The sequence below is a fragment of the Sminthopsis crassicaudata genome, chromosome 2 (assembly GCF_048593235.1).
Source record: "Sminthopsis crassicaudata isolate SCR6 chromosome 2, ASM4859323v1, whole genome shotgun sequence".
NCBI classification, from domain to species: Eukaryota; Metazoa; Chordata; class Mammalia; order Dasyuromorphia; family Dasyuridae; genus Sminthopsis; species Sminthopsis crassicaudata.
The window spans coordinates 91,723,810-91,795,898 of NC_133618.1; the positions used below are offsets into that span (position 1 = coordinate 91,723,810).

At 36.5% G+C, this 72,089-nt stretch overlaps 1 protein-coding gene and 1 long non-coding RNA gene across 2 annotated transcripts in view; one reads left to right on the forward strand and one right to left on the reverse strand.

Annotated features, from left to right (window-relative positions):
- LOC141554666 (uncharacterized) overlaps nt 1-4,288 on the reverse strand; it is a 21,000-nt gene extending 16,712 nt beyond the window's left edge. Inside the window, exons 1-2 of the long non-coding RNA XR_012485915.1 lie at nt 4,207-4,288; nt 777-853 (exon numbers count right to left, since the gene is read on the reverse strand). This is a non-coding gene — a long non-coding RNA (uncharacterized LOC141554666). The remainder of the gene's footprint in view (nt 1-776; nt 854-4,206) is intronic.
- A 6,700-nt stretch (nt 4,289-10,988) lies between these two features.
- GTF2A1L (general transcription factor IIA subunit 1 like) lies at nt 10,989-59,934 on the forward strand. Its single transcript, XM_074286795.1, has 9 exons — nt 10,989-11,145; nt 18,956-19,057; nt 19,291-19,414; nt 30,087-30,142; nt 31,742-31,835; nt 33,877-34,481; nt 53,157-53,414; nt 53,806-53,895; nt 58,984-59,934. The coding sequence occupies exons 1-9, from the start codon at nt 11,125-11,127 to the stop codon at nt 59,089-59,091; spliced, it is 1,458 nt and encodes a 485-aa protein (XP_074142896.1). The 5' UTR covers nt 10,989-11,124; the 3' UTR covers nt 59,092-59,934.
- Nucleotides 59,935-72,089: the final 12,155 nt, after the last annotated feature.

Genomic DNA, 72,089 nt, shown 5'->3' on the forward strand with positions numbered 1-72,089 from the left:
TAATTGAAAGTGACCTTCTCATGAATTAGGCACACCCACTGTTCTCCCCTAAGTTGAAATCAAGTGGCTGCTACATTTAGAGTCAAGGTCCTCTTTGAATTAATGAGACTTAATTACATAGCTGAAAGCATCCTAGATTTGGAGTCCAAGGACCAAGATTCAAGGGAAAGGGAAGGAAATGGAAGAAGTACTTTTTAAATACTACTATATACATAGCATAGGGTAAGGCACTGTGCTAAGAGTCTTACAATATTAGCTCATTAATCCAATTCCAATTGGTCAATGATGGACAGAATCAGCTACACACAGAAAAGGAACACTGGGAAATGAATGTAAACTGTGAGCATTTTTTTGTTTGTTTGTTTGCTTTTTGTTTTTCTTCCCAGATTATTTTTACCTTCCGAATACAATTCTTCCTTTGCAACAACAACAAAATTCGGTTCTGCACATATATATTGTACCTAGGATATACTATAAGATATTTAATATGTATGGGAATGCCTGCCATCTAGGGGAGAAGGTGGAGGGAAGGAGGGGAAAAATTCGGAACAGAAGGGAGTACAAGGGATAATGTTGTAAAAAAAAATTACCTATGCATGTGTACTGTCAAAAAATGTTATAATTATAAAATTAATAAAAAAAATAAAAATTATTAGCTCATTTGATCCTCATAACAACCCTGAGAGGTCAACTCTATTAAATACCCTCATTTTATAGTTGAGGAAATTAGGAGAGAGATTAAATGAGTTTCCTGGGGTCTTATAACTATTAGGTACCTGAGGCTGGATTTGAACCATGGTCTTCTTGATCCCAGGCTTTTGTGTGCTATGAGACTAATGGAAGCTTTCTCAGACTGCATAAAATAAAATACATAGTATTACAAAGGAAGCCAATTCTTATGAAATACAGTTATCACAATATATATTAAAAAGTAAATTCATAAATCTCAGATTAAATACTATTGTTCTAAGGAGTCCCCTTTAAAATTGTCCAAAGGTAAATTAAAAAAAACAACCACTCTCAATTGAATTAGACAAGATATCATTTCCATCCTTAATTTGGTCACCCCTAACAACATTATCTCTTAGTATCAGGAAATCAGAACTGAATTGAAATTGAGTAAACCTTTTTAAGATAGACTCCTTACATCTTTGATTCAAGTGAATCCAAAGACTTTGGACTAGGAGATTGTCTTATTATAATGCCTTAATTTCCGTAACACAACTGAGGCCTTTGTGCCCTGAGAAAGCCTCCCACTCTCCTTTTCTCTCAGGACAGCATCATTAACCCTGTTACTCACACTAGCTCTTAGAGAATGCCGAGGGAGAAGGACCCTAATGTGTGAAGGTGAGAGAGAAGAACGAGGGGACCACCCTGCCTGTTATCTCTGTGCAGCTCTATCCTACAAATGAGGAACAGCATCACATCTCGACTAGGGAAAGAGTGTTAATGATTACAAATCCTAATCGACCTTTCTTAAAGAAATGCAGCTAAATTACTTGTATTTCTGTCTGGTAGTATTATGTTCATTTTGAACAGATTCATACATCTTACAGTTCTAAGTCCCCAACTATCAATTTATAATAGAGAGGGTATTGGACTAGAAGCCAGGGTACCATGACAATTGACAATCTGGGCCATCTTGGATAATTACCTTTTGGATCTCATTTTTCTCACTTATAAAAGTGTTCTATTGATTATCTAGACTAAAGAATGTATTAATAATGCAGATTAAACTAATAGATGCATACATTCTGTTCCTCCTCTCCCACTCTTCCCTGTTAAACATTTACAGTGCATCCTTGTACTGTTCTATAAATATGAATTGAGCTCAGCAGGAGTATGGCAGCAAGCTCAGAGAATGATGTCATCACCAGATTGGAGGCCTGGTGACTAGATAACGACAATAATGAAAACACATGAAACATATATTGCTTTAAGGTGTGCAAAGTTCCTTAAAACCTTATTTAAGCCACCGACACCTTTGCTGAGAAACCTTCTGGAACTGTGATTCTGTGTAGCTTGTGGTGTATATATATATAGATATGTAACATACACATACATACATTCACACACTCAATAAACATTTAGGTGCCTCCTATGTGTCAGGCACTGCTGAGCACCAGGGACACCGAAGGGGTGAAAGACAATTTTTGCCCTTAAGGAGACGAACAGTTTGCAAACAGTTTTATACAAAGCAAGCTATATACAAGATCAATAGGGAATAATCAGCAGAGGAAAGACTCTAGAATTAAAAATAGTAGGGAAAGGCTTGCTGTAAAAAATGAGATTTTATTTGGGACTTAAAAGAAGTCAAGGGGGCAGAGTTAAGCAGGGAGAACATTCCAGACTTGGAGGACACAGTCAGGGCGAATGCCAGGAGCTGAGATAATGTCCTGCTCGTGGAACGTTGGAGGCCAGTGTCACTGGATTGCTGGAAGCCTGGGAAGGTAGTTATGAAGGGTTTTGAATGACAAATAGGGGATTCTGTATTCTGGAGGCAAGAGGGAGCCGCTGGAGTTTACTGAGTAAAGAGGGATGGGGTAGAGTTGGGCCTGAACTTTAGTAAAATCATGTTAAAGATGAAGAGGATAGATTGGAAGGGGGACCCCTCCAACAAGTCGTTGAAATCATCCCGATGTGAGATGATGAGGGCCAACACTGGAGTAGACTTTGGCAACAGTTTGGATACGGGATGTGGAAGTTCACGAGGATGATTCCTGCATTGTGCACGTGAGAGACTAGGAGGATGGGGTTGCCCTCTATAGTAAATAGGAGGATTTAGAAGAAAAGATAATAAACTCTATTTTGGATGTATTTGGTTTAAGGTAATAATCATAGTTAATATAAAATTATTTTTTAATTTATGAGATATGACAAATATTTCTATAACATAACAGAATAAAAAAGATGATTGTACATGAAACTGAAAATCTATTATATATAACTTGCCATTCCTTTTAAACATATAATAAAGTTATCATGTAAGTTTCTTTTCTTCCCTTTTTTCTTTTCCTTTCCCTTCTTGCAATAAAGATGGTGACTATTAGGCACAAATATGTGTGTGTACGTGTATCATTCTATACACACTTCTATTTTCAGTTCTTTCTCTGGATGCAGATAGAATCTTCTTTTATAGTCTGTCCTTTGTAGTCCCTTAGAGTTAAATTTGGGCATTTGTGATAGTCAAAATGACTTGGTGGCTCAGAGTTGTTCTTAAACAATATTGTTGTTACTAAAGAAGCTTTTCCCTGATTCTGCTCATTTTGTTCATTACTTGGTGTAAGTCTATCTGCGCTGTTCTGAAATCAACGAGCTCATCATTTCCTACAGCACAGCAGTATCCCACAACTTGGAATTGATTGGCATTCCCATAGTTCCCAGCTCTTGTCCATAACAAAGAGAGCCGAGATAAATCTCTTAGCCCCGAGATTATTTTCCTTCTACCCCTAGTAATGCTTGGAATTAGAATTAGTCACGGTAACATTCGTGTGAGACAGCTAGGAGCTCAAGTGGTAGCTGGATGGATCAGGGAATAGAGTTCTGGGTCTGAAGTCAGGAAGCCCCGAGTTCAAATCCAGCTAGACATCCATGGGCTGTAGGACTCTGGCCAAGTCACTTAATTTTTGCCTAATCCACTGCAGAAGGAAATGGCAAACCACTCAGAAAACCCCGTATGGGGTCATGACGAGTCAGACATGACTGAACTACCCCCCTCAACCTTTCTCTAATGTTTATTATATGTTAGCCACAGGGCCAAGCACCTTACAGTTATTATCCCATTTGATCTCACAAGAAATCTGGGAGGTAGGTGATGTTTTTACCTCCATTTTACAGACGAGCAAACTGAGGACAACAGAGGGTGAGACTTATCTACGGCTAGGTTCTGCCACAGCCCTTAGCTGTCTCATGTCTCTTGGACATCCAGTTTAAGACCTGAACTGCAGTTGGATATGTGAGGTTGGAGGTCAGCAGGCAGTAGGGTCTTCTAGTTTGTTTTCTAGTGACTTCATCCTTTATGTAACTTGATTTAAAATTTTATTTCTAAATGAGTAAGTCAATGATCAGAAACTTCTTGTGCTATCCTCTCAAAGCTAATGTACAATATAATTTAGGTATTGGTCTTGGAGTTAGAAACTAGCATTTAACAACCATGTGAATTTGGAGAAATCATATTATAATTTCTCTGTTCTTCCGCTAACTCACCTGTAAATTAGGGATAATAATATCTGTGCTTCATCTCTCTAAAAGTTTTTTGTGTGCAGAGTACCTTGTAAATCATAAAGAGCTGTAGAAACAGAAGACATCATTTGAATTTCATACATTACCCCTTTTCTAAAAGTGTTACACGAATTACATGTCATATTTTGTCTGGATCTTTGATTTTATCAATGTGAAGAACGCCTTTGCATGGATATTCTTTCTACCAATGCAGATCTCAATGGCTGCTCCATAATGAAATCTTAGAGTTGCCTGACAGCACTCACAATTTGTCCATGGTCACTTGGTTAGCACCAACAGAGAGATTTTAATCTAGTTCTGACTTCATTCACCCAATCAGCAGTCAACTACCTGCAGTTAGTCAATTGGCATTTTGCTTCCTATGTTCCAGGCACTGTGTTAATGCTGCAAGTACAAAGAAAGGCAAATAAAAAGGGAAACTCCAAACTAGTCTCTTCGCTCAAGGTCTTTGCAGTCTAACGGGGAAGATGCCATACAACTATGAACAAACAAGATATAGATAGGATAGGTAAATTGGGGGCAACCTCAGAGAATTTAAAAACCTTTCTGGAAGTATCTGAACCTATATAAAGTGTTATTTCCTGGAAGTTCACTTTCCTTGTGTCGGGGAAAAAGAATTTCAGAAATACAAGAGGACTCTCCTTTGAAATTATCCACCATGATGAGTTTATGGGAATCTTAGCTTGTATTTGCCAGAGGAATACCATTCAGCCGTTTTTCTGCCCTGAATAGGCCATTTGGATTGTAATTGGACTCAGCTGCAAAAAACTGCTCCTAATGGGAGATGAGCGGGTTTCAGGAGAAAGGTATTTTTTACTTCAGCTCGGGTTAACCCAGATTCTGGGTAAGAGAGAATAAGATAAAGCTCTATCCTGGAGGTGTCCCCTTTTTGTGACTAGGCAAAGCAAACTTTTTGTATTACTAATCTCATTGTTGAGGAGTTATGGAGGGGACATGCATGCTGAAATAGGTGTGTCTTATACATTGTTCCTTAAGAGTTAATCTTTGATGTTTCCTTCTTTATTCCCATATTTAATTGTAGTTTGGCCATTTTTCAGTCATGTCTGTTTCTCTGTGACTCCATTTGGAGTTTTCTTGGCAAAGGTGGAGTACTTTGCCGTTTCCTTTTCTAGCTCATTTTATGGATGAGGAAACTGAGGTAAACAGGGTGAAGTGAACCCCACAGACTAGATTTTAACTTGGGCCTCCTGACTCCAGGACCAGCATTTTATCCACTGTGTCACCAAGCAGCCCCAAATTCCTACATTTAAGCTTTTTAAAAGTTCTGGTAATTCTTCCTTTGGCTGTGTCCCTTTCTCACTGTTCTGAGTGCTATTATATTGTGCTTGGATTACTCTTTACAACCTTCTCACTTACCTCTTGAGACATCCTCCACACCAGATGACTCTTTCTAAAAACATCACTTCAGAAAACAACCTTTTCCAAGAGCCCAATTCCTTCAATACTCATATTGGACTGCAAACTACAACACAGTGACAGATATGTCTTGGGATGCTTCATCAATGTCTTGAAGGATCCATGGTGATTTTTCTATTGATGGAGGCATAAGTCTAACTGGCTTTTTTGGCTTTCTTGTAAGATCCTCCATAATCTAGTCCTATTTTACCTTTCTGGTTTTATGACATATTCCTTTTGTTAATGTAACTATAGAAAGATCAGTTTTTTAACTTATTGCTTGGATCAGAGAAGTGTCATTATCATTGATCCCCCTCAATATGTGTGTGTGTGTGTGTGTGTGTGTGTGTGTGGGAGAGAGAGAGAGAGAGAGAGAGAGAGAGAGAGAGAGAGAGAGAGAGAGAGAGAGAGAGAGAGAGAGAGAGAGAGAGAGAGACAGAGAGACAGAGAGACAGAGAGAGAGAGAGAGAGAGAGAGAGAGAGAGAGAGAGAGAGAGAGAGGAAGAGAGAGAGAGAGAGAGAAGACAGAGAGACAGAGAGACAGAGAGACAGAGAGACAGAGAGAGAGAGAGAGAGAGAGAGAGAGAGAGAGAAGACAGAGAGACAGAGAGACAGAGAGACAGAGAGAGAGAGAGAGAGAGAGAGATAGAGAGAAGACAGAGAGACAGAGAGACAGAGAGAGAGAAAGAGAGAGAGAGAAGACAGAGAGACAGAGAGACAGAGAGACAGAGAGAGAGAGAGAGACAGAGAGAGAGAAGACAGAGAGACAGAGAGACAGAGAGAGACAGAGACAGAGAGAGAGAGAGAGAGAGAGAAGACAGAGAGACAGAGAGAGAGAGAGAGAGAGAGAGAAGACAGAGAGACAGAGAGAGACAGAGAGAGACAGAGACAGAGACAGAGAGACAGAGAGAGAGAGAGAGAGAGAGAGAGAGAGAGAGAGAGAGAGAGAGAGAGAGAGAGAGAGAGAGAGAGAGAGAGAAAGGAGAGAGAGAGAAAGGAGAGAGAGAGAAAAGAGAGAGAGAGAGAATGAGAGAGAGAGAGAGGAGAGAGAGAAAGGAGAGAGAGAATGAGAGAGAGAAAGAGAGAGAGATTATCATTGATCATAGTGTGCATTCCCAAATCTCAGACTTCGCCAGTGATCTTTTCTTCCATTTTATGTCTTTCCATTCCATCTCACCTCTCCAAATCTACTCATAATTGAAGGGACAGAACCATCTCTTCCAAGAATCTCACTTCTTTAAATTCTTGAGTTTCCACCTCAGCATTTATTAGGTGATGACATGCTTTGATATATTGGCAATTATTTTCAAGTGTGTCTATCTTATCTGTCAGATCCTTGAGAGTCAGTATCGTATCTTATTGGTCTCTTGCACAAGGAAAGAGCAGGCAATCTATAACAACTAGCTTATTATGCTAGTCATCACATCATTGTAAAGTCAAGTATCCATTTCCTAGTTTGTAAATTAAGGATACACCTGCTTCTGATCTGAGCTAAGAGAAGGGATAACTGAATTTATCTTGGCTGAATTTATCAAGGTTTCTTAGAGGTACCTCTGACTTTGTCATAGGGGCTATTTTTATGAGCAGTGACCATTTTGGTCTCATTTTCAGAAATGTGCTTCTGATGCCTGGGATCAACCATGGAATCAGTCAGCTTTGCTAATAAAGTGATGTAAAAGGCATGCTGTAGCAATCTACATGGCAGAGCTTATGATCTACATTTAAGAAATACTGCTTCCCTGGTGATTTCTTGAGGGTGGGAAGATCACTAATGAATGTCCCCCCCCTTACATAATGCTCTGAACCATGTGTGGTAAATATATGCTACTGGGTTACCAGAATGGCGATGGTGACTTTCTAGAAATGATTAAAGGCCTATAGTTTATTAGGATCATGTATACTTGCCTCAGTTCTGAGCCTACTGATAGCTAGGAGGGGGAGTAAAGACAACTGGGCCTAGAGTCTGGAAGACTGGAGTTCAAATGAGCTTCAGACACTAATTGTGGGCAAACCATTTAACTGCTGCCTGCCTCAGTTTCCTCATCTGTAAAATGGCATTGATAATAGCACTTTACAAGGTTATTGTGAAAACCAAATGAGATATCTATAAAGCATTTAACATAGAGCCTGGTAAATGATAGACTTAATAAATGCTGCTTCCTTCTTCCTGTTTGCTAGATTTATCAGCAGCACAAATTTCTTCTGTAATCTATCTGTAGTTCCCTGAAAATGAATTAACAATCTTTAAAGTACTTGTGATAGTCTTGCACTTACCCTTTCAAGATGCAGACTACTTTTTCAGAAGTCAATTATTTAATCAATTACAAACAACATAGGGATGAATTTCTATAGGAAACAAACTATATCAATTGCCTTCTTCCTAAATGTGACAAAAACTTTCAGTAAGGGGCAGCTAGTTGGTGTAGTGGATAGAGCACCAGCCCTGAAGTCATAATGGCCTGAGTTCAAATCTGATCTCAGTCACTTAACATTTCCTGGCTGTGTGACCCTGGGCAACTTCAACCCCAATTTCATCAGGGAAAAAAAGGCTTTCAGTTATATGCTTATTCCTAATCTTCCTGATGCTCTATAATGTGATTTTTGCAATAGCACCATTCCTACCATTGGTACTAGGTAGCATATATTTCTTTCTTTCTTTTTTTAAAATTAAAGCTTTTTATTTACAAAGCATATGTACGGGTAATTTTTCAGCATCGACCCTTGCCTTTTGTTCCAAATCTTCCCCTGCTTCCCCCCACCCCCTTCCCTAGCTGGCAGGTAGTCCAGTACATGTTAAATATATTAAAATATATGTTAAATTCAATTTATGTATACACATTCATACAATTTTGTACAATTATCTTTCTGCACAAGAAAAATCAGATCAAAAAGGAAGAACTGAGAAAGAAACAAAATGCAAGCAAATAACAACAGAGAGAGTAAGAATGCTATGTTGTGTTCCACAATCTGTTCCCATGGTTCTCTCTCTGGGTGTAGATGGCTCTCTTCATCACTGCAAATTGGAACTGGTTCCATTCATCTCATTGTTGAAGAGAACCACGTCCATCAGAATTGATTGTTATATAGTCTTTTTGTTGTCATTTATAATGATCTCATGTAAGTCTCTCCAGACCTCGCTGAAATCATCCTGCTGGTCGTTTTTTACAGAACAATAATATTCCATAATATTCATATACCACAATTTATTCAGCCATTTTCTAATTGATGGGTCCAGTTTTTGGCCACCACAAAGAGGGCTGCCACAAACATTCTTGCACATACAGATCCCTTTCCCTTCTTTAAGATCTCTTTGGGATGTAAGCCCAATAGCAGCAATGCTGGATCAAAGAGTACACATAGTTTGATAACTTTTTGGGCATAGTTCCAAATTGCTCTCCAGAATGGCTGGACTCTTTCACAGCTCCACCAACAATGTATCAGTGCCCCAGTTTTCCCACATCCCCTCCAACATTCATCATTATTTGTTCCTGTCATCTTAACCAATCTGAGAGGAGGGTAGTGATATCTCAGAGTTGTCTTAATTTGCATTTCTCTGATCAACAATGATTTAGAGCATCTTTTCATATGATTACAAATAGTTTCAATTTCTTCATCTGAAAATTGTTCGTTTCCTTTGACTATCAATTGGAGAATGGCTTGAACTATTATAAATGGCATATAGTTCTAAGAACTAATCCAATCCAATGATTGTTTTGAGAATTTTTTCATCTGGTTGTTAAATATTTATTGTATGGCTATTGTTTTTTTTTTTTTTTTAGCAATACAGCCAGGGGATACAATGAAGACTAAAAGTAAATTCCTGCCCTCAAATTACAGGGGATACATAAGAACAGGAATAGGGACTGTGACATTGGGATATAGGGAACTCTGGTGAAAAGACTCTACCAATGCAGTTGAATACCTCCTCTGCTCACCCAGCATCACACTACATCAAAGGGGGGCACTTGAACTCAAGATTTTCCTGGGTTTCAGGCCGAACTATTTATAATTCTGGCTTGTTACAGAGGGGTTGTGATCACAAGTGTAAAACAAATCTATTTGACGGGTGTTTGGAGACAAGCAGAGTACTATAGGAATTAGTGAAATGATGGAGACCTCCTTGGATATTTTCCCTGGCAGCCTGGAATTTTCCCCTCATCACTGCTTCTGGCTTCCTTCAAAACTTCCCTTAAATCTCACCTTCCATATGAAGCTTCTTCTGATCTCCCTGAAGACAAGCGCCTTCTCGCTATGGGATATCTTTAACGTATCCTGTTGTATTTTGTTTGTACATATTTAATTTACATGTTGCCTCTATTAGACTATGAGCTACTTGAGGGCAGGGACTGATTTCGTATTTCTTTGTAGCCTCAAAATTCAGCCTAGTATCTTGAAAACAGTAGGTATTTAATAAATACTCTTATAATTTTATAATTATATCTTATAATATGCTTATAATTCCAAGTTTGTATTCTCTAATCTCTTCTCTTCCCCCCTTTTCTTTAAATGTCAGCTAAAGTTCTACTTTCTGCAGTGCTCATTGATCTTAGTGACCTTTCTCTGAGAATTTCCTCTATCACCTGTCTATCCATCATCTATTCATCCATCTATCTTCTATCATCTATCTGTCCATCCTCTATCCATCATCTCTTGTTTATACACAGTAGTCTAGAAGTCGTTTCCACCATTAGATTGTACATTTTTGAGAGAGGGGCGTCTTTTTCCCATCTTTGCTGGCTCAGCACTGAGCGCACTTCCGGGCACACCGTTGGCACTTAATGCTTGCTGACTTGATTTGAAATCTGTTAATTTCAGGGACCGGGGAGAGCCATTATTTATTATGCTTCCATCAGTCCCCGAGTCTTTCCACCCTCAGCAAAAGGGGAAGACTGGGTGCAAAGTCAGCAGTGAAGCTCTAGAGCACAAGGCAAAGAGCAGCTGGGCCCGGCGCTCAGCGGATCTGGATTCAAATAATGACTGGCCCTTCTCTCTGGGTTAATAGATAATATCCTCCTGACCTCAGGTTCCTTATCGATTAAAAAAAAAAAAAAAAAGGCGTCTGGGCCGGAGGGGCCCAGAAGCCTGTACAGCTGGGGGATGGAGGTGCGGCTCCTGGGAAGGTGCGTTGGGCGGCTCCCCGGGTCTGGGGCTAATTCCACCGTTAACCCTTTCCCTCCCGTACTCTTCTGGTTAACTCTCCATCCTTTCAGTTTAACCCCTCCTCTCACCCCACCCCCACTCCACCTGCTTCCTGCGGAGGGATACCTCGCCTCCCCTCCCCCCGCTGCATTCACACTCGTCCCCTCCCCCTTTAGGTGACCCAGCCCAGCTGGCTCACGGTTAAGGCGGCGGGGGGCCGGGCCGGCGTAGGGGTGCAGCGGCTGCGCGGGGGGTGGGGCGGGCGGTGGGCGTTATAGACGGGAGCCGCCCGCAGGGCGGGGCTGGGCTTCGAGGAGAGCCGCGGTCATGGCGTACGCCAACCCCGTGGTAAGGTTGGGTCCGAGGCCGCTGCGGGCGGGCCCGCCCTCCTCTTCCTCCTCCTCGGGGCCCTCGACGCCCCAGCAGACCCCTACCCCGCCCCCTTCAAGTTCAAAACCGACGGCGCGGTCTCTGCCGCTGCCCCCTACCCCTCCTGTCTCAGTTCTGGGGAGAGACGGGCGGTCTCCCTATCTTCCCAGGAGTCCAAGGCAGGGGCTACACGGCCTCTTCTAGGGCGGAAGAGCGAGGTTCTCCTACCCCGGGACAGCCTCCCTGGACTGGGCCTGGCTCGGGCCTGGTTACGGGCTTTCCCTCGGTCCGGGCCCCCCCGACCGGTCCTTGTTAGTCTGCGGGAGATAAACTAAGAGGCTGTGGACCGAAAAGTCGTGTGATTCCAGTCCCTACGTTTTACAGATGGGGAAACTGGGTCCCGCTCCCAGTGACTTGTCCAGGGTCACACAAGTAGTCCTGGGAACTTCCGCGGGGGCGGCCCTCTGGGAGGGGGGGGGTTGTGGCAAGCCAGGTTTCGGCCTGGACTCAGGTAAGATTGGATGTAGTTAGTGCTTTGGAAGATCGGGAGAGAGATGATGGGTTCCGGGTCCCTGGAGCCATTCAAGGGGAGGCTGGCCAATTGCATTGCACCCCCCCCCCAACCTCTTTTTTAGACAAGACAAGTTTAGCGAGTTGGCCAAAGTCACACTTGGTCTGAGTGACAGAGATGGGATTTGAGTTTTAGGGTCGCAGGTTACTTTGCCTCCCATCATGGGCTTGGGGGGATTCCTGTTTAGTCGATTGTTAGACTAGGTGATTTTTTTTTTTTTTTTTTTTAGTTTTTATTTACCAGATATTTGCATGGGTAATTTCACAACATTGACAATTGCCAAACCCTTTGTTCTAATTTTCCCCCTCCTCCTTCCCCAGATGGCAGGCTGAACAATGCATGTTAAATATGTTAGAGTATAAGTTAAATACAATATATGGATACATGTCCAAACAGTTATTTTGCTGTACAAAGAGAATCGGACTTTGAAGTAGTGTGCAATTAGCCTGTGAAGGAAATAAAAAATGCAGGCGGACAAAAACAGAGGGATTGGGAATTCTATGTAGTGGTTCATAGTCATCTCCCAGAGTTCTTTCACTGGGTGTAGCGGGTTCAGTTCATTACTGCTCTATTGAAAATGATTTGGTTCATCTCTAGGTGATCTTTGAACCTCCTTCTGTCCCTGACACTCTATGAAGTTGGGATATTTGCGAGAGTAATTACTTTTTTGGGGTGATTGCGCTGTTTCTGAGGCAGGATTGGGGAAAATATATTTTGGAACCAAAATATAACTCCTCCCATCCAACAGTTGTTTGCATTCTTGTTTTGTACCTCTGGGGGCTTGGTGTTCTCCTGTTCATTTTTGTTGGAATATTGTTGCTTTCTTATACTTCCCCTTCCAATCTCAGCTGTGTTGGTATCTTTTAATTTCTGAGGATAGGGGAATTTGAATCAATAATGACTTGTGTGAATAATAATAGAATTTATCTAGATCTTTAAGGTTTGCAAAACAATTTATAAAGCGTCTTTTTAGTCCTCAACCCTGGTAGATAGGGGGTATTATTCCTCATTTTATAATTAAGTGATTTGCCAATGCCACGTAGTCCCACCCCTTCATTTTACAGATGAAGAAATATTCCCAGACAGATTGAGTGACTTCTCCAGAGTCATATAAGTTGATAATTGTCAGAGATAGGATTTAAACCCAGGTCCAGGATTCAAGAACTTGTTCCACACGTGGTTTACAAATAATGTTAATTTCATTTAAAGAGAAATTAGTTAAGACAATTTGAGTTATTAAAAGTTTAAGAAGTAATGAGCTGTTAAATACTAATATTCCATTGTATATTTCAAGTATGGCTCATATATTTATTGTAATTTGTGTTAAGTGTTTGTGGATGGAAATATAAATATGCCATCTATTCTGCTTTTTAAAGTGATTAGCTAATTCTAACAGCATTGTTTCTGGGAGGGAAATAGTCATCAGTTGTCTATGTTCTTTATATGTCTGTTTCTAATAAAGATTGGCTGTTGCCCTTTGTTCTTGAAAGGATCAAAATGACATCACTGAGTTAGTGTGCCCAACTGTGGCTGATCAGACCAGAATGCTCTGCCACAGGTTGGACACAAATATTCCCCGTGAACACTTGGAGTGGATTGTTTTAACTTTGTGCATCATGCGTTTCTTCTGAGCTAATTCAGTTCTGCTTTGCTCATAGAACACAACACCTTCTCTGGATGAGGGCAGGCCGTGCTGGGCAGTCCTGTGCCAATGTCTCCCATGTCATATAATCAGTTCTAAAGTTCTTAAGAAAGACCTTGAGAGTGTCCTTGTATCACTTTTTCTGACCACCTTGTGAGTGTTACCCTTTGTGAGTTCTCCATAAAATAGTCTTTCTGGCAAGTATAGATCTGACATTCTAAGTATGTACCCAGCCCAAAGGAGTTGTGCTCTCGGCAGTAGAGTTTGATTATTTGTCAGATTGGTTTGAGAAAGACCTCAGGGGCTGATATCTTATCCTCCCAGCTGATCTTCCTAAAATGATTCACATGGAAGCAGATTATTTTCCTGGCACGGCGGTGGTACAGTGTCCAGGTTTCACAGACATACAATAATGAGAGGAGCATAAGGGCTCATGGTCTAATACCTCTCCTGTCCTGTACTTCCTTCGGAGCCTCCCAAACATTGAGCTAACTCTGGCAGTGGGTGTGTCAACTTCATTATCAATGTGGACATTCCTGGAAAGTATACTGCCAAGGTAAGTGGATTTATCTACAGCATCCGAAACTTCTCCATTTACTGTAACCATGGTTCCACATATGGATGATGTGGTGCTGGCTGATGAAGCCTCTGTGTTTGCTTGGTGTTAATTTTTGGACCAAAAGTAGTGCAAACACAATTATCTGCAAACAAACAAACAAAATGTGTGCAGCAGCACTCCCTCCACTTTAGTTTGGGCTTGGAGCCTTTTCAAGTTGTAGAATTTACCATTGACTTTGATGTCATGTTTGTCCTCATTCAAGGCATTTGACAACATGGCTGAGGACATCACGCTAGAAAAGCATGGGAGCAAGACTGGGAAAGCTGGAGACCATTGTTTTTTGTCCAGAACACAGGCGAGCATCCCAATCGTGAAATTGATGAAGTTCTCTGGACAACCAAATTTTAGCATAATTTCCCGTAAGTCATCATGACTGACAGGCCTTGGTCAGAGCTATGCATGTTGTATGCAGACCTCTGTATTGCTCCTGGCATTTCTCCTGGAATTGTGGGACAGCAAAAACCATATCAACCATTTTTTGAAGCCACATTGGCTCCCAGATAGATGACCTTTCAGGTGAAGGATTAGTCTATTAAGGAGGACTGAGGCAAGAATTTTGCCAACAGTAACTGAGAGAACTCCCCCTGTGATTGTCATAGAACAATGTCCCTTTACCTTTATCTCTAAGAGATAGACAATGGAGGAATCTTTGAACTTCTGGGGCAAAACCTCTTCTTGCCATATAAACTGGAAAATTTTAGTCAGCTTTTGAATGAGCAATGGACCCCCCATCTTGAAAATCTCAGCTGGAATAGAATGGGCAGCAGGTACTTTGGCACATGAAAGGAGCCTAATGGTATTCAAAACCTTTTCAGTTGGAACTTGATTTTAACTTGAGATAAACAGTCAATGGCTTCGGCAATTATTGATGATGGCCTGAGAGCACTATAGAAGTATTCAGCCCATCTCTTTAGGATTACATCCTTATCATAAGTAGCCTTAAGTGTATCATAAAAGCGCTTTGGATTGTTACTATCAGCATGAACTGAATTTCACCTGCCTTCTTCCAGAGAAAAGATCCCACATCTAAGTTTTGATTGTACTTTACTTTTGATGAAATTGAATGCCATCTTCTCAGAGAGATGGATGAACTATCCTGCTGGTATACCCTGTGGAGGTCTCATTTTTCATTTAGCAGCTTATGAATTTCTCCATCTTTTTTGTCATACCAGTCTTCATGTTTGCATGCGTTGTGACCCAGATGAGCAATATATGCTATATGCTAAATCTCTGGAAGTTGCTGATCCACTATTGCCAATTGTGTGATGGTTCAATTTATCAATTTAGCATCAAACTGCTTTCCTTTCAGAGAAGCCTCTAATCTGTTGATACTAATTCTTCTGGAGTCTTTTTTCCTTGGGCTGCTCCTTTTGTGGATTGCAAATATTTAGCCCAGAGAAAATAAGTTTAGTACTCTGCATCACACATCGCCTTCTTTATTCTCACATCCTGTCTTGTCTCTTTTCCTTACAATCACATAGTGTGTTAAATGCCAACGTTTGCTGTGAAGATGCATCCACTTAGTTTTATTGTGATTAGATAAACATTTTTAGTGATGAGAAGGTCACGTGATGCATAAGTCTTCAGTAAGTGACCCTTGCTGTTGTAGTTTCTGACTCCATTTCTCCCAAGGACCATATTTGGTAGTCTGAGCCTACTCTAGCTTTAAAGTCACCCAGAATTACAAGCTTGCCTTTTTTGGCACATTGATAATAAGGGTCTCCAGGTCTTCATAAATTTTTCTTTGACCTTATCAAGGTTTGTCACACTGATAATATAGGCCCTAATGATAATGTCATGGCGTTTTCCTGCAAGTGACAATCATATTGTCATGAGCCTATTATTCTCTCCTCTGGAAGGCATATGAGTTTGTTTACTAGCTTAATTTTGATTGCAAAACCTATACCAGCTTCATGGTGGTCTTCACTGCGGCCTTTCCAGCAAACTATGTCCAGCTCCTACTTCAATAAGCTATCCTTTATTTGCCAGCCTTTTTTCACTTGGGGCTGCTATTTGGATATGATACCTGTTGAGTTCTCTTGCAATGAGAGTTGTTTGTCTTTCAGGTCTGCTGGATTTTGTGTTGTCTATAAGTATGTACACATTCCATGTATCAGTGGTGAGTGGAATCAACTTTGCAAAAGTGTTTGTACATTTTTTAGTATTTTGACTTCAGGATGAGATCCTGTTTGCTGCAGTAATCAGACCAGGGTTGCGTAATTGGGCAATTTTTAGGGGCACCTTTTCTAGCCCCTCATACCTGGAGGTGAGTAGTGTGATCCTTAAAATGCTGCTTAGATTCACCCCGGTGGTTGCTGAATCCCTTTGCTGCTTCCAATGAGATAAGGATCCTATGATCTGGACTGCTGGTGTGCAAGATCGTGACTACAGCTCCCAGGGATTCTGCACCTGCTGCTTCATTATTTGTCCATTGCCACAGGACTTTGAGATATTAATAGTAAAATGATATGGTGAGGTCTTTTTGTTTGTGTATAAATTTGGAATTAAGTGAGGCAGAATTGCATGAAGTTGCCAGCCTCACTCTTTCTTCCAGAGTCATCACTGCCCAGTGGCAGGACAGAGCCAAGACAACTGTCAGGTGGACATCAAAGGTGGAAAGCAGCCCTCTAAAGGGCGTGGCAGCCTTCACTTCAGAGGTACAAGGTCTTCCCTGAACACATCCTATACCCTACACACCTACACACAGAGAAGTCAATATAATTTTTTCCTTAAGAGTCCCAGAGGAGGGGCTTTGCCTCTATTGCAACAGAATCTTAGGGAAGAATTTGAAAGGATTTTGGTCCTAAGGACTTCCCTGATTTTAAATATAGTCAAATTTAGATGGATCTTACTAGAAAGAATCTCTCTGCTTTGTTTTCTTAGTGAATTTTTCTGGAGGAGAAGCTTTGATTTTTGTTGTCTATAGTCATGTAATTATGTTGAGTATTTCTTTCTTTTCTTCTCTCTCCTCTTCCTCTCCTCTTTTTTCTTCTTTTCATTATAGGCATTATAGTATTTGGATCTGAAAACTCTGTAGGTGTATATTAGTGTGTGTCTGGGTTAAGTAGGGCAAAGATTGTTTGAGAATATGCCATTTTATATTTCAATTGGGTAATGTCAGAGAAACTGAGGCAAGATAGAGATCAGAGAGTTTTTAATATTTTATTTGGATTTCTGAGAGGGAGAGATTTTCTGGGACCAAGGGTATCCATTTTGGTCACAGTGCTGATGTCTTAAAGCATTCAGCAGCATCCTCGGCATCAAATGTGAGATTCCACTGACTTTATATATGTGGCTCCAAGATTGGGGAGAGAAAGGGGTGAAGTCTGAACACTGCTAAACACAGGAATTTACAGAAACAGACCATCAATCCGGTTCTGACAGGTTGGGGGTAGGACCATAAATCCTGATAAACTGGGAGCAAAGGGAGTAGTCACTAAAGACAGAAAGTCTGGAACTTAGAGATGGAAGATGCCAATTAGGTATCTGAGATAGGACATCTGGAGTTTTATCTTTTGGAATGCCAGAGTGGCCAGATCTCTATATCCCTGATTATCTCAGTCCTTATGAACAGGAAAAAGGGAGTTGTAACCAGGGAGATTGAGGGAAACAGGCAGGTAATTTAGGGAAACTGAGGCAGGACAATAAAAGAACTGTGGCACAGCAGTTAAATAACTTTAAATACTTTCCATATTACCACTGGGTGATTTAGTGGAATCCAGAACTGACCAGTAATTAGCGTCTTTAGTTGTAGATAAGGAGTGTAACTTATATTATTCTGAAAGCTAGATCATTTAATATTGGATTTAATGTTTATTTTTTGCCCATTGATCAAGAGCATTTAGACATTTACATAAATTTCGTATTATTATGGCTTAACTAACCCCCAATTCCCCTGAAACTACTAAGGTTTTTAGAGTGTATTGGTTGTTGTATTTCTTAGCTTTATATGACAAGAAACAAGTTTTATAAATTGAATGATGGACTTGGAGTCAGCAGACCTAGGTGAAATTGGATGTATGTATCCTGGATAACTTCTTAGCACCTTAGTTTTCTCATCTATAAAATGAGGAATGTGGTATTATGGGAGAAGGATAGCTTTAGAATTTGGAAGACTTGCATTTAACTCCTGTCTCTGACTCATACCAATTGTGGGACTATGGGCAAGTCACTTGATGTGTAAAACAAATAATGCCTAAGTACCATAAACTTCAGAGACACTTCTAACTTGTATGAAGAGTTTTCCAGTTTCCTCACCAAGGAATTCCCCCTCACTGGTAAAATCAGTCATTTGAACTGTTTTCCCCCTTGCTATCAGGGGGTTGTAATGAGGAAGATGCTTTGAAAACCTTAAAGCAATATAAAAGTATATGTTGTCATTGCTACTTTAATCTAACAAGAGACCAGAATTTTGGATCTTATATCTGCTTGGTGGAAGAGACTGGCCATGGCATTAACCTGTAATAGGTGTTTATTTTGCCTTTCTAGCTTATATATAATAAAAATCCAATAATGGGATTAGTATACTTAATGTCTTATAGAAATGAAAAAAATCATTGGCCTTTTGAGAAGTGTCATTGGAAAAGAGGTTTATTTCTGGATCACCTAAAATTCATTCCTCACTCAGTAGGAATAGGGAGGTTAAACATTTGGCACATATGCTGATGACAACAATAACAGTACAACTTCATGGGATTATTGTTCCATGCTTCAGTGAAGTCTTCCAACTGGGTCTTGCAGATAGCTGCATGACTGTATTCCTCTCTTGAGGCAGGAAAGATTTGTGTCATGCTAATAGTATTGTTTAGGATAAGGAGGAAGCTTAGTACAAAATCATTTTGTGTGCTGTCTTTTCTCATATTTAAATGATGAGACGGGCCAAAGTTGTACATACTTAATCAAGGCTAAATAAATTAAAAGCTGAGAATTAAAAATCCTAACAATTATTTTTATTCAGCCCAAACTCTACAGATCTGTCATTGAAGATGTGATTGAAGGGGTTCGTGAGCTATTTACAGAAGAAGGGATAGAAGAACAAGTCCTGAAAGACTTAAAGCAGGTTTGTAGTAGTTAAAGTTTTTTTTCCCATCTAGAATCTCTTAATCTAGATAATTGATAACAACACAATGTTCTGCATTGTAATTATTGTTTATTATTTAAAATTACTGCTTAGATCTAGCTATTCATTTTGCTAACACTTAATATTTAAAAAAGTTGATTTTTCAATTGAAACAGATAAAACAATTATTTCTGTTTTTTTTAAAAAAGAGAATCTTTTCCCCCTTCTTATAGCTATGGGAGACGAAGGTGATGCAGTCTAAGGCAACAGAAGGTTTCTTCAGAAATAGTCACCCAGGCCCTCTCTTCACTTTGCAGTTGCCACATAATTTGCACCAAACAATACAGACGTCAACAGGTTGGATATAGTTTACGAAGGAGCATTGTGATTCAGAGTTACTGGGTTCCATTTTTTTCTAAATTAAGAAAAATATTGGTCACTGGGGAATATTTTCATATTCAATATAAACTCCTCTTGAAATGAGTCTAGGATAAATTTTTACCCTGTAGTTGGGGTACCATTACTAGTTTGATTTTGCAAATGATCACTAACCCGTAACTAAAGTATGAGGTAATAAAAAGATCTTGCATCAAATTAATAAAATTATTACTTAAATACTACCAAAGGACATATTTTATGGGCTAGGTTCTGTGGGGAATAGCTTAAGGAACCACGTGTATATGTGAGAGAGATAGACATCTACATAGGTACATGTATAATGTGTGTATATACACATACATATAGATAGATGAACATTTATTAACCTCCTTTTGTGTCAGACCCTGCTATAAGTGCTGAGAATAGAAATATAAACAAACAAAAAAATAAATGCTCAATCTACTTAGAGCATCACTATATATATTTATATATATATACATATATATGCATATATGTGTGTATATATATATATATATATATATATATATATTTAAAGCAAAACAGGAAGTGTATGAAAATAAGGAGAAAAGTAAGACTATTTCTTTGTTTTAGATTCACAAAATAATTATAGAAATCTACCACACGAATCTTACCCTTAGACCCTTTGAATCTGTTTTATTGCTGCTAAGGAAATGTTTCTCCTTAACTATAGTGTATCTATTTAAATAATATTGACTAGTTGATAAAAGATAAAAATTGATATTGTTGCTTCTGACTCAGAAAGATTTTATTTAGTTTTCTTTGGATTTTTTTTCCTGTATAGATCTTTTTTGTTTCTCTTGGCATATACATAAATAAGTTTTTACTAAAATAAGTTCAAAGGAACAAAGCTAGAATAGATGAATGTTTGCAAGAAATACACAGGGAATTAGGAATTAGTCAAGAAGTCCTATAGTATCTTTATTACTTGGATATGTTAGTGAGAGGTTCAGAGACCCCATTTGTGAATAGAAATTTTTTGGGGGGATGTGTGTTTGTGAACCTGGATGAAAAAAAATTTCATCTTTATTTTCACTAGCTTCTAATTGAAATTAAAGACTTCCATCACTTGCTGTAGCAATTACTTCTCATTTAATATCATGTAGATGTCTTTCCCCACTATCTCTTATTTCACCTTCTCATATGAGGTGACCTTTCTTACTTCTACATGTACTTTTAACCTTTATCTTGCCATCTTCAGAGAATTTTCTCCCCTGTTATTTACAATGTCTCTATAAAAAAAATCTTATTTTATCTAGCCTTTTCTGCTGTCATCTTCTAGCTTTCCTTCCTTTCATGACTCAATCCCTTGAGAGAGACATACAATTAGTGTCTCTACTTCCTCTGCCTTCTGGCTTCTGACATCATCATTCAACTGAAAGTACATTTTTCAAAGTTACCAGTGATCTCCTAATTGTCAAATTTAATGACTTTTCCTTCAATTCTCACTCTTGTGGATATTCTCTCTTCTCTCTAGGTTTTCATGACACTAGTTTTTCTACTTACCTTCCCTAATCTTTCCACTCCATTTTACTGGACTTATCTAGATCTTGCCTACAAATCCTGGGTATCCCCTAAGATAGTATCCTAGGATTCTTTTCTTCCTTTCTGTTTAGGGAATCTCATCAGCTTCTGTGAATTTAATTAACTCTGTGGAGATAATTCTTAGGTCTATGTTTCCAGTCCTAAGCTTCTTCCTCACCTTCAGTCTCATAATCTTATCAAGGAAGTCTGTTTCCCAGAAATCCAAGAACAATCCCGTATTTAACATCTTGAACTAAATGTATGGAAGTCATCTCAAACTCAACTTGTCTAAAATGCTTTAGCTCCACTCCTCCCTTCTTATATTAAGGGCATTGTCCTACTCTCTGTCACCAGATCTGCTACTTGCATTATCCTTAATTTCTCATTCTTATTCGTCTCGCCTATCTAATTTGTTTCCATATCTAGTTATTTCTATTTTTTCTGACATCTTTCATGTGTGTCTGCTTCTCTTCTTGCACACAGCTGCCACTCAGGTGTAGGTTCTTATCACTCACACCTGCTAGCCTCCTGGTGGATTGGCTTGCCACAAGACTCTCCATGCCAAACCACATTTTATTAATCAGATTTATTAATTAAAATGTTCCTAACATTCCTGTTTGACTCTTACTCTTGCTCATGTTCCTTGGTGAATTCCAATGTTTCTCTATTATTCCTAGGAGTAGATATAAAATCCTCTCATTGGCTTTTAAGCTAATCGTTATAATCTTAAAGCGACTGAGTGTTGGTAATTTTTCATAAATTCTCCAGAAGGTTCACTAAATGTGCTAAGAATCCACCTCTGAGTCAAAGTCAAAAATGTTAAGTGGTTACTATGTGTAACCACAAGATACAAAGAAAGTCTAACGACATTTCCTGTTCAAGGAGCTCACCATCAATTTCTTGACATTGATACCAGAGGAGTACATCCTTTGTGGCTACCTCTTGCTTTTGTGGGGTCCAGCTTGTTTTTTTGTTTTTCAGCCATCTTTCTCTTCATTGATAACTTTACAGCTTACTTCTGCCTACCACACATCTCTTCATTATCTTTTGGGTGACATTCAACAAAGTTATCAAACTCCTTGACTTTCAGCCATGTAATACCACCAGAAGAATGATGTTAAAAAAATGAAAAAACTTGGGTATAGAAATAGGTCCCTGGTGTCTTTACTGCATCCTCCAAAGGGTTTACAGGAAGGTAAGGGACAAGAATGAAATAATAGAGGAGCAAATCACTTTTCTCATCATTACAAGGAATACCCATATCAAGAAAATCACAGATGCACTAAAATATCAGAGTACTCATGACATTGTGGGATCCACTGACCACCTAATCCCCAATTTTCTATATTAAAAATACTGGAAAATGTTTCAAAGACCATAAAACTTGCTCTTTCCTGCCTATTTAATTTTGGGCTTGGCAGATTGTCTATTTACAGTGCCTATTAAAAATATTTGAACTGATGGACCAATTCTATAGATTGTCCAGATTATAGTATACAGTAGTGGAATGGATAATAAGTTTTTTTTTTTTTAAACTCTTTTGGGTGATCATGGACCTTGTAATAGGAATACCACCTGTTTATGTAAGTAGGAATGGCTGCATTATAGGGCAGTAGGGAAGAGGCCATTATTAGCATCATTTTTTTGACTTTCTTGCCTTTGAAACTTAAAAGACCCAGCCTATAGGAAATGAATATGTAAGAGTCTAAAGGAAATTCCTTTGCTTCATAGTTATGCCATTTTAGATCTTATATCACTTGTTTGCTACAGTGAACATGGAGGTAAAGTCTCATTTTATTTGTATTATTGTCTTTTTAAAAAAAACTTATAAATTGTATTCTTTTTACCTTTTGTTAATAGTAAAATAATTTTTATTACCCTTTATTGTCATGACTATCTTGATGCATTTTAAGTTTGGACCTGAATTACTATACCCTCCTGATATGTTTAGTCCAGAATAAATTTTTTTTAACATTCTGGGACTTGAAATAAGTCACCTGCAAACAAGAACATCCAGTTGACATGACCTCATTATAGGGAATCTTGTCTAGCACAGAGTCCAAATCATATCTCCCATGATATTGGCAAACCCTTGCTGGTGAGAATTGGTTTCTCAGTTCTTTGCTTTATTTTGTATTTGTAATCAGAGTGGTTTTTGAACAAAGTAACTTCCATTCTTTCAGACTTTGAGGAATCTCGCATGATTTAAAAAATAAAATTTTATTGATCTTTTATTTTTACATTGTCTTAAAATTTTCTTTGTATCCCTCTCTTTTATTCTTTCCTTTCTCTGAGAACTATCCCCTATAAAAGAATTTTGAAACTTGTATAATTTTGATGTATGTGTGGGAGACATCTGGTTGGAAGAAAGCCTTTAAGGTAATGATTTGTGCTATCAAAATACTTTTTCACAGTCAAATGATAAATAGACTTTGTACTTTTTATTCCTTTCTATTAATTGTATGCCTGAAAAGATTGGTCCTTTATAGAATGTTGTCTTGAAAGTCTGTTTTCTTCTATCTTCATTAAAGATGTCATTGTTTGTGTGTGTGTGTGTGTGTGTGTGTGTGTGTGTGTAGGTTTTTCTTACAAAAATGTTCATAGATATGGGGGAGCAAGCCTCTGGGCTGGTGGTTGTTATTATTCTCTTGATATACTTTTTTCGGTTAAGTTTTGAATGTTTTTCTGAACCTTTGATTTCCTCCCCTCTTTCAAATGCCTTGACAATCAATTTCTCTGGGCCCTCAAAATTGTGTTTTTCCCCAAAGACTTAGTCTAGTCAAGCAGTTCTTCCTACTTTATGCCATTTCTACTTGCTGATATGCAATGCTTGAAATAGTTATGTTCTAATTTTTTTTTGGAGATGTTTTATTAGGATTCTCATTGTATTATTTTAAATGAATATAACTTGTAGACTAACTTAAGTCAAATGTAAAAAAAAAAAAAAAGAAAAGAAAAAAAATAGCAAAAGCAGTTATTTTCCCCTAGTGTGTTAGGGCTGTTTCCTGCCATATAGAATGAAAAGAGTTGAGGGATCATGGGTAAATATACCCCTAACTGAGCCTTTGGTTTAGGGAATGCCCAGATGAGAGAATTTCTATCACTTTCTCTGATTTATATTGCTTGGATCATTTTCTGCCTTTGAACGTTGTTCAGAGCCCTGAGAGGATAAGGACTTGTTCAGGGCTACACAGAAAACATGTGTGTCAAAGATGGGTCTTGGCACCTGGTGCGCTATCTGCTGCCCTGCCTCTCTATTCTGAGTGAATGGGGGTGTGAAGGAGAGCTGGTGACCCCAGCTTGGCACCTTTGCAAGGCTAAAGAGTGAGCCTTTGTTTGGGACTGGGATCGTGGGGGGGCCGCCTGAGGCCCGAGAGGCTGAATTCTGACTGCCATTTTACCTGTGTAGTTTTGATCCAGGAATTTGGTTTCTCTGAATCATGTTCCTCCTGTAAAATCAGAGCGTTGGATTAGATTTTTTCTCAGTTATAAATCTGTCTCCCTGAGAAGTCTGAACATTCCCATTGATTGAATCCCGGCATTTGGGGGATGATTTGCTTTCATCAGACCCTGTTGTATAGCGGAGCCACCTCAGTCTGTGAAGGGAATTGGACAGATTTGTAGCTGAGACTTAGACTTGGGGAAAATGGAGACAGATGGGAAAGTAGCTTTGGAGCCTGGAGGTGGAAGTTCTGCCTTGGTACAGTTTTGTGTAGAGTCTACCTATTTCTCTCTTTTTTCCATGCCCAGAGGGGGCAGCCATGGAGACCTCATCCCAAGAGATGGCAACAGTAGGGGGCAGGAGGAGAGCCCCAGTAACAGATAAATATTAGTGGGGCATGGCCCCTGAGGTGGCAGACATGGGGGGAGAGTTCTGTGACGGGGGGGCTCCCCTTGGCAGAGTGACTGAAAGGAGGGTCGATTGTGAAGGGGAGGAGAGTTAGAATCACATAGCTTCTGTCGCCTCCATGACGCTGGCTTGTGCTGGTCCAGTGGGTGAGAATTGATTTCCATTTGCTCACAAATGCTTTTACTTTACAGACTAGGATGAAACCATGAGGCTTGAGGACTTTCGCGTGCTCTGAGAAAGCTAGGACTTATTAGAGGGGAAAGGAGAAATGTCTTCAGCTGTTCTGTAGATCTTTTGTTTAATATTCTTTCTGTGGGATGAAATAAGTGCTAACTTATCTGAAGTATTGTTAGCTGGGTGCTGTGTATAGGAGCTAAGGGCATTTTCCCTGATGTCTGTAGGTGCTGAGAAATGATATTTATTCTGAACTTTCCTGGGAAGGATTGCTTGGGAACAAAGTAAGCCAGACTTAGTCTACATAAACCTAGGTTTTAGAAGCTAGTGATATTCTTATTAACTTATTATACTTTTTTATTATTACTATACTTTTATTATTACTGTACTATTTTATTATTCCAATTTGCTGTTGTACTCCTGGCAGAAGTTCCATTTGAACTGTTTCTATTTATCATCCCACCTTCTTTTTTCCCTTTTTAATTTAAAACATTAGCACGTGAAATAGTTTTTAGTTTTTATTTATCTTTTGAAGATTTTTTGACCCTGAGGAGAAGATAAAGGTTCACCTTTACTTTCGCCTTAACCCTATTTTATTTCAAAGTCAAATTTTGGAACACTTTTTCCATTTTCTGCTCTTCTGAGTAGATATTGCAATACTCCAATTTTGCCACAAGATGGCAATATTACCAGTGATTAAGATCTGGACAAAAAAGTTCTGCAACTAGCTCAGATATTACTAGTCTTTATTCAATTCTCCATTTGGATTCTATACTCCAGATGTTAGAATAATAGAAATAATTACATTTAAGACAAGGAGATTTTCCTCCTCTTCTCCATTTTTAATGAAGTAGTTCAAGGCAAAGAAACAATTTAGACTGTTTTTGTAGAGTGCAAATTTAGTCTTGTTTTTATACCTTTTTATCTTCAGCCCTCTTACAAGTGAGACTCCTAAGTAAATAGTCTTATAAATCTGAGATGCCTCTTAATTACAGTACCCCCTCGTTCTGAGGGATTTGATTTTTTTTTCTTTGTCTTTTCAAAGCCTTGGTTATACAAGGATTTGTATAGAATTCCCCCAGATGAAATAAGTAGTGACTCCTCACTATCTTGGGTATTGGGGCTGAAATTGAATTTATAGAAAAAAAAAAACTAAATTGCTTTAGTATGAAAGGAGAAAGTCTTAATGCCCCACTTAAATAAAATAATCTACAGATTAATGACTAGATCCATGAAGCTGTCATGAAGCTTATATTAATGACTAGATCCATGAAGCTGTCATGAAGCTTATATTAATGACTAGATCCATGAAGCTATCATGAAGCTTCCCTCTTTCAAAATTTCTAAAATTTTGGCTGAATGTCTTGACAAGATATATGACTGATTAAACTATCAGGACCATTTGGTTGGTTTTGTCACTTTCTGATCTACTAGTCTTGAATTTCAGGTCTTTACTGCCATCCTAGGATATCTGTAGCTCTAGATACTAGTTCAACTTTTTCCTCTTGTGACAACACGCCCAAATTGAGAAATGTGAAAAATAGCACAAATAATAAAAAATGCTACCAATAGCAGCTGCCCCCTTCCAGATTTTTAAATATCTGCTTTTTTCTTGACCTCTATTTGTGGTTACTTTATCTGTTTTTGACCTTTTGGGAATAGCTTCTCTTGATAGTGGTTTCATATCAGTATGAGGTGTTCAAAACCCAATGCCCCACAGGAACACAGTGTTATCCCATATAGTGCAACTCCCTTATGCTATAGGCAGGAAAATGGAGACCTGAAAAGGCTGCATGACTCTTCCCTTGTCACACAAGTAGTTCGAGGGACTTAGATTTTCTAACATACTGTGCATGCTTTATTTCATTTCTAAAAGAAAATGTACTGTGACTCTTTGATATTTTACAAAATAATTAAAGAAGCTGTACTTCTACAATATGAAATTGATGCAAATTTTAAGTAAAATTTTTAAAAGTTTCTGTAGATAGCCACATATAATTACAGTGTAAGTGGAGGTCAAGCCTATTGTGTTCGAACATTTATCTTTAATATGTTCCACATTACTCATTGCACTAACTTCTGGGATGAATTTGGTGTCAAAATTAAATAGCAATCTCTATAGGTTTTGATGAATTGCATTGTAAAATCAAACTGTTAATTAGTTAAACGTCTTTATTTCTCGGGATATAAACTTTTATTAACATAGTTATCTTGGCTCCTTTAAATACATGTCCTTCAGGATTCCTTGCATGTTCTTTTTAGATAGAAAGATTTTTTCCCTTAAGAAAATTGATTATACCAGTTCCAATAACTAATATAATCAGAGTTTGCTTTCCTGACAAGCAATGACTTTAGTTATACTGCTCAAGTTGTGGCCACTTCAGGTAATTAAGACTGATGTCACTGTGATCCTTTACTCCTGTTTTGACACTTGAATATTTCTAATGGAGTGCTTGTTAATGGCAAAACTGGAGATGAATTGAGGATAAAAATAATTTTGTGCTTCATTAATCACCAGGCTTTGCTGTTTCACTTTCTTTTCTTTTTCTTTTTTAAATAATAGAGCCTGCGTCTGCTAATGATCTCTTGAGAGAGAGATATTTTATGTGTTCATGAAGAAATGTCTTTTGTAGATAATTTATTTAGAAAACAAGTATTTCAGGTGTTTTCTTTGACTAGTTGAAATGAATCTTCTTCCCCCCACCCCCATTGCCCACATATAGAGAATGCTTTCAAGAAGTGTGCAAAGTGCTTGAGGTGTATTTTCACTGTACCTTGTGAGGTAGGTATTGCAGATTTTCTATGTTTTTAGGTGAGAAAATGAGGTTAAAGACTTGTGCCTCATGGTTATACTGGTATTGAGTTTTGGAGGTAAAATTCAAATCCAGGTTTTTAAAAAAAATAGCCTTTTAGACTAGAATAAATAAAGTAGGCAGCAGAGAACAAAAGAACAATTTACAAGGAACTGAAGAAAAGAGGTTCACTTGTGAATACAATTTCTTCTTCTATATTTGCTGTCTTAAATTGTTACTTGTCATCATATATTTTGAATCTTTCCTGAAGTTCTGCTTGGCACATGATAATATTCTCTTTTGTTTTGTATTGCTTTTCTGTTTTTCTTTTTGCTTATTCTGTTTCTTCAAAAAATTTTTTTAAAAATGAAAAAAATGCTTTTATTGATGCCTTTTAAAAATCACCATATATTCCTCTAGTTTTATTCTCCCATCATCCCACATTATAAATAATATTTTAAAGGAGAAAAAATGAGTAACTGATAAATTTATCAAAAAAGTCTTAAAGTATGTACATAAGTATTGTATGTGATACAACACTTGTTGTTTTTTTCCCCATCCCTTGGCAAAAGACAAGAAGTCATCTCCTCATCCCTTCTTTCAATCCATACTTGATCTTTATAATTTTATAGCATTCACATTTGATTTTTTTGATTTGCATTTTCTTGTTTACTTTGTTTTATTCATTGTGTGTGCGTGTGTGTATTTAAAATTTTTTTCCTTGGCTCTGCTTACCTTAATATGCATCTCTTCAAATAATTTTTCTGTTTCATGTAATTAAAATCCATTTTATTTTCTCTAATTGTTTCTTTCCCTTGTTTGTTTAAACATATTTCACCTACCCTTAGCTCTGATATATACAGTTGAACAAAAAGGCAGCTGGATGGCACAGGAGATAGAACACTGGGCCTCTTTTTCAGGAAGTCTTCACTTCAAACTTGGCCTCAGACAGTTAATAGCTCTGTGACCCTGGGCGAGTCACTTAGCCTCTGAGTTTCTTCACCTGTCAAATGGGGATAATGATAGCATTATTGTAAGAACCAAGTGAGATAATATATGTAAAGTGCTTAACACAGAGCCTGACACATAGGAGGTCTTATGTAGAGGCTAGCTGCTGTGGTGGTGGTTGTTATTAATCACCAGAAAGCAAGATGAATTAGAAATATAGTGAGAACAAGGGATAATGGAAGAGTCCAAGACCATGTTGTCATTAAACTATTAAAACCCAGAAGGCTTTGAGGAGGTTCGTTAGATCCTCTTAGAACCATTTATGGAGTATATGGGCAAGATTCACATAAGATATGAAAGCAGAGAATGATTATGCTCTCTATCTTCTTGTATATGTTGATTCCTACTTTAGTACCCTAATTATGTTGTTCATGCCGCAGTTTCCCTAAATTGTTCTGCCTCAATTCCTTGAACTGTTCTGCTTCAACCCCCCTGATTGCAACCCCTCCCCCCCAACCATTAGGACTGATATAATTTAGAACTGGCTGCTCTAAGATTATAAATTATCATTGTGTAATCTCGAGATGGGGAAGTTCATTCATCCTGGCTCCCAAGTACTCCTAAGTTACCAAGAATTTATGGTCCTCACCCCCCACCCTATCAGAACTATGGTCTGTTTCTGGGAATTCCTGTGTTTACCAGTGTTCGGACTTGTAGCCTTTCTCTCCTGATCTTGAAGCCACATATATAAAAATCATTGGAATCTCACATTCATTGCTGAATTCTTTGAGATGAATGTCTAATTCAGCCCTGGAGGAAGAATGGATTCTGTTCTGCCTCCAGACTATCTCTCTCTTAGAAGTCCAAATAAAATATTAAAAACTCTCTAATTTTTATCTTGCCTCAATTTCTCTGGCATTGCAATATGAGATAACTTCCCTTCCCCACCCCCAGGGTAATCTTCGTCCCCTCTTTTTCCATTGTTTTCTTAAGATCGCCAAGAATCAGTTCCTTTTTGCTGCTCAGAATTCCTTAACTCAAGCAGCTTACCAGTCTCAACCTCCTCAGGAGCAGGGAATACAGACATGCACATAGCAAATTAAAAAAAAGTTTCATTGTAAAGAATTTATCCAAAATTGTTTTGAAAAAGGAAATATAGCTTAAGATTAGAATACTTTTTGGTAGCAGGCAGTTTTTTGTTTGTTTTTCGAGGAAGTGAATAATGATGTAATAAACCCACAATAGGGAACTATAATTTATAATTTTGTTAAAATATTTCAGTAAATGCTAACATTTTGTAATATTTATTTTTGTTTCTCTGCAGCATCTTTAGTTATCCCTGCTGGTAGAACTATTCCAAATTTCACTACTACAGAACTGGTATGTAAGTGTGTATTCCCTGAACACTTCGTGAATGTTGGTGAAGAATTTATCTGTCTTTGACTATTCCTATGTTTCTGTCAGTATTTAAAATAGTTTTTACTTTGTTTATTCTTCCTTTTTTCCCAAATTCAGTTTGTAGGGATATGGCGATGCTGAGACTGGGTAGAAAGGAATGTGTGTGCCATAATATAGGTTGCTTAACAACAGAGGGAATATTTGGTAATTTTTGTTAGCATTTTTACTGACTTTTCCGGTGTTCCCCCTCCCAAAAAATACTTAGCATCTGCTAAGCTTGAAACTACTAGGGAACAAGGTTAGAATGTTTTATAGCTATTATATATTAGTTGAAAATCTGGAATTATTATAGTAGTATAAGTTTCTGGTAAGGTTGATAGTGTAATTGATAAGATCTAAATAAAAATTTGAGACTTCCTTCCTTTTTTTTTTTCCCAACAACAACAACTACGTTTATGTATAGCAATTTAAATGGAATCTTTTGCCTATAATTTTATAGCTTTATTAAATGGAGCTTAGAACAGCCTGATTTTTCTCCTGGGAACAAATACGAAAAATCACAAAGAAAATTGAAATGTTTGTCATGAGGTTGGAGATATTAGCACCAGTTATCCTTGGGCTTATTTTTATAAGTGTGCTCTGCATAATCCAAATTAGAGTTTCATACTCTTGATTTGTATTCTATCTTTTGAAGGGTAAAGTCTCTATAGAGCAGCCACTTAATTTACACTTATTTCAGTACTACAAAGATATATTATTTTTCACATGAGTACTTTTTTTTTTTACCAACACAAATCAATGTCCATCCATCTTATGAGTGGAGGTTAAGAAAATTCACATCCTAGTGGCAAACCTTCTACTGAGCTTCTTCACATAGAGGCTAGGACCTTGGGTAACACGTACAGATGATTCCTATGTCTGTCTCTGAAGCCTTTCTGGCTTGATAGGTTCTGCTATAGCTTGTATTCTTCTGGCATATCCTTGAAGGCCCACATACCATATACTACCCCTCATATGAAACAAGATTTTCATAAAACTGGATTGTCACCCTTAAAAACAAAAAAACCCTCCCCAAACAAACAAAAAAATTAAAATTTAGCAGAGTTGATGGGAATAATGGTGATATTGCTGATGGGGAAAAAAGAATGTCTTTTTATTGAAAATAAAAATTATTTAAAATTGTTTAAAAACGATTAATCATAGAACACAATTATAGACAATGACTTATTAACATTAGTGCTAAAGATGAACTTGGACCACTTGTAGAACTTGTATGACACTTAGTGGTCCTTGAACTTGATTTCAGAATTAGCAGCCTGGGCAAAAAAAGGCCGAGTCCTAAAAATAAGACAATTTTTTTGACTTGGTCAGGATACTAGTAACTTGGATAGAGCAAAGTGATTAAATCTGTACTAGTTTAGCTTTATAGTCTTCTATTTGAAAGCATCTTCATTTAGAGAACTCATTCCTAATGAAGTTCGACGAACATGTTATCAAAACTTTTATCAGGGAAGAGGGACAAAGGTGGGGATAAATAATATATTTTTGTTTAATTTCATGTGATAAAATTTTCACATCTAGGGCACCTCAAATTCCAGTGCAAATTATAGCCTTCCCTCTGGTATTGGTTATCCCATTCATGTACCAGCAGGAGTGACTCTGCAAACAGCATCTGGTGAGAGCAAACTTTATGAATGGTTTTTGTTTTAAATTGTTTTAGCTAATCAATTATATGTAATAATAGCAAATAGTGTGTTAGTGCTTTAAGGTTTGCCAAGTGCTTTCCATAAGTTATATCATTTGAGCCTTACATCAATCTTATGATGTGGATGCCCTTATTTCCCTTTTACAGATGAGGAAATTGAAAAGAGTGTAAATGGCTTGTTCAGAATCCTACCACTATTATGTGTCTGACTCATAAAGCAAACACTGTATCTACTATTAGATGATTAGGTCAAATGCACCTATAAAATGTGAAACAAAAGTCCTAACCTGTTTTAAAAAAAGCCTAGTGTTCTTCTAACTTTATTCCCCATATGAAGTAGATGTATCATCATCTCTTTACACAATTTGGTTTTTTAGAGAAGGCTTTCAGTAAGGCAGAAAGAAAATATGGTTAGAGTCCACAGTATGAAAAAATCTGACCACTTAACCTCCTCTTCAGCTTTCCCAATATGCTTCCCTCAATTTGACTTGTAAAAAAAAATACAAACAAACCCAAAACAAGACATCTTTTCCTGGTGCTGTGACTAGTCATCGAGGTGTTTCAGCCCAGATGTCAGGAATGCTGGAATTTCAGTGAAATCTCACAGAGCACAGCAAATCTTTGCTTTTAGTCTTGAGACCTCCAGAAAGTGAGGTACTAGCTGTGGGCCACATGGTCCTGTCCATATAACCCATTTATGTTTATGGGTTTAAACTGATGACACTGTGAGATTATTTTGGTTTGGAGGAATACAACTCCAATTGCATCTTAAATTAATCTTAAAGCAAAAACGAGATGCCTTTTGATAGTAGAGCCCAGTGTCCCACAGAATTGAATGGGCTTCTGTGCTTCCAAAGATCCCTGCTTTTAAGGATAGATGCTTCCTTTGTTGATGTAGATTGTAACTCCTCATTGCCAAGGTGAAAATGGTTTTTCTATAGCTAATGAAAAAGAAATTAGCCTAAAAAGTATGTATGAATTCCTTTATTTAGAACTGGAACATGTCTTTAGATGATCTAGTTAAAAATTTTCTCACTTAACAGATATGGATACAGTCAAGAGAGTTGAATTGATTTTGCTCATTTGTCAAACAGGTCTAGGATTGGGATCAGGGTCTCTTGACTTTAAATCCAGGACTTTTTTCACTGCATAAGATTCTACTAGATGTTTTGAATTCTTGATGATTTAAGGAGAAGGGCAGCATGGTATAAACTAAGTGGAGGGGAATACATGCTCCACGAGGGTGGATACTATTCATCCTTTTTGTGTTTGAGATCCCAGTCACTATGTAGTCTTGAGCAAATCATTTAACTTCTCTTAGCCTTATTTTCATTTCTAAAATCCAGAGTTGGACTAGATTTTCTCCTGCCCTTTTCTATCTCTAAATGTCTGTGATTATTAATAATCTTTAAGGGAGAAAGAGAATTTGATATGATCTAAAAGTTTTAAAACTCTTGTTGATCCATATATCCAGTCCTTTTAATTACCTTAGAACTAAGATTTACATGGTATCTTGAATAATGGAAAATCTGAAAAAAGTTATTTTATTCAGTTATGTTGATTTGAAACTCAGATTTGTACAGGTGTTTACCTGTTTACCTGTCTTGGACACTGATTGGGCAGGATGCATCATTGTCAGTTTTTACAATATAAAATATGCTTTATAACTAATAACTTTTTTGAGGGTCTAGAGGTGAAATTCTTTTAATAGAAACTTCCTACTCCACCCCTTTCCAGGAAATTTATTCTACCAATATATATTAGCATTTGTTCTGTAGTATTATAGTCTGATGGTTGCCTAGGGCATTGAGTGATTAAGTGACTATTCCACCAGGGGCACAGAGTTTGCAATCGAACCCAGCTGTACTCATTCTAAGGTGGACTTTATCCACTAGGCCAATGCAGGAGTTTGTTTGTGTTGATTGATGGGTTTTGTTTTTATTTTTTCATTGGAGAGGGGGAGATAGGAGAGAGAAAACTATGTAATTATATCTTTTTATTTATTTCTCAGGACATCTTTATAAAGTGAATGTACCTGTTATGGTAACACAGACCCCTGGAGGAGCAAGTATCCTTCAGCATCCAATTCAGCAGATATTTCAGCAGCTCGGGCAACCTTCTATAATACAGACCAGTGTTCCACAGCTGAACCCAGCCTCACTTCAGGCAGCTGCTGAAAAATCACAAAGACTGGAAACTGTTCTCCCACAGCCTGCAGTCCTCCATCCTGGGCCAGTGGAAAGAAAGCATTTAGAGAACTCAGCCACCAGTGAGACCCTTGCACAGCCACCTGTGGGGAGTGAACACAAAACACCTGAGCTACTGTTAAGTCAGCAGCCTAATTCCTTGGAAAGCCCCCAGTATATGAATCTCCCAGGTGTCGTATTTACTCCACAGGCTTCTCAAACAGATTCTAATGGGCAGCCAGTGGTTAGTGTTTCAGGTAGTATCACTCAAACTCTGGATGGCGAACAGCTCTCCTCGGGCTCTCAGGACTCTTTTCACCAGCAGTCTGATGCGGAGGTGCTCATTCTCAAGAACAGAATGGCTGAAAATAATTCCCTAAAGCATCCTCACACCCTAGAAGAGCCTTGCAGTCTCCCTGCCTCAGAAGAGGTAATAATACTCTTGCTGTTCTGAGCTTCATTTCCTCATCTAGAAAATAAAAGAGTAGGAATTGATAATTTCAAAGGTTCTTTTGGCCCTAAATTTGTTATCCTAGAAGTTGTGTTACATTTTTGAAGTCACAAGATCAACTCAAAATTTTGAGTCTCTCGGTGAGATTCCTTCTTTGAAGTTGTACTTAGGATCACTTTCATTTTTTGTTTTTGATATTCAGAATTGTCAGTGTAATAACTGACATTTCTTATATTATTCCAAGGTTTGCTATGTGCTTTATATAGACTATCTTGCATGAACCTCACAATGATCTTGTGAAGTAGATACCACTGGTGTGATCCCTGTTTGCTATTTAGAGAAGTTAAGTGACTTCTTAATGATCCCAAAGTTAGTGAGCGGTAGAAGTGCTTAGCATAGTGCCTGGCACATAGTAGATGCTTAAAAATGTTTGTTTATTAAGTCGTCAAGGTGGGAAATGAACCTGTCTCTCTGACGTCACGTCCAATCTATCTATCCACTGTACCCTGTTGCCTGATATCTTAGGTCACACAGAAAACGTTACTGATGACAATACAGCTTTGATTGAAGAAGATGCATTTTTGCGAGGGAGATAGATTTAAGCCTCATGACTCTTATCTTGAATGAGGCTTGACTCTATTACCCTTCCTTCCATGATTTTCTGCTTTAAGAATTGGCCAAGTCACAAAAGGTATTGAAAGTATTATTCTAAACTGGTATTTTAAAGCATGACTATAAACCTCTCAAAATTTTGTGAAATAAATCCACAATTCTTTTCCTTCTTGTAAATGTTCTTTTCCATATTTCAGGTCAAAGTGCTCTATTGTCTGGAGAATTATCCAGTTTTTAGGAAGAATTTATGAAAAGCACACCTTCAAGCCTCTATATTCCTTGCTAACTTAGTTTAACTTATCAGAATTAAAATCTGGTGATTGCCACCTCAGTTTAAGAAATAGCTTTTAGGGGGCAGTTAGGTGATGCAGTGGAAAGAGTACCAGTCCTGAAGTCAGGAGGACCTGAATTCAAATCTGGTCTCAGACACTTAGTACTTTCTAGCTGTATAGGCAAGTCACTTAACCCCAATCGCCTCTACAAAAAAAAAAAAAAAAAAAAAAAAAATTGAGCTTTTTGATTTTCTCCCCCCCCTCTCCCAGAACTCTGTGGGATATCCAACAAGGGAAAAACACCATAAAGACATATAAAGGATTCAGAATAATCAGAATTATTTTGAAAAAGAGGGAAAGGGTCATACATTTTCTTTTTCTGTCTGTGGTGTACCTTAATTCCTTCCATTTTAGAGATTCCACTCTTGATTAACTATGGAAGATATGATGCCATAGTTTTGGTTTTGTATTATATCTCTGGAAAGAGTGAAATTATGGTTTCTGGTAGTAGGTGCCAACCTAACATTTTATTTATAGGGGTCTTTGAACCTTCTGGAGAAAATGGGAAAAGGCAAAGGATACTAATTAGTGTAAAAAAATAGCATGATACCAGAGACTAAAAGTGTTGATCAATTCTAAAATATCTTAAGTTTTTTTCTTGATCTTTTGGTAAACTTACTTTTAGTCTTTGAAAAGTATTAAGTCTTAAATTTAAGAATATTTTTATTTCTAATGTTTCTAATTTTCCTTGTTTGAGTGCCTTTTTTTTTTTCTTAAATTGGATTTGGCCATGTCTCTCTACATAGACTTCATTCCACATCTGCCATTTCTGAGTATTTTTTAGAGTCTCTGGGTTTCTTATATGTGTATTCACTTAACAAATTTAATTAGAGCTCTTTAGAAAACATTTGGGCAAGAGAAAAAAGTTATGTATTTATTTTGTATTCTTTTAATCAGTTTTATTGCCATAGGAAGAAATATTTTCTTAACTAAATATTTAATGACTTACTTTACTATGTTCAATGTGTTAACCTTGCATTTACCTCATAGAACACTATCTAGAAACACTAGCTAGAAAAGCTGCACCATGTAATTTGAAAAATTCTATTAAATCTTGTTTCTGAAAATTTAAGATTTTTTAAAAAATATAGGTCTAATCTAGTAAGTATTTATTAAATACTAGCTATGTGAAAGGCATAGTGGTTGCAAAGATGAAAAAATCCTTTTTTCTTCCCTATAAGAAAACCTAATATCAATAAAACTGAACTTGAATTATGGGGAAATATAATTCTTTGTAGAATGAAGGATCCCTGGCAGACGAGATTTCACCATGGCCTTCCTCTTAAATCATTGGCTCTTGAGAATGATTTACAATTTGATTTGTAGAAAAATAAGTTTAAATATAACTTTTAAGAGTATTTCTGTTATTTAAAGATGTGGTAAGTGATTATAATGCTGGACGTGAGGTCAGGAAGACTTGAGTTGAAATGCTGTCTCAGATACCTTGGTCAAGTCATTTAACCTCTTACCCTCAATTTTCTCATCTGTAAAATTGAGAAAGGAAATACATTTCAGCATTGTTATAAGCATCAAATGAGAAATGTAAAGCATTTTGCAAACTTTAAAAGTTCTATATAAATGCTAGCTATTTTTATTACAATGGTCCTTGATGTGTGTCTTAACATTAATTTATTATCTCTTTGATGTAGCACTGTAAATTTAAGTGCTGAGATAACAAATGTATATTTTTGTAAAATTAAGATTGTTTTTCCTCTTTCCAGTTAGTATGATATCTCTGAATTTTAAAGACTTCGTTGCTATGTAAGGTGAACTTCTGGCTTGGGAAAAAAAAACAAGCTTTTTTATACTTGGAATTCATATAATTCTGTGAGAAATTTGAAGCTCTATTGATAGAAAAGAAATTAAATAATCAGCAGTAGAAAGAGAAATAGGGATTGGAGATTGAATAGAGTGGTAGAAATGGGAATAGAGAATGGTGCAATTTAGGGTAATACTTTTTAGTGAATGCATATGTTTTTTCCCCCCACAAAATTAATGAATATCCTTTGGTGAATATATTATTGAGAAGGTTTAATGTAATGGAAAGGATACTTGGCAATCAGATAACTTGGATCTTCCAATATTAGTAGAATGTAAAATCACTCTAAGTTTGAAGTATATCTTCAGATTCTTAGATTTTCAAATTTGAAAGGGATATAGGAGACCATCCTAAATCTGAAAAAGTTTCCTCACAGTTGTATATCCCTGTGATATCTTACCAGTGTTCCTTCTAAACTCCTAGCAAATCATTAATGACTTTGTGGGTTCTACCAATTCCTAAACTACCCAGTTCAGCCCTTGCTCCTTCAAGCAAGAGAGAGGCCACTGCCTCTCAAGGATGCCTATTTCACTTTGGAGCAGCTCTAATTGTTTATGAAATTTTTCTTTGCATTAAATTGAAATCTGGCTCTTCCATTTCTCTGGAACTTCACGGAACAAGTCTCATCTCTTTTTCAGGTGACAGCACTTCATGTGCTTGAAGACAGCTGCCGTATCTTCACTAATGCTTCTCTTCTGCAGGCAAAATATTACCAGGTCTTTCAAGCAGTATTCACATGGATTCTCAGAGAATAGTGAAAAAAGCTTTGACTCTAGTGTCAGAGCACGTGCCTCTGATGATGATTATCATTGTGACATTGATAAATCCTAATCTCTAGATTTCTTTTGTGGTTCCTCTGAACTTTACATCTGTGATTTTAGTTGCTTTCTTTTACATACTTTCCAATTTAAGGCCTTTTAAACGTATTTCTTGAACTGGATTGAATATTCCAGATGTAGTTTGCCTAAGGCAGAATGAGTACTATTATCTCTTGTACTTGATTTAATATAGTACATTAACTTTTTTCCCCCTTCCACATTGCTGATTCATATAGTTCTTATATGCCACTATAGATTTTTTTTCCAAGAATTGTTACTGTTTAACCAGCCTCACCCACTGTCATATACTTGTACTTGCATATAATTTTATACAGACTGTGCTGTCCATTGTGCTGGCTGTGCTTTCAAGCTTTGTGATGTATGCAAATTTGATAAGCACACCATTTATACCATTATTCATGCTACTGATAAGTCTCAAGCCACAGAGACCAAGAACAGACCCTGTGATATCTAACCAGTGTTCCTTCTTTGTGGGTACCACCAGTTCCTAATCTGCCCAATCATATTTCTAGCTCCCTTCTCTCCATCTTCCATGGGAATAATCCTGGAGTCTTTCTTAAATGCTTTGCTGAATCATGACAAACTGTGTATATGACATTGTCTTGTTGTAATAGACTAGTAATACTTTCAGGAAAAGAAATGAGGTTAGTCTGTCATGATCTTTTCTTGATGAAGTCATGTTGTTTTTCTCTGACCGATTCCTTTTCCAGGTATTCATTAACTGTCCTTTCAATAATATATGCTAGAATTTTCTTAGGGATTGAAGTTGAACTCTGGTCTCTAGTTTGCAGATTCTATTTCCCTTTTTATTTTGAAAATAAAGAAAATAATCTCTCTTTATCCTGGGATACCTCTTCATGATTGTTCATGTATCACTGACAATGGCTCATTTATCAATTCTCTTTGTATCTAGGACATAATTCATCTGGAACAGATTATTTGAACTCTTCTGACAGGTAGGTACTCTATTCCTTATTACCTATCCTGGACCTCAGCTCCACAGTAACTCCTTTTAGTCTGTCCTTTCTAGTCTGAAGATCATTCTTCTTGGTCAAGGAAACAGAACTAAGAATTGAGAAACTTTACATTGTCTTTGTTAACATTTGCCATTGTCCCTTCCCCTCAGAACTACAGATTTGCCCTTTCTTTGCTCTTCCTGTTTCCCTTTCCCCTTCTTCTTTCCATCTCCCTGTTAGCTAAAAATTCGTTTTTATTGTTCATAGTTTCACTTGTCAATACCAATACATGCTGAGCTTTCTCTCCCCTGACACTAAATGTGACAGGGTGTTGCTCTTGTATCCTACCTCCTTTATATCTCTTTTAAACATCTGAGTTGGTTAGGGAGTTACATCTACCTTTTTGGATTACTCTTTTTTTTCCCTTCTCATTAGAATTGTTGTTCCTTGTGTCCTCAGAGTTTCCTATCCCTCCTGGACTGATTTTTCCCCTATGGAATTTTAGTCTATGGGATTCTGTCTCTGCAATTCTGGACTTTTGAAATCTCTTCTCCTTTGATTTGGGATCCATATTATAGTGTACTCAATTGGCTTTTTCTATAATAAACTTTAGGTAGTGGAGCAGTCACTTTCTTCAAAAGTTCTCATCTTTTCTGCCTTAGCAACCAGCTCCTTTTGGTTGGAGAAATTCAGATTCAGTTAACAAACATTTATTAAACATTTAGTATATTCGAGGCACTTATGTTACAGATACAAAGAATGAAACAATCATTGCTGTCAGTTTACATTTTAATAGAGGAGAGAAGAGGAGGCGCAGTGAAAAATAGAGGTCCTGGGTTCAAACTAGCCCACAATTCTTTTCAACTTGGGCCTCACTTAATCCCTTTAGGGTCGCAGTTTTCTCAGCTATAAAGACATAGGATTGGATTAGATGTGCTCTTGGTTGCTTTTAGCTCTAGATCTCTGATCCTGTTATAAATGAAGTGATTATGGGAAATATTTTGGGAGGAAGAACAGTAGGATTGGGATTAGGGAACTTCTTCAGTGGACAATGTGGTGGTCAAGCTCCTTTTTGAAGGAAGTAATAGATTCTTAAAAGGTAAAGGCAAGAAAGAAGTATATTCAGGAGTGCAGTATGGCCAGTGCAAAGGCAAAGGCTAGAAGATGGGAATCTCATTTGTGAGGAAGAGAAACAACCTATTTTTGGTAGGTTGGCTGAATTGAAGCATGTGAGGGGGTAATAATGTACAGTGAGATTGGAAAAATGAATTGGATTGCAAAGATCTTTGAAATATCAAATAGAAGTTTACATTTTTATCCTGGGAATAAAAATTCTCAACATACTCCATTAATTTGTTTTAAAAATATGATGATAACTTTCAGTTTAATTGATTTCCTTTGTATTTTATTGGTTTATGTTTGCTTTCCAATTCTATGTATTGTATTGTACTTCATTTTATAATACTTAAAAACATTCTGAAAAGGGGTTCATATTGTATTCTGAGAAGGGCTTCACCAGATTGCCAAAAGGGTCCTTGATTCAAAAATATGTTAAGAATCCTTGTCCTAGGGACAATAGGAGCTATTTTGGTTAGATTTGTGCCTTAGAAAATCATTTTAGTTGCTCTGTGACATGAAGCAAGATACTTTGAAGCTATGTGGAGAGTGGAGAAAAGAAAGATTTCAGGAACAACCAGTTAAGCTGTGAAGAGTTCTGGTGAGAGGTGATGAAGGCTCAGACTACTGATCTTGTAAGTTGGAGAAAGAGGAGAGATGGAAAAGATGTGGAAGCCACATCAAGATTTGGTAACTAGTTGTATATGGGCTTCAGAGAGAGCTAGAAGCTGAGCCTAATGCAGAAGCTGCATACCTTAGAGAGACAGAAAGATGATGCCCTCAACAGAAAAAGGTGTATAGAAATTAGGTTGATTTGGGAGACAAAAATGTGGTCTTTTTAGATGTTTGAAATGCCTAGAGGATATTTAGTGGGAAATATCTAATAGGTAGTTATTGATGTTGAATTGGAACTCAGATAGATATACACACAGCCTATATCTCTCTCCTATCTATCTATCTATCTATCTATCTATCTATCTATCTATCTATCTATCTATTATTCTGAGGCAATTGGGGTTAAGTGACTTGCTCAGGATCACACAGCTAGGAAGTGTTAAGTGTCTGAGACCAAATTTGAACTCAGGTCCTCCTGACTACAGGACTGGTGCTCTATCCACTGGGCCACCTAGCTGCCTCTTTCTCTCTCTATAAGATTTGCATGGAGATAATTGAACTCATGGGAACTGATAAGATCACTGAGAGAGACAGAGGAAGAGAAGAAAAGAGGGCCTGGGATAAAGATTTGGAGAACACACAAGATTGTGGGGTATGATGATAGTAGAAGACTACAACTGATGTCCTCCTACCTATCTGGCTACTCTTAGTTGTAGAGGGCCGTAACGCCGGAGAAGTACCCTTGAAACGAGGTGTTAACTCAGTGGAATTGATGAGATAATGGTTCTCTAGTTCACATATATCTAGAATGATATAATCACTCTAGATTGGCTTATACTCAGTATACTGTAATGATGTAATTGTAATAGAGTATTTAAGGGCTGTCTAGGGACAAAGTCAGAACTCAGACTGAGACTGGGTTAGACTATGACAGACAGTCTGGGTTAGACTATGACAGACACAGACTGTGAAGGAGACAATAAAGACTTTGGACGCTATTCTTGTCCATCCTTGTGATGACTATCCTGCTGAGACCAAGACCCTTCTGGAGGACCTCCAGAAAGCCTGAACATTACACTTAGTTGTCACAGAAAACTAGAGGTCGGAGTATCCCCATGGCGAGGGTGGTCAGTAGTGATTCCTAGTTCTCTCTCAAAGCCCTGGCTGATGAAATGAGCTCCTTCCTTCCTTCCTCTCTGCCTCAAAGTCTCTCACTTCATTTGAATGGCAGCTCAAGCACCAATGTTCCTATGTGCTAGGAATTATGCAGGAGGCATCTCCTATTCTTTATTACTTCTTAAAAAATGAATTTCTTTTCAGTAAAAAAAATTTTTTTTAAAACAAATCTCTTATAGCAAATATGTATATTTAAGTACAATAAATTCCTGTATTGGCCATATTTAACAAATATAGTTCTTTTTTATCATTATTTTATTTTTTTATTATTATAGCTTTTTATTTACAAGATATATGCATTGGTACTTTTTCAGCATTGACAATTGGAAAACCTTTTATTCCAATTTTTCCCCTTCCCCCCACCCCCTCCCCCAGATGGCAGGTAGACCAATATATGTTAAATGTTAAAGTAGATGTTAAATACTATACACACACACACATACACACACATCCATAAAGTTATTTTGCTGCACAAGAAGAATCGGACTTTGAAATAATGTACACTTAACCTGTGAAGGAAATAAAAAATCCAGATGGACAAAAATAGAGGGATTAGAAATGCTATGTAGTGGTCCACATTCATTTCCCAGAGTTCTTTCGCTGGGTGTGGCTGGTTCTATTCATTACTGAACAAATGGAACTGATTTGGTTCATCTCATTGTTGAAGAGAGCCAGGCCCATCAGAATTGATCATCATATAGTATTATTGTTGAAATATATAATGATCTCCTGGTCTTGCTCATGTCACTCGGCATCAGTTCATGTAAGTCCAGGCCTTTCCGAAATCATCCTATTAGTCGTTTCTTACAGAACAATAATATTCCATAACGTTCATATAGCACAACTTATTCAGCCATTCTCTGATTGATGGGCATCCACTCAGTGTCCAGTTTCTGGCCACCATAAAGAGGGCTGCCACAAACATTCTTGCACATACAGGTCCCTTTCCCTTCTTTAAGTTTCTTTGGGATATAAGGCCAGTAGTAACACTGCTGGGTCAAAGGGTATGCACAGTTTGACAACTTTTTGAGCATAGTTCCAAATCGCTCTCCAGAATGGTTGGATGTATTCACAACTCCACCAACAATGTATCAGTGTCCCTGTTTTCCCACATCCCCTTCAACATTGCACATTATTTTTTCCTGTCATCTTAGCCAATCTGACAGGTGTGTAGTGGTATTTCAGAGTTGTCTTAATTTGCATTTCTCTGATCAGTAGTGATTTGGAACACTCTTTCATGTGAGTGGAAATAGTTTCAATTTCATCATCTGAAAATTGTCTGTTCATATCCTTTGACCATTTATCAATTGGACAATGGCTTGATGTCTTATAAATTAGATTCAATTCTCTGTATATTTTGGAAATGAGGCCTTTATCAGAACCTTTAACTGTAAAAAATGTTTTTCCAGTTCGTTGCTTCCCTTTTAAATTGCTTTGCATTAGTTTTGTTTGTACAAAGGCTTTTTTAATTTGATGTAATCAAAATTTTCTATTTTGTGATCAATAATAATCTCTAGTTCTTCTTTGGTCACAAATTACTTCCTCCTCCACAGGTTTGAGAGGTAAACTATCCTATGTTCTTTTAATGCCTAGATCATGAACCCATTTTGACCTTATCTTGCTGTATGGTGTTAAGTGTGGGTCAATGCCTAGTTTCTGTCATACTAATTTCCAATTTTCCCAGCAGTTTTTGTCGAACAGTGAATTTTTATTCCAAAAGCTCTGGGGTCTTTGGGTTTGTCAAACATTAGATTATTAAAGTTATTGACTGTTTTGTCCTTTGAACCTAACCTATGCCACTGATCAACTAGTCTATTTCTTAGCCAATACCAAATGGTAACTGCTGCTTTATAATATAGTTTTAGATCTAGTACAGCTAGGCCACCTTCATTTGATTTATTTTTTCATTTGTTACCTTGAAAGTCTTGACCTTTTGTTCTTCCAGATGAATTTTGTTATTTTTTTCTAGGTCATTAAAATAGTTTTTTGGGAGTCTGATTGGTATAGCACTAAATAAATAGATTAGTTTATGTAATATTGTCATCTTTATTATATTTGCTCGACCTATCCAAGAGAACTTAATGCAAATATAGTTCTTAATCTCATTACTTCTCTGTTGGGAGATTTGTGGTATATTTCAAGAATTTTCTGAAATTGTTGTTGATTATTGCATTGATCAGAATTCATATGTCTTAACAACATATTTATATTTATAGTTTATAGTGTATTTGTGTAAGTTGTCCTGGTGCTTATTTAATTCTGCATCAGAATGTAAATGTCTACCTAAGTTTTCTCTGAAATAATCTTCTTCATCATTTCTTAAAGCATAATAATAGTACATTAAATTCATATTCCATAGTTTATTCAGCTATTCCCCTTTCTTAGTTTCTACTTTTTTACCTCTATAAAAATGCTATAAATATTTTTATAATATACTACTGTTTGTTTACTTTTGTATATTGTTTATACATAATCTTTTCCACTGATCTATAATAGAATTCTTGGTAATTAGACTGGCATAGCAGTGAATAAAAAATTAATTTAGGTAGTATCATAATTTTCATTATATTGCCACAGGACAGGACTGGATAAATTAATATTTCTCTAATTTATTTAAGTCTGTATTTATTTAAAAATAAGACTTTATGTAATTGTATTCATATAGTTCCTATGTTGGTCTTATTCCCAAGTTAGTAGATGCGCAAGTATTTTTATACAATCTATAATTATTTTCAATCAATTATTTTTTCACTTACTGATATAAATTGAATAATTCACTTATTATTTTAAATTATATGTGCAGATAGTTTTCAGCATTCATTTATTTTGAGTTTCAGATTTTTTTCTCCTCTTCTCTTCCCCTACCCTTCTTCAAGAAATAAATAATCTGACATAGGCTATACATGTACAATCATGTTAAACATATTTTCATATCAGTTATGTTATAAAAGAAGAATCAAAACAAAAGATAAATTGCATGAGAAAGGGAAATTTTTTTTGGGGGAAAGTAAAATTAATATGCTTCTGCTGCATTTAGACTCCATAGATCTTTCTCTGGCTGTAGATGTTATGTTCTGTCACAGGTCTTTTAGAATTGTCTGTATTGCTATATTGCGGAGAAGAGCCAAGTGTATCACAGTTTATCACATAATGTTGCTGTTATTATATATACAATGTTCTCCTGATTCTGCTCACTTCACTCAGCTTCAGTTCATATAAATTTTTCCAGGCTTTTTTTGAAATCTTCCTGTTTATGATTTCTTATAGCTCATTAGTATTTCGTTACAGTCATATACCATAGCTTATTCAGTCATTCCCCAATTAACGGGCATCTCCTCAGTTTCCCATTCTTAGTCACCACAAAAATAACTGCTATAAATATTTTTTGTACAAGTGGGTCCTTTTTCCTTTTTTATGATCTCTTTGGAATACAGACCTAGGAGTAGTATTTGTATGGCAAATTTTTGTAGCTAAAATAGATTTAATCAAAAAGAGAAAAATAGGGAAACTACTACTACATATGTCAACTATACTAATATTGTTTTAGACTATTTAAAATAGCTAGATAGCACAAGTTTGGAATATACTGTGTTGTGTAGGAAATGATGAGTTGGTGGATTTAGAAAATCTGGAAAGATTTGTACTTAAGATGGATGTTATCCATCTTCTGAGAAACAAAGGATAAATACACATAATATAGCCTTAAAAACTTATATGAATATACAATTAAATGTATATTATTACATATATATGTAATATATGTCTATGAATGTATACAAATACGCTCTCAATTGGGAGAGGAAAGGGGAAAAATCTTGTTCTTTATTTTTTTAACCTCTATTACATTCCCCCATTATATATAATGCTATGTTTTGGTTTTAAATAGTATTTCAAATGTTAAATTCCTTTATTCCTATGCTCTTTTGAGTTTTTTTTTTAATATAGAAAGGTCTGCTATATATTTTCAAAACATTTTTTGGTATCTATTGAAATAATCATATAATTGTTATTAGTCTGTGATGTTGATAATTTTCCTATTTTGCCTGCACTTTTTGGTATAATTTCATCCTGGCTATGGCATATAATCTTTGGGATATGTTGCTATATTCTTGCTAATACTTTATTTAAAAATTTTGCATCAGTTTTTATTAGGAGTATTAGCCTTTAGCTAATAATAGTTAATGTAGCCTATTTTGATTTTCCTGTTTTAGTTAGCAAGACTCATCTGTATCATAGAGTTCTGTAGCACCCTTTCCCCCTGTTTTTTCCTAAGTGGTTTATGTAAAATTATTATTAATTGTTCTTTGAATGTCTGATAGCATTTTGTTGTAAATCTATCTGGTCCTGGTTTTTTTTCTCCCTTTGGGAGCTTTTTGTTACTTTTCCATGAAACATAAGAAATTGGCTTTGTCTTTAAGTTTCAATGGGCTTTTGTCCCTAGTTTACCCCTTTTGATGCAACTCTGTAAGCACTATGTCTTCTTTTGGTGATATATAATGATTTTCGCCATACCTACCTCACATCATTGTTATGAAGATGATATAAGATAATATATTTGAATTTGAAAATTACTTATTTCTATACAAATATATTATGTAGGATAAGTATAAAACTGATAGTCATTACAATGAAGCAATGATCTTATTGGATATAGAATTAATAATAAAAGTAATTCATTTATACTGTGCCTGAAAGGTTACAAAGCTCTTTCTTCATAACAGCATGGGAGGTAATAATTTTACTTTCTCTGTTTGATAAATGAGGAAACTGAGGCTCAAAGATGTCAGCTCAGTTGTCTTGAGTCAAAGAAATGTGTTCTGTCTCTACTAACTCCAAAGTCAAATGCTTTTGTCTGTACACCTTACTGTCTCCCAAGTTATCAAAGTGTGTACCTTTTGTGTGTTCCTTATTATTTTATAAGAAAACTAAGAATGGTTTGAATTAGCTAGGAGACAGTAACTTCTTTTTTATTATTATTGTTGTAGCATTTTATTGACAAAATATATGCATGGGTAATTTTTCAACATTGACCCTTGCAAACACTTCTGTTCCAACTCTCTTCCCCTCCTCCCCTCTACTCCCTTCCCTAGATGACAGGCAGTCCCCTACATATTAAAAATGTTAAATTATATGTTAAATGCAATATATGTATACATATTTATAATTATCTTTTGCAAAGAAAAACCGGATTTAGAAAGAAGGTAAAAATAACCTGGGAAGAAAAACAAAAATGCAAGCAAAGAGCAACAGGAAGAGTGCAAATGCTATGTTGTGGTCCACACTCATTTTCCGGTGTTCTTTTGCTGGGTGTAGCTGGTTCTGTTCATCACTGATCAATTAGAACTGATTTGGATCCTCTTATTGCCAAAGACATCCACTTCCATCAGAATTGATCCTCATACAGTATTGTTGTTGAAGTATTTTAATGATCTCCTGGTTCTGCTCATTTCACTCAGCATCAGTTGATTTAAGTCTCTCCAAGCCTCTCTGTATTTCTCCTGTTGGTCATTTCTTACGAGCAATAATATTCCATAACATTCATATACCATAATTTACTCAGCCATTCTCCAACTGATGGACATCCATTCATCTTCCAGTTTCTAGCCACTACAAAGAAGGCTGCCACAAACATTTTGGCACATACAGGTCCCTTTCCCTTCTTTAGTATTTCCTTGGGATATAAGCCCAGTAGTAATACTGCTGGATCAAAGGGTATGCACAGTTTGATAACTTTTTGGGCATAATTCCAGATTGCTCTGCAGAATGGCTGGATCTGTTCACAATTCCACCAACAGTGCATCAGTGTCCCTGTTTTCCCACCGCCCCTCCAACATTCATCGTTATTTTGTCATCTTAGCCAATCGGAGAGGTGTGTGGTGGTATCTCAGAGTTGTCTTAATTTGCATTTCTCTGATCAATAGTGATTTTGGAGCACCTTTTCATATGAATAGAAATAGTTTCAATTTCATCATCCGAAAAATGAGACAGTAACTTCTTTTAGGGCAGGAAGGCTTTATTACCTTTGGTTGCTACTCATGAATTCTGTGACCTATTTCAAGTAAGTTGAATATTTTATATATACCCACATATATGTATTTAATCAGTGAAGATGCTCATATCAAACATCTATTATGTGCCATCCACTGGAAATACAAAACAAAGAATGATATGATGAAATAATCCCTATTTGCAAGAGGTTTACATTCCAAGTTGTTGTTTGTCCTTTGTACTCAAAGAAGCTCCAATGGACACCATGATGATAGGTCAATGTACAGTGTATGCAGTTACAGCTGATCATCCCGGTATGAGCAGGCTGGGCACAAATAGTCTGTGTGACCATTTGGGAGGGAGATGTCTTCTCTACAGTGTGCATCTCATGGTTCTTTTTTAGCTCCCACAATCCTGCTTTGCTCCAGGGGCACAGCACTTTTCTTGTTGTTGTGGGCATGCCATGCTGGACAAACCTGTGCCGGTGTCTCTTCATGTCTCACAATCGATACCAGAGTTTTTCAGAGAAACCTGAGAGTGTCTTTGTGAGCACTTGCCATGTATCAGTTCTTTATAAAATAATCTTTTAGGCAAACGTTTGTTTGGCATTTGCACAGTGTGGCCAGCCCATCTGAGATGCACTCTCTGCAGTTCAGCTTGAGAAAGGACTTTAGTGTGCCGTACCTGATCAGGACATCTTCAGAATCATCCTAAGACAGCACAGGTGGAAGTGGTTCAGTGTTCCAGCATGGCGCTGGTAGCCTGGGCACATCTCGCACAATGGCGCTGCAGGCAGCCAGACGTCTCTTCTCTGTCACACTCTTGGAGCCTTCCGAATGGTGAGCTATCTCTGTGGACCTTATCTCTGTGGACACCCTGGAAAGTACACTGCCCAGACAAGTGAACTTACCCACAGCATCCAATATTGCTCCTTTGCTGGAACTGATGATCTCGACATTCATGGTGTGGGGATGGCTTGTGGAGAATCTTGGTTTTCTTGAGGCCGACTGTTAGGCCAAAATCGGCACAGGCAGCAGAGAGTCGATCTGTTCTTGGTTGTGCACAATCTTGGCGTGCATCATCATCTGTGAACAAAAGTTTGGGCATTTTAGTCTGGACTTGGCAGCCTTTTCAAGTTAACTCATCCTCAGTGTGGTAGTTGGCCTTGATCCTGACAATTCAGTTGAAACCATCATTTTGAAAGGTATGAAGCGAGCACTCAGCCTTGCTTCACTACTGACTGGGAAAGCACGAGACCTTCGTTGATTATCCAGAATCTCTGCAAGCATGCCATCACGAAACTGGCATTCCACACTGATGAACTTCTCTGGGTAGCAGAGTTTGCCATGATTTTCCACAGGCCCTCATAATTGAGGGTATCAGAGGCCTTGGTTAGATTGATGAACATTGTGCATAGACTATGTTGTGCCTTTGGCACTTTCCCTGAAGTTGTTGAGAAGTAAATATCGGGTCTTCGGCTCTTTCTGAAGCTACCCTTGTTTTCAGGTAAATGACTGTATTCCAGCTGAAGGATCATCTGTTTAGAACTCTGACAAGAACCTTGCTGGCAGAGACTGGGAAGATTCCTTCTTTCCCCCACTGTGGTTTACAGTACAACTTATTTCATTTTCCTTTATGTAGTGGAGTAATCTGGCATTCTTGATCTTCCGGAGGATAACCTCTTCTTTTCACGTGGCTTGGAAGATTTCAGTCAGCATTTTTATGAGCAGTTCACCCCTTGTCTTATAGGTCTTTGCTGGAATGGAATCAGCCCCAGGTGCTTTGCCACACAAGAGGAGCCTAGTGATATTCAAAACCTCTTCTTCAGTTGGAAATTGTACCACAGAGAGATTGACTTCCATCTGAGGTAAATGGGCAGTGACTTCCGACTTCATTGTAGATGGTCTGTTGTGAATACTCCGGAAGTATTCAGCCCATCTCTTCAGGATCGTGGCCTTATCATTGATCAGTATGGTTCCATCCTGGCTGAGATCCACCAAAGGTCATTGGCTCAGAAATAGCCTTCAGATCATAAGAAAAAATGCTTTTGGATTGTTATTATCAGTGTAAATCTGAATTTCATCTGGATTTCTTACTGAACCTTCAAGCAGCCACCATTTTTCTAAGCTTTGATTGCACATTATTTTTGATAGAGTTAAATGCTGAGATGGATGAACTATCCTGCTGATACTCTGTAGAGTTCTCACTTTCTTACTTCCTACTTTCTGAATTTCTCCATCATTTTCATCACACAAGTCTTAGTGCTTGAAAGTGTTCTGGTCCAGATGAGTCAATACAGTGCTTTACACCAAATCTCTGAAATTCCTTCTCAGCACCACTGTTGCCAACTCTGTGTTGGTCAGCTTTCCTTCCAAATAAGCCAGGAAGAGCTCCCCCATGGAGAAGCGCATTCATTTGTTGATAGTGTCTTCCGGTCGTTATTTTGCCTTGGGACTACTGCTTTTGTTGAATTGGAGAGAACATATTTATGGTTGTTCTAGCACTGTGTACCACATATCACCTTTGTCACTTTCATATCTGTGTCTCTTTTCCTTGCAATGTCATAGTCTATTAAATGCCATTGTTTGCTAAAGGGTGCATCCACACGGCTTTATTGAATTTAAGTAAATGGAACACAGTGTTGGTGATAAGATCATGAGACACACAAGCCTTCACTAATAAGTGATAGTTACTTTTGCTTTTTTGACTCCATTCCTCCCAAGTACTCTCTGCCGTATCTAATAGTCTGTGCATTATAATCACCCAGAATTAAAAGCTTGTCTTCTTACTTATCTTTGCCTCCTTTTGGGAGGCTTACAAGTTTATTGTCTAGGTCAGATTTTATTTTGAAACCTACACTAATTTCACACTGTTCCCTGTCACTGTGACCACTCCAGAAAAACAGGTTTCCAGTTCCAGTTCTGTTAGGCTGGTTTTCACTTGCCAGCCTTATTGCACTCAGGGCTGTCATTTGGATGTGATACCTACATAGTTCTCTTACAACAAGTTACTCATCTTTCAGGTCTACTGGATTTCATATTTTCCATAAGCACACGCACATTCCATGTACCAATTGTGAGTAGAATCATCTCGCAAAAAGTTTTTGTCTTGTGTTTTTGTGTTTTGACTTCAGGGTATGATCCCCACCTCTTGTGGTAAGGTGGCTAGGGTCAGGTGAAACAGGTAATTTTTAGGGCACCTTTTTTAGCCCCTTTGTGATGTCAGGAGGTGAGTATCATGGTCCTCAAGAAGGCTCCAAGGGTCTGCTGAATCCCACTGCTGCTTCAGTCCAGTGAGAAGATACTATGCTCTGGGCTGCTTGTGTGCAGGCTTGTGACAACAGGTCCCAGCATATTCACACCTGCTGCTTCATCACTAGTCTGTTGCTTCAGAACTTCAAGGTAGGTAAAATAATAAAATAATAAAATTATGAAAATATTGGATAGTAAATGGGTAAAAAGAATGCTATAGTAAAATAGTAAAACGGTATCAATCATGCCTTTTGACCTCTGCATAAGCTGGATTTAAGTGAGGCAAAGTTGCTCGAAGTTGTTGGGCCTTACTGTCTCTTCCAGAGTCATTGAAGTCCAGTGGCAAGACAGAAAGTCAAGATGACTAGCAATGGCTCTGGAGTCAGCATCTCAGTGTCCCACCAAGCTCTAAGGCCTTCAAAGTGCCTGCTTCAGGCATGAAGACCATTGGAACACATTATTTTCACCTGCCCATTACATGGGGAAAAGTTTTCTAATCTTGGGATAGTCACTCCCCCCCCCCCTCCCCCCGGCTTACTGACAGGTTTGAATCCATCGTCATCGTCAATCTGATTTTTTTAGCCTGTCTGTCAAGATAGTTTTACTGGGGTGTGGCCATTGTGCATGTGGAGCAGCCCTCAGCAGAAGTGCTTGTCCCCCCTGACATCCCACATATCCCTGCCTCCCAAATATAAGCACATATCAGCATTCATGAAATGTCTGCTATGTGCCATCCCTTGTGCTGTGGATACAAAGAAATGTGAAAGGCAATACCTGCTCTCCGGTTGTTCACAGTCTACTGGGGGAAAGCATGCAGATAACTGTGCAAACAGGATAAATGAGGGTGCCCTCAGAGGGCATGCCTTGAGATTAAGGGGAACTAGAAAACTTCTTGTAGAAGGTGAAACTTCCCCTGAGACTTGAAGAAAGTACAAATAGAGTCAGGAGGTGTAATATCGTTTGTGGACATCAAGGGGACTGGTGTTACTAGATAAGAGAATGTGTAAAAGGGAGTGAGATGAGTTCATATAAGTATAAAGAATACATACAAGGTAGTTTGGGAGGTAAAGCATTATCTATGGCACCAATAAAACATACGTGGATCTATGTGGATATATTTATATACTTTTTGTTTTTATGTTAGCCACTTATGCATATATTCTTCCCAACCTTCTCCAACCTTTCCAAATAAGAAGACTTAAGCCAAACCAAATAATTTCCGGCATGCCTGAGAGCATATGTTCTATTGTACAACCATAAAACAGTATTGTTTAAGAAATGAGGCAGATACCTTTTCTCTTCTTGTGGAGAAGGACCAATCTGTAATTATAGTTTTGAGATGTACATTTTCATTTTAGTTATTTTCCATTAATTTTGATGTGCTAGTATATATACTTTTCCCTTTCTGTTAATTCCATACTGTTTTAGTTCATATGAACCTTAAATTCTTCATATTTGTTATTTCTTATTGCACAGTGATATATGTTGATGTATCCAGCTTGTTTAGCTATTTCATCCAAAATTGATATTCTTTTTGCCAGTTCTTTTCTTCCACAAAAATACTGCTATGAATATTTTTGTTATATACAAAATCATTCTTTGTCTTTTACTTTTCCTGCACTAGCTTAAAGGGTGTGAGTTAGTGATGTTTCTCAAATAATTTAAAATTGTTTCCCAGCATAGTTGAGCCAATTTACTGCTCACTAACTTTGTTAGTACGTCTGCTTTACCATAGTCCTTCCAACACTGACCTTTTGTCACCCATGTCATTTTGCTGGATGTAAGGTCAAACTTTGGTAGTTTCAATTTTAGCTTCTCTTAATATTAGAAGATTCTTTCAAATGATAACTTTATAGTTGGGCTTGAAAACTTTTTGTTCCTATCTTCTGACTACTAAACTTTTGAGCAAAACAACTTTATTTTACATCCCGCATGTTATTTTCTTTATAGGAATCCAGTACACAAATGGATTTGAGTATACAAACAATTGATGACATTAAAGAAATTATCCAAATAGATGGAACTGGAGATACATCATCAAATGAAGAAATAGGGAGTACGAGAGATGTGGATGAGAACGAATTTCTTGGTATTATTGATGCAGAAGATCTGAAAGTTCTTGAAGAAGAAGGTGATAGTATCTCAAATGAAGATTCAACCACCAATAGCAGTGATAATGAAGAGCCCCAAATAGACATTGTAGAGGAGGTGATGATTATTTTGATGATATGACTTTTTTATTACATGTAAAACAAATTTGTCAGTTTGGCCCCTAAGGTTAAAAAGTTAATAAGAAGAGTATCTTCTTTCACTTTTTAAACTTGAGGTAGGGGGGGGAAGAGGATTTTTTAACTTGGTAAAATGGTCATTTAAAAAATCTCTAAAGTACAATTAAAAAGTGTTAAAACAATATTTAAAAAAATTACTCACCTATCCTGCTTAGATATAGAGATATTGAGGGAGTCAGGAGAGGGTTAAAGGAAGACAGGGATGGGAGTTGTAAAGTTAGAAAATATTTTAAAGCAGTGATAGGCTTCTGTCTTGCTTTTTAAATAAAATCTAGTAAAAACTATTTAATATGGTCACCTTTACTCTTTAGGACCCTTTAAATTCTGGGGATGATGTTAGTGAGCAGGATGTGCCAGACCTGTTTGACACGGATAATGTAATAGTCTGTCAATATGACAAGGTACAGTATGCATTTCCCCACTCTTAGCTTCATTTATGAAATTTGATGTATCCAGAAATCATGTTAACTGTGATGGGAAAACTAGTAGTTGCATCTGCTAAGCATTTAACTTAGGTTATCCTTGAAAGAGACTATTAGAATAAGTATATATTGGAGGCTTTTGGGAGATAAAGTTTTGGGAGATAAAGAAGTTGAGATTGGAAAAACATGCAGCAATTAGAGAAAAATCTAAAACAGTACATGACAAATTACTCAATTGAAAAATAATTAAATGCTAAACATGCCTGATTTAGACCAATGCTGTGGGTGGTCAGGAAGAATAATTCAGTTGAACAGATGTTTATTAAGCATCTACACTGTATACAGTGAAATGTGTGGCATTGGGAGAAATAAAAAGCTTAAATAAGACAATTGAGCAGCTCTTTTTCCTCTCTGTTGTCAGTCACCATTATTTGAGCTGATTAGAATAGAAATTTTTTTTGATTCTCTTTTTCCCCCTAATTTAGTTAAAACAACTCTCAGATTCATTTTGAGATCTTCCATTTCCAATTGTCTTCTTTTTTGGTCTCAGGACATGTGATTGTCTCTCATTTCTCTGAACTTAGAATCATAAAATTTGATTCAACAAATATTTGAAAATGTAAAGGCCACATATGAACTTTGCCTTAGTATTGTGGTACATACAAAATATTAATATTGACTCTAGGTTCTAAAGAGTTTTCTTGTCCCTCCTTTCATGGTGCTTCTGATGCTCTAGGGAAATAAAATATTAATTTTAAGATTCACTGTTACATAAGTGAAGTCACAAAATAAAAAAAGTGTTTCACTAGGACTGGAGGACTAGAAGAAAAAAAGTTCCAGGGAGGAATTATCATTTGAATTAGAATTTAAAGCATTGATAAGAATTAGCTTAATGAAGAGGGCAGAGGAGAAGACATTTTAGCCTTGGAGAATAGGGAAGGAGAAAGTAGGCTAGATGGTTTGGGCATAGGCTTCATGAAGAGGAGTGAATATAATACAAGGGTTTGAGGGCCTTAAATAATGTATAAATTATTAGTTTGCATTACCAAAACAACAGAGTCCTTAGATAAATAAAATAAGTTAATTTTAAAACAAATTCTTACAATAAATCTTTCCTCCTGTCTCAAGGTAGAGTATGTTCTTAGCTCTTGACAACTAATATAACAAACACATAGTAACATCAGAAAATTGAGTACTGAATAGTTAATACTTAGTGTCTGTCATTAGCTCCTAACTAATAGTGGCAAAGTTTAGAAGGAAGACAGAATCCCTGACTTAAAGCCTTTAAAATAAGAAATTTGCATGAAAATGATATTTACATTGCTGTTTGTTTAGTTGATTTTAAGAAATTTGAAGAAATTAGAGCCCATGAGAAAAACCAAAGGATTATGTCATAAGTGCAAAAGAAGGTCAGAGAAATTGTTGGCAAACCCATGTGTTAGGATTACTAAGTGAGAACTTGGGTTGTCTGGACAGTGACAAGGTGAGAATTCAGGTTTTCTGGACAATTACAAGGTGAGAACTCAGGTTGACTTGATAGAGGGGGCAAGCTCATTGGCTGGGGTGGTTCTTCCCAGAAGCCCTTGCATTATCCCACGCCCATTCTCTGGGAGGATAAAGAGGACAGCACTCCAGGAAGAGAGGAAGACTCTGAATTGCATCAGGCTTGACGGGGCTCTCTGCAGGAAGGGAAGTCACTTCTTTGGACAAGAGTTAACAGCAACTGCCTGGAGACAACGGTTCATTACAGGAAGAAGAATCTGTCGGAGAGATTTGAGTAGACACAGCAGATCTCTTCCCAGAGAGTGATCCGGCAGCTTCTAGAGATGACAGCTCGCAACACCCATGCTCGGGGGAAATGCTGTCTTTTATCTCTCTATGCTGGACATGTGCTCACCTTTCTTCCTCTTGAGCCCCGTTGAGCTGACCCAATCAGGAGAATGTTTCTTAAGAAATTTTCCACAAAGGAAGAGACTTCTGTTCTTCATGCATGGCTGGACTTAATCTGAGCAGCATTTTCTTTCATTTAAATTCTTTGTCTGTATATGTACTTGAGACTTGTTATAAACAGTCCTAAGTCCAGGCTCTCAGATTAATGTGATATATAGAATTAATAGCATGAGATCCTTCTGGTCTTACCCAGAAACCCCCAGAATAAGGGGAACTTGGGTCATATCAGGTTTTACTCAGTGATATAGAGTGTTGTGACAGGATTCGTCTCCAGTTAGTTTTGCTATAATGCTTGTTTGGAAAATTCAGTTTTGTTCAAATGTGATTGCTATCTTAGGGATGAGAGCATAATCAACTCTCTGGTTTGCTCCTTTACAATTTCTTTTGTGAGAAACAAAAAGAATGCAGAAAATTGTACTCCTCCACAATCACTCGCAGGCTGCAACCTTCTGGCACCCATTTCCACAAGCAAACTTCAAGTCTTTTCTGGTCAAGTTGTCATTAATTGCATTTCCTTTGATACAGTAGGAGATGTGGGCAGAAGAGAGGTAGGCACCAACCCTACCTTATTTCCTGCCCTCATGGCCTCAGGCTCAACAGCAGCCCGAGGCTGCTCATGTTCCCACTATTTATTATAATATTTAAGAATTCCTTACCATATACAAAATTGTGCTACTTTTAAAAAAATCAGCTTCCTAATTTTTTATGAATCACTGGTGAAGTTTTTGAGTCATGTATCCCTAAATTTCTCAATAAACTCTGTTGTTTTCATTGCATTAGCCTAACATTTCATTGCCTAGCAGGGTGATTTTTTTTTGGAGGGAAGATCTCATTATAGCAGACCTGTTTGTGTATTTAACTATGGACCTTCACTTTGTTCTGTTTAGATCTTTATTGGGTGTATTTACTAGGAAGGCCTTAATGAAGGAAATTGGATGGAACTTGATTTGGACCTTAAAAGATCTTCATAGGAAGAAAGATAATGGGGCTGCTAGATGACACAGTGGATAGAGCATTGGTCCTGATCTCAGGAGAACCTGAGTTCAAACCTCAGACACTCACTTGCTGTGTGATCCTGTGCAAGTCACTTAACTCAGATTGCCAACTTTTTTCAACTTCCTCCCTGCCCCTTCCTTTTGAAGGATTAGGGAGAAGAGGAAGTTTGCTATGGCAGGGTAATACCAGGAACAGAGCATAGAAATAAGAACCATTCCAGGATGGTTAGGACAAACCTTTCTGAAAGAGTTATACTCCTGGATATATTAGGAGATACTTGGATAGTTAGGATCTTAAACATTAGGCTAATGAGCTTGAACTTGATAAGAGGTAGTAGGGAATTCATATCTTGAGCAACAAAGTGATATTATGAAGGAATGTTTCAAAAAGAATAGTAGTATACAGGATGAATTTCAAGGGACATCTTGAGGTAAAGAGCAAAACATGTAATCCAGGCATGAGGTAGTGAGCACCTGGACGAGGGTGGTGGCCTCTGAAAAATCAATAAGACTTGGTGAAATTGGATATAAGTAACGAGAGAAGGGAGTATAATAGATTACTGCTAGATTTCACAGTTGGGGACTTGGGAGAATGGGTAAGTATTGGTAAATAGGAAAATGTTTTTGATAACTGTTGTACTTCCCTTTTGGACTCTTTGTACTTTCTATGTTCATATTACAATGGAAACTCCACCTTGACATTGTCTTCTTCTCTTGGTTCCCTTGCTCACTTATTATATCTCCAGTTTGCTCTGCTAAGCCTTGATGTTGGTATTCATTCTGCCATCTGTTGCCTTTATTCCTATACATATACTGCTAAATGACATTCTTACGACTTGTCTGCTACAGATTTATGTTACATAACCTCATCTGGGGCCTCATTTCTGCCAGGTGATCTTTTTAGACTTTCCTCTTTCTCTTTCTTTTTCTTTCTCTCTTTCTCTTTCTTTTTCTTTCTTCTGTTCTTTCTCTCTTTCTTTTTCTCTTTCTTTCTCTCTCTCTCTTTCTTTATTTCTCTCTTTTTCTTTTCTCTTTCTCTTTCTTTCTCTTTTTCTCTCTTGCTTGCTTTCTCTTTCTCTCTCTTGCTTTCTTTCTCTTTTTCTTTTCTTTCCTTTTCCTTTTCTTTTTCCTTTCTCTCACTACAGCAGATATTCTAGGGCTTTTCATCTCACCTCAAACCTTCCATGACTCCCTCTCCCTGTTGACCGTCCATTGAGAACTTTGCCTCATAAATTACTGAAAAAACCAAGGCCATTCACCGAGTTCTCTTGTCTTGCCTCCTCCTCATTTCATGTTACCCAAATGTTCTGCCCCTCATTTCCTTCCCCTTGTCTCACAGGAAAAAGTGGCCCTTTTCTGACCAGCCGACCTTTTTCTGTTAGAAGCAATCCTCTCCACTCTTGTCTTCTCCAACACATTGGCCCCTTCGTCATCCCACTTTTTATCTTCAGTTTCTCCCTGTCTCCTGGCCACAAACATACTCATGTCTCCTCTAATCTCAAAAACTTTTATCCATTCACATCTGCTAGTGATAACCCCATATTTCTCTGCTGAGGTTAAACTCAAGAAAACCCCCCACAGAGGGTGTTTCCGCTTCCTCTTCTCTTTTAAACCCTGCCTTTTGGCTTCTGACCTCCTCATACCACTGAAGTTGCTCCCTCCAAATCTGCCATATCCAGTGGCCTTTTCTCAGTCCTTTGACGCAGTCAATCACATTCTTCTTGATATGCTCTTCTGGCCAGGTTTTTGTTACGTTCTCTTATGTGACTGCTACTTTCCAGTCTCCTTTGCTGGCTCCTCTCCTTTGGGGTGCATAGTCTTTGCCTTTGAAAGTGAGATATATAGAAGTTATTGTGTCTTTTTTCCCTGGGAACTTGTTTTTGGAAATAGTGTCTAGTGTGTGTTAAATGCTAAATCCTTGTTGAATTGAAAAATGATGTAAGGTATGGGGTGAAATCTTCTTGTGTGATACACATTTCCTTTTTAAAATTTTTATTAGTGATTATTTGTAAAGAGCAATTTATTTAGCAAAGGAACACTAAAACTCATTTAACTTGTAAAGTTTTTTCTGTTTTATGGATAATTTTATGTAATCTTTACATTATTTCTTTTTCTTTTCCAGATTCATCGAAGCAAAAACAAATGGAAATTTTACTTGAAAGATGGTGTAATGTGCTTTGGAGGAAAAGACTATGTGTTTGCCAAAGCCATTGGAGATGCAGAGTGGTAAATCTTGTGTGCTCTGCTTGTCAGCTCTTTATGTCTATGTAGACAGCAGTGAGAGTATATTAAATATTCTGAAAATTTTTGTTTAAAATAAATAGCTTACCAAAAGATGCTAATGTACAAAACTAGAAGAACCTGTGTGTTTACATTGTAGATAAATGGCAATTATTTCTTTTCTTGGTTTGTTCCTGTGAGTTAACTGATTCTTCCCATTATCTGTATTATCTAAAATATAGATATTTAGCTTTATTTGATTTCCAAATTGATGATGATTGTCGGTAATTGTTTCAGAAACAATACTACAACAGGAAGAATGCCCTAGTTTTTCATTATTTTAAGTCATTTCTGGTTTCTTCTCCTTGATTAAAAAATACATGTCAGTAATTAGTGATTTATCTCTTTTTGTTTGTTTAAGAAGAAAAGATGAGGAAGTTGAGAAAGATGCAGTGGTAATGTTCAAAGGAAATAGCAAATATTTTTCATAAGGAGGGTTAATGCTCTTACTCTCAACATTTTGACTAGTTTGGATTGCCTATAGTGAAACTGGTGAAGTGGGAACATATGGAATTGTGATAAAACTATTGAAGCAATTCAGAAAAAAATTCTGGAATTTAGAATTTTTCCAAGTTCTACATATGGAATTCAAATGATAAGTTTTGACTACATTTGCTATTTTGTAAAAAAAAATACTGAGCTTTTGAAGAAAAAATAAAGCCATTTGTTCTCATATAATATGTATCCCAATGAATATTAACTTAGTGTTATATAAAAATGTTGCAGTTCTATTGAGCAGTCAAATGTCTGTCCCAGCCCCCTACAAGCTTAAATTAAAGTGATTGAAATTTTTCCTTGTAGAAGTTTTTATTTGGGGAGAGGCATTGGTTTTTAGTTTATTGAAGAAGAAAATAATAAACCTATTTAGCTTTATCAGTGCAGAATCATTTTCTCTGCCTTCTCTTTCTCTCCTACATGACAAGCCATTCCTAGCATTATTCACCAGAAACTCATCAGTGTAGCTGATCATGAATACTAGTTAGTAGACATCAACATTCAAATGCTTTTTTTGGGTCATGGGACCTCTTGGGACTTTTAAACATTCAAATGCTATAGAAATGTGAATAATATAATCTCCTATGCCTGAAATGTTCTTCCTCATCTCTGTCTCCTGGCTTCCCTTACTTCCTCCAGCTCAACTCTCACCTTTTATAGGAAGCCTTTTCTGATCTTTGTTAATGCTAGTGCCATCCCTCTGCTGATTATTTCCAATTTCTCATTATTATGGTTTGTATATACTTCCTTAATTCTCCCATGTTAGTCCCTGCTCTTTGGACTTTCTTTGCATTCCTCAGAGCTTAGCACAATTCTTGACATATAGACTGTGATTAATAAATGGTTGTTGACTGGCTAGTGTTACTTGAAGTTCCATAATAAGTAATTACTTGAATTTTTTAAAAATCCTAAGCAAAATTTTTTTGGGTGTCACTTGGATTGGATAGTTTTTAAGGCCCATTTTCATTTTAAAATTCCACTGTGAATAAGTTTAGAAGTAACTATTTTCATGTTTAGCATTGAGTTTCATGTAGCAAGCAAGCCTAAGAATGTAGCAAAAAGAGTAAGAAATGGACAAACCAAAAACCAGAATTCAAGTTGTTGGGAGAAGTATCAACAATCTGAGATATGCAGATGACACCACTCTGATGGAGGAAAATGAAGAAGGATTAAGAAACCTCTTGATGGTGAAAGAAGAGAGTGTAAAAACTGGCTTGAGGCTTAACATCAAAAAATCCAAAGGTATGACAACTGGTTCCATCATCTCCTGGCACATAGGAGAAGAAAGGAAGAAACATCAGACATATATTCTTGGGCTCAAAAAATCATTGCAGATGGTGACTGCAGCCACAAACGTAGAGACTTTCTCTGGAAGGAAAGCTCTGGTAAATCTGGATAGCATAACAAAAAGCAGAGATGTCAGCTTGCTCACAAAACCGAAGCTAGAGTTTTTCTAATAGTGGTACATGATTGTGAAAGTTGGATTATAAGAAAAGCTGAGACCTGTAAAATTGATGCTTTTGAATCTAATGATCCTTTAGATAGCAAAAATATCAAATAAATCAATAATTAAAGAAATTAATTTACTGGAAATTATTCACTGGAAGGCTAAATACTAAAGCTGAAGCTTAAATACTTTGGTCACATAATGAGAATTTGGGACTCACTGGAAAAGACTTTGATGCTGGGAAAGATTGAAGGCAAAACGAAAAAGGGTTGGCAGAGATGTGATGCATAGTGTCATAGAGACAATAAATATGAACTTGGACAGACTTTGAGAGAGAGGGGAGGACAGAAGGGCCATGGGGTCAGGAAGAGTTAGACATGACTGAATGAATGCCAAAAATAGGAAATTAGTTTTGTGAGAGATGGCATTAAAAACACAAATTTTTTCCCTCAGGCAGAATTACTCAAAGCTTTATTAAAAGACAATTGGCCAAGTTGAGGAACACATTATTTCTTCTAGAGTCAACCATCAGTCCTTAAATGTTTGGAGTGCCTTATCCATCACCAAACAGAAAAATGTAGCCAGGAGAAATCAGAGTATTTGTTAGACCTAGACTTTTCTTGCATTGTATAGATCATAACATTAGGTTGTAAAACTTATAAAAGGCATTAACTTAAAATTTATTGAAGGGTCACTTAGATTAGCCTCATTTTGACATCATGATATATTCATAGGAAAATGTGTAATTTGTGGGAGAAGGGGAAAAATGTGAAGATGAGATAAATCTCTCGCATTTTTCATGCCTCTAAAAAGGAAGGCCATTTTTGTAAATAGGTACTTCAGACAAGCCAGCTCCTTCCAGAAAATGAGTTTAGCTTTGGACATAATGGAGTTTGAGGTCTTGATAAGAAATCCAAGAAGTAGTTAATCTATTCTAATAAAGGAAAAAGGAAGATTTACTTTTTAAAAATTTTTAAAAAATCAGTGAATAATTCAAAAAATTTCTGATAGCTCACATTTCTATAATGTTTTAAGAGTTCCAAAAGGCAGCACGTAATTCATTGAAGAATAACCTTTTAATAGCTGAGCTTTACAGTTGAGGAAAAGGAGGCTCAGAATTTTCCTGAGGGTCACATAGGAAGTTCAAAGGTTTATGGAAGGGACCTCAATTCAACCAATCCAAACCTCTGATCTTATGCATGAGGCTAAGTGTCTTGACAGAGTATAACTTCTCATCAGCAGCATCAGAGATAGGATTTTAATCCAGGGCTTCCAATTTCAGTGCCAGTATTCCTTCCATTTTGCCATATTGCAGAGACACCTCAGGTCTTACTGATTCTACTTTAAATTTGTACTAGGGTTGCTTCATGTTTGACTTTAAAAGTAATATTTAAAATTAAAGTGCAAACTGACTACAATATCTGAAGTGGAATATGGTATATGTTGTATCCGTTAGATCCTATTCAAGAGAGTTTTGTTATTGGAGTATGAGAAGTACTTGTTTATGGGTATAACTATCTTATTAAAAAATCTCATATAGACTTTAAAAAATGAACCTTGTTGACATTACTAATGGTTACCCGTTTGGCTTTTTGTCAAATGATGTCTTCTGTACCATTTTTTCTTAAAATGATAATGATTGTTGTTTAGTCATTTCCAGTCACGTCCAACTCCTCATCGCTTCTTTGGGGGCTTCCTTGTCAAAGTTGTTGGGGCAGTTTATTTCCTTCTCCAACTTATTTTACAGATGAGGAAATGCAAGTAAACAGGGTTAAATGACTTCCCCAGGATCACACAGCAAGTAAGTGTCTGAGGCCACATTTAAACTTGAGCTTCCTGACTCCAGACCTGGCACTCTTCACTGCACTGCCTAACTGCCCTTAATGATGATAGTAGCTGATAATTATATAATATAAACTTTAAAATTTTTTTACGTGGGCTGTATTATTGGGTCTTCACGATAGCCCAGTGAGGTAGATATCACAGGGTGGTTCCTATTTTACTGATGAAGTAAATGGGTTGGGGGAGAGAAGTTATAAAAATGGTCATGGTCACTAAATTTATAATTGTCAGAATCATCCAAGTCTTTCTGACTCCAAGTTCAACACTTTTTCCATTATCAACATAAAGGTTAATAGTGTGTGTGTGTGTGTGTGTGTGTGTGTGTGTGTCTGTCTGTCTGTCTATATATTGTATACATGTATATCTGTACCCATCTGAACATAAACTGAGTTTTCTGTATTGGACATTAGCTTTTTGAAGGCAGGGACTTGTTTTGGGAAAAAATAGATACGGATGGATTTCAAGAATAGTAGAATTATTTTATCACACTGAAGGGGGTGATCATTACCTAAAAGTAAACTCAGGTTATTGTGTTAATGTCTGACAATATCAAACCAAAGAAATGAGGAAGACGTGCAAAAAACAAAAAAGACTTTTGTCTTTGTATCTTCAGTGCACAGTTGCTGGAATATAAAAATTTGTTGATTGATTGATATTGCAATAATAGCATCAACTTAAATTAGATACAAAAGCCTCCTAGTCTTTTAATAGACTATCAGAAGACAGAAAGAAATACAAGTAATTATTTGGAATATCATGTTGATTTTCTTTTACTGGCAACTAATAAGAATACTCTCTCTAAAAGCTGGATAGAGTTGAGTAAGTCTGCTGGTGGGTAGAAGGAAAAGGTTATGTGGGTGTAATTTTGCAAATCATAAACCATATTTTAGACATAGATGTGCCAAAAAACAGTTCAATAACCAACTCCCCCCACAACCACTTTGGCTAGATTATGGCGATATAATTTTGATTTTTTTTTTTTTTTTAAGCACAAAAGAAATACATTTGTTGTTCTAAAGCATTTTCCGTTATTCAATGTCCCTGGTTAATGGGCATCTACTCTTCCTTGCTATAATAATTACAGAGGCACATTGACATTTGAAATAATGGCTTTACAATCTGTCTTTGCCATCATTTCCCCCACTTTTTCCATTGCTTTGACGTCAGGCATTAACATGAAAGCCTGAGTGAACTTTCTGGGTAATGATTAGTCCACCAGTGTGGTAAAAGTAATCCTAAATGCTTTTTTTGAGTGAAGTCTACTAGTACCTAGTTTCCTACCCACCCCCCCAATAAAAGATCTATATAAAATATAGAATCTCATCAGACAATAAATTGTTTATATATTATAAATTAAAGATACTAATAATCACTTTAGAATATTACAATTACAAAGTACATCTTATGTTTAGATTTTGAAAATTAGGTGAATTTAAATAGTTTTTTTTTTTCATTCCTCCCTCCCCATCTCAATAAAGAATGACTATCTAGATGATGACTGCAAGAATGACATAAGCATCAGTAGGTTTGCTTTTCTGGCCTCCATGCCAGAATAAAATCATCCAGATTCCCATTGTTGGATTCATTCTTGTTTTCACTCCTCTTCACCCAACATATCTAGGCAGTTACCAAAAGGAGCAGATCCTGTCTCCGTGATGTCTTTCATTCATCCTCTTTTATCTATTCACATGAAAACTACTTTCTTGCTTTAGGTGCTCATCAGGTCCTGGGTGGACTCCATATTCGTTGTCTCTTTTCCCTCCAAATCATTTTCTGTTCAGCTACTAAAATAATCTTAAAGCACAAGCCTGGTCATGTTACTCGTGATAAACAACCTTCAGTGATTCTGTTACCTTTAAGATAAAATAAAAATAAAAGATTGGCTTGGCTTTTAATGCAATTTCAATCTTATTTTCACCTACCTTTTCACTTTTAAAAATACTTATTCTTGTTTACCCACTTTAGATTTCAGCCAAAATGACCTTCTTCCTATTATACATCACTTGATGTTATTGTACATATTACTTCCCATTCCTGGAATGCGCTTTCTGTTAGTGTCCTTTCCCTTATTGTCACATCATCTATGTATAATTGCTTGTTTATATGTGGTGTTCTCCCAGAAGAACACAAGACCCTTGAAGACAGGGACTGTATTTTGCTTCATCTTTTATGTCTTCTACACTCAGCACGTGGTATGTTCTTTAAAATATGTATTGTATTAAATTAAACTAATACTGATATTTTGATTTCTGAAAGGTGGAAATGTGATACTTCTAGATAAGTGATAAAATGTAATTAAAAATTTTTTTTATTCTGAAATTAACACCAAATGAAATGGGCATTTCCATAGACACAGTAGGACAGAAAGAGGATTGTAGAGGAAATGAAATTTTTATTACATAAAGCTGCTTTTCTCTTTAAGTATACAATAAGTTCAGCCTGCAGCATTCACAGCTTTCCTGATTATTTGTGCTTCTTTCTCTGCTATTTAAGAATTCAAAATTACTTTCTTTTTACTCTATTCCTATAATCCTTTATTTTCATCTTTCCACTGGGGGGAAAAGGCTTTATAATCCACATTTATTGAATGCTAAATATATGCTGAGCATAGTCAAGGAAAACAAACTTCCACTGTATATGAAAATGCGTGTCTTATTCTGTATTTTAAGTTTATCATGCCTCTTTTAACAGGTAGGTAACATGCTTCATCATCCGTCCTCTGGAATTATTGTTGATCAGATTTATGAAGTTTTTCAAAGTATTTTTTTCTATTTGAACAAATTGTATTCCTGATTCTGCTTATTCCACTCTACATTAATTCTTATAGTTTGTTTCTTAAAGTGCTATATAAATATTAACTATTATTTCTATTTTTTAGAAGTTTTATTATAACTTATGGTGAAATAATATTCCATTATATTTCTATGCCATAATTTGTATGGTCTTTCCAACAACTCCCTTTGTTTTAAGTTCTTTGCCATGAGTAATACTTAGTATATAGTTTATTCCAAAACTTTTAGTATGTCCTAGCTTTAATAGCTTAGGACTACACTAAGACTTTTGGGACAACACTATATATGAATCATTTTCCTTTTTCATTGTTATTTTTTGGGTACTGTCTTATTAGGGATATTGCCAAATCAAAAGTTATGCTCATTTTGAGCATTGAAGTCATAATTCCAAATTGCTTTCCAGAATGATTGGACCAATTCACAATTGCATAAACTTCAATAATGGATGTGTTTTACCATAGCCACTCTACCATTTATAAATTTCTCTTTTTGCTACTCTTGCCAATTTTAATGTTGTGAAATAGAACCTGAGAGTTGCTTATATTTGCATTACTCTTATTATTAGTTTTTTGGAGCATTTTTTTCAGATGCTTGTTGATAGCTTTGGATTTCTTTCTTTAAAAAATATTTGTATTCTTTAATATTTTAGCTTTTGGGGAATGACTCTGCATCTTACAAATTTGAATAATTTGCCTTACATATTTTGGATATGAGATCTTTGTCAGACAAACTTATTGCAATGATATTCCCCTTTTTAATGTTAGGTGAATTCATTTTGCTTGTGCAAAACCTTTTCAGTTTTATATAACAAAAATTGTTCATTTTGACTTCTGTGATCGTTTCTATATAACCTTTAGTTGATCATGCATCTGTTCTATCAATCTGAATGATTTTGAGATATTTGTCCACATCTAATTTCTGTCAGATTGCTTTCCAGTTTCCCCAGTAGTTTTCATTGGTGAGTCTAGGTCTTTAGGTTTATTTGCTATTGTATTTGTTGTATGTGTATGTACTGGTATATACACAGTATATAAGATTATTGCTTATCTAGAAGTATCACAATTCACTGATTGACCTCTATTTTTAAAAATCAAGTATGAAATAACTTTGACTATTTTGTCATATAGTTTGAGATTTGGAACTTCTAGTTCCTCTTTTTTCCCTCCTTTATTTAAAAAAAATCATTTCTCTTGAGATTAGCACTTTACAGATAAATTTTGTTAATATTTTCTCTATATCTATAATGTTATCCTTTGGTAATTATATTGACATGGCACTGAATAAATAAATGTATATAGTATTGTAATTTTTATTAAATTGTGACAGCTACCCTTGATGGAATTAATAATCAAATAAATTATTTTTATCTTTATTTGTGTAAAAAGTGTTTTATATTTATGGATAATTCTTATATATATTATCTCAAGCATTTTGCACATTCTGGAGTTAATTTGAATATAGTTATCTCTTTTTATTAGACTTTGTTGATAATATACAAAATGCTAATGTTTTATATTCTGCAATGTTGCTAAATTTATTTTCAATTAATTCTTTGGGGTTCTTTAGATACTTATGTTATTTTTTAAAAAAGCAATAATTTTATTTCTTCCTTGTCTGTTTATTCTGTTTCTTTTCTTGTCTTATTATTATAGTCAGCATTTCTGGCATTATGTTAAGTAATAGTAGTAATAATGGGTAATTTTGCTTTATGCTTGATGTGGTTGAAAATGCCTCTAATCTTTCCCAAGTATATATGATATTTGCTCATAGTTTTGAATAGATGCTATTTACTGTATTTAAAAAGTCCTTTGTGCTTTCAAATATTTAAAAAACCCCAGAAACCTATGTTGTATTTTGTTGAAGCCTTTTTAGCATCTTGTTATAATCATGTAATTATTAATTATTTTTGTCATTAATATAATCTTATGTCTATAGGCCTTTTTTTGGGGAGGTATTGAACTACACCAGTATTTTTGATATAAATCCAATATAGTCACATTGATAATCTTTTTTAATGTGTTGTTATAGCCAAATTTTATAGTTTATTACATTTTTCTGTGGGTATTCATTAGGATATTGATTTATAGTTTTCTTTCTCAAGTTAGCAAGTTTTTAATAAACATCACATTGTGCCAGGCATAGGCTAAGCAGGAGGAGTATACATACAACAAAAACCAGATAGTCTTTTCCCTTAAGGAGCTGACATTCTAATGGGGGGGAAGGCAGGACTACTTTAACTGTGTCCTATAAATAATGGATTGTTTCATTATTAAATTTTTCTATTATTTCTGTGACTTTTTCTTGACTCATCATTTCTTTAAGATAAGTTATTTTATCTTCAATTAATTTTTGATTTTTCAAAAGCTTTTTACTGAATATATTTTTTAAAATACATTTTGATCAGTGAAGATGTTACTATTTTTATTTTTGCATCTGTGAGTGAGAATTTTAAGTCCCAATGTATAATCAGTTTTTATAAAAGTGCTATGCTTAGTTGAAAAAAATGTGACTTCTTTCTGTTCCCATTCACTAATTGCCAGAGATTTATTATGTTTTCTAATTTTCCTAAAGTACTATTCAAATATTTTACTTCTTTTATGTTTAACTTTTTCTTAGATTTGTCTGTCTGAAAGTGTTAACTTAAGGGTCCTTTACATTAATTTTAATTTTATATTTTCCTTCAATTAAATTTATTTAAAGTATTTATTAGCTATGTAGTTAATACTTTTATATGTTAAATACCAATTATTATTTATTACCGATTATCTATGCTGCCATTAAGAATAATGTAATTTTCCTGCTTATTTTTTTATTATGCATGTTTATTGTAGCTCTTTCTGAAATGATGACTACTACTTATGTTTTTGAGTTTACTTGAAGTTTATTAAATCCTGATCCAGAATTTCATTTTATCTCTTTGTGAATCTTTATTTTTCAACCACTTTTGTAAACCACATGTTTTTAAATTCCGCTTTCTTTTCTGCTTCCCTCCCATTTGATAAGTGAGTTTATCCTATTCACATTCAAGATTATGATTATTAATTGTGAATTTTCTCCGTTTTCTCTTCTTACATTCTCTTTGCCTCCTACCTTGACTTTATAAAGTCGATTCAATTTAACAAGCATTATTAATTAAGACTTACTATTTGCTGGGCATTGTGTTAGAAGAATATGGTGTTAGAAGAATATGGTAAAAGAGGAATTTGCTCAATATTTGTGATTTATAAATGACATCAAGTTTCCACCCTTCTTCTCTTTCCCTTATCTTGCTCAAATCACTTTACATTTTACTATTTCTTCTTTTCAAATTATCCCTTTAAGCTCCTCCCTTTGCTTTTTTAAACTTATGCCTATTTTTTTTCATTTATCTTGCCCTTTCTTTTGCCATTCCCTTGTCCCTATATATTTCTATGTAATATGTAATGTTTTTTTATACCCTGCTCTGTGTATATGTATATGCATGTTTCTTTGGTTCAGATAAAAGTTTATGAGATACCTATTCCCTCTCCCCTTCAACTATATTTGTATATTCTTAATACCATATATTTTTATTATGTAAAATCATAAGTTATCTTTTCTTCCCTAATTATAATAATAGTCCAATATTACTTTGATTTCTTTCTTCTCCCAAAATATACCAGAACATCCCCAGGTCCTTTTTCTTTGTTATTTAGCTTACTTTGTGAACATGAAAACTTTAGGATTCTGAGGGGACACTTGTTTCTTCTTCCACTATTAGTATATGAACAATTCATCCTCGCATAGTCTCTTCCAAATGATCAAATATGATATACTTCTGTGTTTCTCTTATCACCTACATTTACATTTCTAAGCACCTACTTAATTTGGGCCTTTTCACCAAGATTTCTTGGAAATACTCTTATTTTATTGAAAGTACATTTTTCCACTATAGAAGTATGTTTAATTTAGCCAAATAGTTTATTCTTGGTAAGTTTTTTATTGCTTACCTTTTGGATTATAGCATTCTAAATTTTTCTTTATATTAGTAGTGACAATTGCTAAGTCTTGTGTGATTTCTGTTTCTCCTTGTTACTTAAAATTTTTAGTATTTTCTATGTTCTGAAAGCTTTGTATATAGTTCTAAAAACTAGGTATGCCTACTATGTTCCTACGAGTTTTCATTTTGTAATTTCTTAAAAAGAGGTGACTAATGAATGTTTTCATGTTGCCCTTTGATTCTAAGAGATCAGGGCACATTTCACTTGTGATTTTTTGAAATAAGGTTTTCAAACTTATTTGTTTAGTCATAGTTTTCAGGTTGTCTGATTTTATATTATTTCTCTTTGATCTATTTCCCAAGCCAGTTCTTTTAAGATATATATTCCTTGCATACTTTTTAAAAAAATCTTTTAATTATGTCTAAACATTCCTTTTTTCCCCTCATGCAGTTGTTTTCTGTTTGGCCTGTTCTAATTTTCAGAAAATTTAGTTGATAAAGTTTGCTACCATCTATTATAAATTTCTATTTTTTTCATTTAATTTTCCCCCTAAATAGTTCATTTTGTATTTGTTTCATTTTTCAAGTATTGTTATAACCCATGTGACTAAGAAATCTTTTCTTGAATTTTTTGTAGAGTTACTACTTGACACCCCCTCAGCCCTCAGATTTCTTTTACTCCAAAATATTTATTTCTTTGTTATAGTTGGTGGTTTTTTTTTCCTGTCTCTTCATGTATCTTGCCTTGATTCCTACAGTGGGGCTTATGCTTGGGTCTTCTTCATTTTTAATCGGGATGAATCTGTTGCTAAGATAAAGTCCCACTTCTTGAAGAAATTCTCTGGCCTTGCTTCCTGCTGTGGTTCAGACTCAAATGGCCTTTGAGTCTGCTTTGTGTACAAGTTTCTTGGGTGCTGGTCTGGCTTTCTCTCCCACACCAGCTGCTGTTCTTGTTTGTCCTTCATTCTCGAAGAGGACCATGACACCAGGGAGGTGTCCTGTCTCATTTTCCCCTCCAGAGCCGAATGGACAAGATACAATACAGTTCATGATGACTGGTGCCCTGGATGCAGTGGGAGACCTCGGCCTTCTAAGCTCAGGTTTTCAACAGGTCTTAGTTTGACTGAGGCTGCATCATTCAGTGATTAAGGCTGGGTAGCAGTGGAAGCTCCTGTCATCTAGTCCAAAAAAAAAAATCTAAAAAAAGGAATGAATGAAAGAATGAATCTGGGAGGGGAAGACCCTCGGGTTTCTGGCTGAAGCAGAAATGACTGCTATTCACATTCACTCTGAGTCAATCAGGACCCAAACCTAATGAGGCTTGGCCTAGGACCTATTGGTGGTCAGTTAGAGTCAGAATGGTTTTGGTTGAAGGCCTGGTCCTGAAGAAAGATATATCTCCTGCTGCAATTGGATTTAGTGAGTCAACCAATGATGGGCAACTGGTCTGAATTTCTCTTGCTATGGGACCAGACTACCATGTGTTTTGCTGCCTTTTGCCTACCTTGCCTGTCTCTGCTCTGTTTTTCAATATTCCAGCGTTCTTTTTGTATAGTCCTTGACTCTATGCAGTTTTCTGCATTTGATTTTTTTTTTAATCACTGTTTCCTTTGGGTATATTTTTAGAACCAGTAATTAAACTCCAATGAGAATTAAATATTTTTAGAGCCAATAAAATGGAATTTTTGTTGAAATTTGGGTCTCTTGTCTTTCTAACACTACTTTCTCATAGTCCTCTCAGGGTTTACCATCAATACATTGAAATTAATAGAAACTGACTTGTAAGTACAAAATATTTATGACTCCTCATCCATTTTTATTTGTTAACTAGTTTTAATTTTATAGAATTGCCATTAAAAGTCACTTAGAGAACAGCTATTGTGATGAAGTTAATTTGAATGATAGAGACATTTTTAGCAATATGGTTCTGCATAGCTTGTATTATATATGGATCCAACACTTCTTTCTAAAGTTTATCTCTTTTAAAAAGCTTGCACTTGGACTAGAATCATCTATTTTTGTGTTTTCTCTAAGAGTCCTACTCTTTTTTGTGTTGACTTTTCTTTTCAAAAACCCTTATTTTCCTTGACAGATACCTCAGTTATCACCATCAATAGTCTTGGCTACCAACTAATAGCAGCTTTGTTCTTGAACTTTCTACCATTGTCTCCTAATAGTTCTCTATCAACCAAGGTTTCTGTGAAGGGAAAATGTGCTATTAGATAATGACAGTACACAATTTCAGTGTCATTTTTCACATTTTCTTCTTCCCAAACATTAAATCCCTTCCTAAGTACTTTATTATTTCCAAAGTTGTTCTTCTACTCACTCTCTCACCTGGCAAAAACTTCCAGTTTTGCTATGCTTGTTTGCTCTGCTGAGTACAATGACAACAAAATATTTGTGACTATTCT

What these genes read in the sequence shown, in the direction of transcription:
- GTF2A1L (XM_074286795.1), top strand. Translation starts at nt 11,125, where the DNA reads ATGGCGTACGCCAACCCCGTG. An exon ending in TCCTGAAAGACTTAAAGCAG is followed by an intron (nt 19,058 to 19,290) that starts GTTTGTAGTAGT and finishes CCCTTCTTATAG; the next exon opens with CTATGGGAGACGAAGGTGAT. An exon ending in AACAATACAGACGTCAACAG is followed by an intron (nt 19,415 to 30,086) that starts GTTGGATATAGT and finishes GTTTCTCTGCAG; the next exon opens with CATCTTTAGTTATCCCTGCT.